Here is a 72,089-nt window from a genome sequence, read left to right on the forward strand (position 1 = left end):
ACAGGGAGAAAATATTCTAACATGTATCACATATAAATATTTAATAACATAAATTGAGGGAAATGATAGAAATAAGAGAAAAATGGGCAAACTTACACGAACAGACATCAAAAAAGAGGTACAAAATGGATTTGAATACTTCACAGTTCAATCTTCCTGGTAATTGTTCAAATGTAAATAAAATTACACTAAACTACCATTTCTCAATTATTTGACAAAATTTTAAAGTATGATACTAATGTCTGTTGTTGATACTGTGGTGAAAGGAGCCTCCTCACACATTGCTAATAAAAATGCAAATTCCACCATGTTTATATAGGAACATTGACAAACTTACATAATGTGTCTACTTTTTAAAAGAATATTTTTTATTTTACAGTAGTTTTAGAATGAAGGAAAAATTGTGAGGATAGTACTGTCTTCATATACTCAAATGCAGTTTTCAAATTGTTAACATCTTACATTAATATCGTGCATTTGTCATAAATAATGAACCAATATTGATATATCATGAAGTAAAGTCTTCACTAAAATGTCCATAATTTTAAACTGATGTGTTTTTTTTCCGTTGCAAGATTCCATTTAGGATATCACATTACATTTAGTTAGCATGTCTTCTTAGGATGTGCTTGGCTCTGACAATTTCACATACTTTCCTTGTTTTTGATGATCTTGGAAATGTTTAGGATATTAGGTAATTTGCACAATGTCCCTCAATTGAGATTTTTCTGACGATTAGAATGAGGTTATGGGTTTTGAGAAGATCACAGGGACAAAGTATCATTCTTATCACATAACGTCAAGGATATATACGAACAAAATGATTTATGATCATTGATATTAATCTGGATCACCTGCCTGAAGTAGTATTTTTCACATTTCCCTGCTGCGAAGTTACTATTTTCCCCTCTCCTTAGTGCACACTTTGGAAGAAAGCCACTTCGTGCAACACACACATATTGAGTAGAGTTAATGCTCCGACTCCGGAACAGCAGAGTATCTTTCTAAACTATTAGAATATTTTTCAGTCATTTATTTATGTCAGCACAGACAATGCATATCTATTTTATTTTCTGGGGTAATAATCCAATACTACTTTCTTTCTTTGCTTAAGAATTTCCACCTATGGCCTTTGGGAACTCTCTCAGTTGGCTTCCGCATTCCTTTGAAATACCCCACCAGTGTTTCTGTTTTCTTCTTAGTACTTCCTTATGTTGGCATCACAATATGTTCCATAATTATTTTGTATATTCCCTATCTCAGTCCTAGAATTAGCCATTCCTCCAATGGGCACTGGTTCCTTTTATTGGAGAATAGTATCAGAAACCAAGGTCTGGGCCAGTCCTGGTGGCTCATGCCTGTAATCCCAGCTCTTTGGGAGACTGAGGAGGATGGATTGCCTCAGGTCAGGGGTTCAAGACCATCCTGGCTAAGACGGTGAAATCCTGCCTCTACTAAAAATACAAAAATTAGCCAGGCATGCTGGCATGTGCCTGTAGTCCCAACTACTTGGGAAGCTGAGGCAGGAGAATCACTTGAGCCCAGGAGGCAGAGGTTGCAGTGAGCCGAGATCACACCACTGCACTCCAGCCTAGGTGACAGAGTGAGAAAAGAAAAGAAAGAAAAGAAAAAGAAAAGGAAGGGAAGGGAAGGGGAGGGGAAGGGAGGGGAGGGGAGAGCAAGGGAGGGGAGGGGAGGGGAGGGAAAGAAAAAAGAAACCAAGATCTGAGCACTGTATGTGCTCATTCATTCTAGAGTGTCATTGTTTCTAGGTGTCCTCAGCTGACAGAACAAGGAAATGTGTGTGTGTATACTCAATCCACTTATATTCACGTATCTATATTTTATGTAATTATCTGTATTGGTACTGACTTAAACATAAGTTCATACTGATGCCTCCGATACTAATTCATTATTACATGGCTTATTCTAGCCTCCTCCCATGGTTAGTTGTAACACTGTCACTCCAAAAACGCGAAATCTGGCTTTTCATATCCACAGTTATCTTATTTGACTGTTGAGTTTCTGTATACATGTATAGTGGTTACAGATTGTTAACATAGACCCCTATGAGGACTAATCTTATCAATTAGACTACAGTGCTGATATGTAGTTTCCTTGTCTTTAGTTTTACAGGCACCACTCACTTCCAAAATTACTTCTCAGCATCTTTCCTCGCTTCCATCCAGTTCAGTTAAGTTTTTTTATGGATTTGTTATTCATTTAAGTTGTTTTGTCGCATTTTGTATCCCATCATATGATTCTTTAACATGGTACTTTTTAAAAATTGGCGTTTATTTCACTCCACACTTTGTTTAGGAAAATTCTATGAGCTTTGTAAATGTGCAATGTTTTGTATCCACCATTAAAGTATCAACATTCACTACCCTAAAAAAAATAAAAAAATAAAAAAATAAAAAAAATAAAAACCACGTGCTTCCCCTATTCAGCACTTCCTCCTCACAATGTCATAGCAACAACTGATATGTTTACTGTCTCTGTATTTTTGCCTGTTCCAGAATGTCATGTAAATGGAACAATACAGTATGTAGCCTTTTCAGACACGCTTTTCCCAACTTAGCTACCTGAATTTACAGTTCATCTACTTAAGTGTGCCTTGATAGCTCATTTCTTTATTCACTGAAGATTGTGATATTGAATAGACTTACCAGACATTGTTTATTCATTCAATTACGGATAAAGATGGTGTACACTTTGGATTATACATTTTTGTGCAAACATGTTTTCACAGTTGGGCAAATAGGAGGGTGCTTGCTGAATCATCTGGTAAGACTGTGTCTAGCTTTGCAGGAAGCTACCAAACTGTTTCGCAAAGTGGGAGTTCTCACCAGCAATCAATGAGAGATCTTCCTATCTCACATTCTTTCTAGCAGTTGGCATACTCAGATTTTTAACAAATTTTAACCACTCTAATAAGTGTGTGATGGCATCTCATTATTGTTTTAATTTTCATTTCCATATTGGCAAATTACAGTTTTTCATATTTTCAAATGCTTATTTAACATTCGTATATCTTTTTTAGCGAGGTTCCTATTCATATCTGCTCATTTTTAAAATTTAATTGTTTTTCTTATTGTTTAATGTTGTGTACCTTTTGTATTTCGGTTACAAATGCTTTATCAGGTATATGTTTTATAAATATTTTCTCCCTTTTGAACCTTGTTTTTTCCTTCTCTTAATAGCGTTTTTTATGTAGCAGAAGTTTTTAATCATAATAAATTCTTTGTTAATTATTTATTTCATGAATAGTGCTATTTACATTGTGTCACTAACACAATATCATATGATTGCTCTCTTATGTTTTATTTAAGGCATTTTATAGTTTGACATTTTACATTTAGGTGTATGTTCCACTTTGGGTTAGTTTTATTAAAAGCTTAAGTTCTGTAGGTTGGTTCATTTTTTCTTTATGGAACATTAATTGTTCTAGAATCCTTTGTTAAAAAATCATTTTTCCCTTTACACTATCTTTATTCCTTTTCATAGATCAGTTGACTATATTTATGTGGTTCTATGTCTGAGCTCTCTATTCTCTTTCATTGGCCTATGCATTTATTCTTTCACCAATACTCTGTAGCATTGATTTCTATAGCCTGTTACTAAGTCTAGATATTGGGTAGTATGAGCTCTCCAGCTTTGTTTTTATTCTTCAGTATTGTATTTTCTATTCTAGGTCTTTTGTTTTCCACATAAATTTTAAAATCAATTTGCTAATAACATAGCTGAATTTTTATTGTAATTGTGTTGAATCTATAGATCAATTTTGGAAGAATTAACATCTTAAGTACATTGATTCTTACCATCCATGAACATGTAACATGTCTTAATTATTTAGACCTCTGGATTTTTCATCAGTGTTTTGGGTTTCTTTCACATAAAGATCCCGTACTTATTTGTTTGATTTATATATCAAGATTTAATTGCGTTTTTGATCCTGTAGTAAATGGTATCTTGTAAAGTCCAACTGTAAATTACTGGCATATAGGAAAGCAACTGAGTTTTGCACATTGACCACGTATCATTCGACTTTGCTTTATATAGTTGTTTATTAGTCACAGGAGAAATTTCTTGTCAACTCTGGTATTTTATACATAACCAATATGTCATCTGGACGTAAAAACACTTAAAGTTCCTCCTTCCCAATATTGTGACCTTTCTTTCTTTGCCTGTGTGTGTTTCTACTAGCTAGGAGTTTGAACACAGTGTTGTGTTGAAATAGTTAAAGAGAACGTGATTGTCTTCTCATCAATTATAGTGGGAAACTTCTTCATCTCTCAATACTAAGTATGATGGCAGACATACATTTTTAATACACTATTTACTCTTTGGTTCCCTCCTAGACCTATTTTTGAGAGTTTTCTTTTTCTTTTTTCATGAGTAGGTCTTTCAGTTTTTAAAATGCTACTTCTACATCTGTTGATACACTCATGTGGTTTTTCACATTCGATCTCTTAATAGGATGTATTACACTGATTGACCTAAGAATACTGAACTAGTCTTTCATTCCTAAAATTAACAGCACTTTATTACACATTATCCTTCTTATATGTTATTTTATTTTCTAGTATTTTGTAAGGAGTATTTTGTCTCTTTTCACAAGGAATATTGGTCTGTATCTTATAATGTCTTTATCTGGTTTGGGTATTAGGATAACGATTGAGGTAGGGATTAACCACTCACCTTTTATTTTCTTGAAGAGATTGTGATGGTGAAGCTATCTGTGATGGTAGATTTTTTTTTTTGGCCAGGTGATTAGTTTTTCTTCCAATTTGAAAAATAGATATAGGACTATTCAGGTTATCTGTATTTTCCTGTGTAAATTCCAGTGGTTTATGTCTTTAAAGAATTTGGTATTTTTTATTCTAAGTTACAAAATTTGTTGGTTTAAAGTTGTTAATATTATTTCTTTATTTTTCTGTTACTGTTCATGAAATCATATAAATGTCCTGTCCTTCATTTGCAATATTGATATTTTGAGTCTTCTCTCTTTATTTCTTAATTAATTTGATTAAAGGATTATTAATTTTATGAATTTGCTCAAGAACAACTTTTGCTTTTGATGGTTTTGTCCATTATTTCCTATTTTCAACTTCATTAATTTCTGCTATAAATTGTATTATTTTTCCTATGTTTGCATTAGGTTTATATGCCTTTTCTTTTTCTAGTTTCCTAAGGTATAAGATAAGGCTATTGATTTTAGAATTTTTTCCCTATTTATGCATTTAATTCTATATATTTCCTTTTAAGTACTACTTTTACCACATTTTTATTTTATGATGAGTTGCATTTTAAATTTTAATTACAAGTGTGTTAATTTCAAACTAATTGAAGATTTTCATACTATGTTTATATTACTGATTTTACTTTAATTCCACTTTTTGTCTGAGAACATACTTGTATCATTTTTATTTTTTAAAGTGTCTTAAGGTGTTTTTCTTGATGCAGAATGTGTTTTATCTATGTGAAAGTTCCTGGCAAGCTAGAGAAAAATGTGTATTCTGCTTTTACTGAATGAACTGTTCTATAAATGTCAATTAAATCAAACGGATAACTAATGTTGTTCAGACAAACTGTGTCTTTAGTGGTTTTCTCCTACTTCATTTATTAATAACTAAAAGATGTCTTGAATTATCTGACTGTAACAGTGAAATAGTCTACTTTCCTTTAAGCTTTATCAATTTTTACTTAATGTATGTTGACATTCTGTTGTTACTTACACAATAATGTAGGAGGACTATTATGTCTTCTTGAAAAATAGACTACATTCTTATTACATGCCATCTTTTATCCCTGATGATTTTTCTTGTTTCAAATTCTGCTTTGTCTGAAATTCATACAGCTACTCCAGTTTTCTTTCGATATTTCTTAGCATAGTGTATCTCTACTCCTTTACTTTTTACTTATCAGATACTTTACATATAAGTTGGATTTCTTATATATAGACAATGTATAGTAGTAGTATTCCTTGCTCCCCACCCCATTCTGACAATATCTATCTTTTAATGATATAAGTAGACCATTTATATTTAATTAATATTGATATAGGGGGGTTAATATCTACCGAGTAGACCATTTATATTTAATTAATATTGATATAGTGGGATTAATATCTACCATGTACACAATTTTTTTCTATTCATAAAATTTTTTCACTTCTTTAGCCTCCTTTTTTCTGTCTTCTCTGGTGTTATTGAGCTTTTCGCATGATCCCATTTTGTCTCCTTTCTTAGTATTTTAATTATACTGCTTTTTAGATTTTTGTGTTAATACTTGCCCTAGAGTTTACATTTTAATGAATTTAAGTCTACTGATTTAGTTAGTTCAGGTTGCTATAACAAATTAAACAAACTGTGTGACTTAAGCAACAGAAATTTATTTCTTACAGTTCTGGAAGTTGGGAAGTCCAAGATGAAAGCACAGCAAATCTGGTGTCCGCTGAGGGCATTGTTTCTAGTTTGCAGATGGATGTCTTCTTCTTTTGTGCTTACATGGCAAAAAACAGAGAGAAAGGAAATAAGCGGTCTTGTGTCTCTCCTTATAAGGTCACTAATCTCATCATGAAGGACCCAACCTCATGACCTGAGTAGCTTCCAAAAATCTTAATTCCTAAACGATATCACTGGGGTTATGGCTTCAACATACAAATTTTGGGGGAACAAAAACATGCAGTTTATAGCATTGATCCTCTAATACTACTGTGTAAATTACAAATAATGAAGTTTCCTTGGAATAGAGTATTGCTAATTCCTTCCTCCAATCCCTTGTAACATTTATTATTCATTTCACTGATCTACGTTATATCATCATCCAGTATATTATTACTGTTATTGTTTAAAGAAACACCTATTTTCTTAGATCAATTGAGAAGAAGAAAAGTAAGCACATTTATTTTACCTTCATTTACTCCTTTTTTTATGAAGATCCAATTTTTTTGACCTATATTATTTTTCTTGTTCCTGAAGAACTTCTTTTAACATTTTTTTTGCAGCATTAGTCTTCTGAAAATGAATTGTTTCAACTTTAACTTTCCCAATGAGTTTTTATTTCCCTTTCATTTTTGAAGAATTTTGTTGAATGCACCATTAAGAGATTGGTTTTTGTTTATTTCATTTCAACACATTTAAAATTTTACACATCTTATTTGCACGGTTTCTAATTGCATATCCAATTTAATTATTTTCTTATCTATTTGCAGCTAAGGTGTATTTTTTCAAGATTCTTTCACATTTTCGCTGTGTGATTGATTATCTGTAGTTTGAAATCATATGCTTGGGGTGGGTGTGTGTGTGTTTGGTATTTTTCCTAACTCCTGTTTTCTAAGTGTCTTGAATGTGTGATTTATTTTTTATCACTGTTTTAGAAACATTCTTAGCCATTATTTTATTATGACTTTAAATATTTATTTTTGATTCTTTTTCTTCTCCTGGTATTCCCACTAGATATAGGTGACATGTTTTTATATTTTGTCACAATTTTGATGTTGTTGTTTTTGTCATTTCTTTTTTTGCTTTGCCTTTCCATTGACCTATCTTCAAGCTTATTGACCTATCTTCGAGGTCATGGATTATTTCTTTTGCTATATCCAATCTACTGATTAACCTATCAAAAGCATGTTTTATTTCTCTTACAGTGCTTTTGATTTCTAGTATTTCCTTCTAATTCTTTCTCAGGGTTTTCGTCTCTCTGCTTGAATTACCCTTCCTCTCTTGCATGCTGTCTACTTTTTCCATTAAAGTTCTGAACTTCTTAATCATAATAATTTTAAATTTCCTGTCTGATAAGTCTATCATCTGTGTCATATCATAATGTGGTTCTGACATGTTTTGCCTCTTAAGACTTTATTTTTTCCTCTTGCATTTGGCTTGCCCTGTAAATTTTAGTTAAAAGAAAGAAACAATGTATCAAGTAACAGGATCTGAGATAGATAGGCCTCTAGTGTGACAGTTGACTAAACTTTTTAAAATGTCTGCTGTTTTGGCCGGGAGCGGTGGCTCAAGTCTGTAATCCCAGCACTTTGGGAGGCCGAGACGGGCGGATCACGAGGTCAGGAGATCGAGACCATCCTGGCTAACACGGTGAAACCCTGTCTCTACTAAAAAGTACAAAAAACTAGCCAGGCGAGGTGGTGGGCACCTGTAGTCCCAGCTACTGGGGAGGCTGAGGCAGGAGAATATTGCATAAACCTGGGAGGTGGAGCTTGCAGTGAGCTGAGATCCGGCCACTGCACTCCAGCCTGCGTGACAGAGCAAGACTCCGTCTCCAAAAAAAAAAAAAAAAACAAACAAAAACTGCTGTTTTTATGAACGCAAAAGGCTTCCAATTCCTCTAGTTTCTTTTTCTTTCTTTCTTTTTTTTTTTTTTTTTTTTTTTGTCTCTTTCCTTGACTTTGGATTTTCTTAAATACCTCTCAAAAGATATCCCATATGTTGCAACTCTTTCAGCTGTAATCCACTGTTATTATATGGGAGCCCTATTACTATGACAGTATGGTATGTCAGGGTGAGGGAAGCATTCTACAATGTTTTGATTCAATTTCAGTCTTAGTAGATCTTTGTCTTGGTACCCTAACCTTTTCAAGTGTTTCTCTAGAGGTAAAAGATTTTCCCTTCCTGCCTCTTAACTTCCTTTTCTGTTTGCAATTGTAACCACATAACCAGTCTAAAGCTCAAGTTTGCAGTTTAGGTAACCCGGGTATACACAGGTGAATAAATCATGCAAGTATGACTATAACCTAAGTTCTTGGTACAAGGAATAAGGACAGAATTAAGAAGCGAAAACCTCATGGCATAATCCACTATTCAATCACATTGAGCCCTGGCATCACCTCATTGCAAGATCCAATCAGATTACAACTCATTATCCTCTACATTTGAAAACTGCCCCTGCTGTTTGTTCAGGGAGATTAATCCAAGTATTGCCTCCTGTCTCCCTAGCAGTCTATTTTGTGCATGGACAAAGAGACCCGGTTTGGTTCAGTAATTCAGTGCTCCCAACTGTCTCCTTGAAGCATTATCCCTGTTGATTATGGGTTTTTTTTTTTTTTTTAACTTCTTAGGTGAAAAAACTGATGGCTGGAGAAAACTGAGAGAGGCAACAATTAAAGAAATAAAAATAAAATTAAAAACGGAAAAACAAGTTTAGAAAAAAAAACAAATTTTTCTTATTTTCCTTTCTCCTTTGATATGAGCCAACTTAAGAGTTTATAGATTCCTGTTTTCTGTAACTAGTAACTTCAAGTATTCAGTCTTTTATCTGAGCAGCACAGCGAAGGTCATGATGTGTCCAGAATTGGTGGGTTCCTGGGCTGGCTGACTTCAAGAATGAAGCTGCAGTCCCTTGCAGTGAGTGTTACAGTTCTTAAAGATGGTGTTTCCGGAGTTTGTTCCTTCAGATGTTCAGATGTGTCCCCAGTTTCTTCTTTCTGGTGGATTCATGGTCTCACTGACTTCAGCAGTGAAGCTGCAGACCTTCGCAGTGAGCGTTATAGCTCTTAAAGGCAGCGCATCTGGAGTCGTTCGTTCTTTCCTGTGGGTTCGTGGTCTTGCTGGCCTCAGGAGTGAAGCTGCAGACCTTCAGGGTGTTACCCTTCCTAAAGGTGGCGTGTCTGAAGTTGTTCAGACCTCCCAGTAGGTTCATGGTCTCACTGGCTTCAGGAGTGAATCTGCAGACATTCATGGTGAGTGTTACAGCTCATAAAAGCAGTGTGGACCCAAAGAGTGAGCAGCAGCAAGATTTGTGGGGAAGAGCCAAAGAACAAAACTTCCACACCTGGAAGGTGACCCAAGCAGGTTGCCAGCTGCTGGTTGGGGTGGCCTGCTTTTATTCCCTTATCTGGCCCCACCCACATCCCACTGGTTGGTCTATTTTACAGAGTGCTGATTGGTCCATTTTACAGAGAGCTGATTGGTCCATTTTGACAGAGTGCTGACTGGTGTATTTACAAACCTTTAGCTAGACACAGAGTGCTGATTGGTGCATTTACAATCCTTTAGCTAGACACAGAGTACTGATTGGTGCATTTACAATCCTTTAGCTAGACAGAAGAGTTCTCCAAGTCCCCACCCTTCCCAGAAGCCCAGCGGGCTTCACCTCTCATTAGCACTTGCTGCAGGGCTTTGCAGCACCTAGCCTGGGCACTCTGGCAGCCCAGAGGGAGCTCATCTCAGACAACCAAGAGGAAAAAGGAAAAGAGGGGAAGCGAGAAAGAGACAGAGACTCGCCATCGTGGCCAATAACCCTGCAAAGAGGGAATGATGGTCCACGCACAGGATCCAGCCTCTGATCCAGCCCAGCAGGCGCCGGTTGGCCTTGCGGAGTGCGGTGCTTGCCAAGCCTGTGCTCACCTGGAACCTGTGCCAGCCACTGAGCACCGTGCACTGCAGCCCCAGCTGCCCCATACGCCTCTCTCTTCACACTCCCCTGGGAGCAGAGGGAGCCAGCTCAGACCTCTGCCAGCCCTAGAGAGGGGCTCTCATAGCGCAGCGGTGGACTGAAGGGCTCCTCGAGCACAGCCAGAGCAGACGCCAAGGCTGAGGAAGCACCGAGAGTGAGCGAGGGCTGCTTGCACGTTGTCACCTCTCAATGAGACATGCCTGAGCAGGCCTGGACTGCGGTCATTTAGGTGCCATAGTGAAAGTTATGAGATAATCCCATGCAAGGCTCTTGGGCAAGCCTAGATGACGGCCATGATAGGCCACATAGCAAGAGAATCACATGTAAGCCTGAGTTATGAACCTGTCACAGATTGATTAACTGCTTTTGTTCTGCTTCTGCGTACTCACTTTCGTGCCACTATGCTTCTCGCCATTGTGAGCTTGTTTCAAACTAGCCAACCCCTTTTGAGAAGTGTGTATAAAAGCCAAGTCCTGTATTTGTTCAGGGCTCATGCTTTCGGATACAAATCTGCTGAGCCAGTGCACCTCCTTTTCCACCAATCAGTCTCTCCAGTCTCCTGATTTCTGCGACAATGGGAGAAATTCCATTTCACAGGTGGAGTAAGGCTCTGGAATATTCTTTTTCCTTGGCTAAGTAGGCCATTGTTATGGAGAAGTTTCTGTGCTTAAACAATAATTAATCTTCCCTTCCCCTTTTCAGAGATATAAGGGGATCTTTCTCAGAAAATCACAGTGGGAATCATGTGAGTGGGGTCTTTGAGGTAAGGACCACAAAAATACATAACCCTCATCCCTGAGACTGCAACCCAGGCCTTTTAATCTCTCCTCCCAGTACACTTTCAATTTCCAACAATGTGTCAACATTTCCCTTGTTAGCTTAAAATTCATGGGAGCTATAAATTTTGATAGGAGACTGTATTTCTTGTAAAGGGCTACAGACTGCAAGGTGGCCATTCTGCTAGGCTACAAAGCATCCCTCTTGCAAAAGCCTGAAAGGCAGGCACTTCAAGGGAGGAAAGGGCAAGACAGTAATTTAAATTGAAGAGGTAGGCCAAACATACATATTCAATGGGTTATAGGAGGAGATATGATTATTCATAAAGTGGATCCTGACACGTGCATGTTGAACAAACATGAATGTTACCTGTGACCTGTGTTTACCTTGTGGTGGAGACTTAAATTAACATTTAAATGTATTACAATTACACCCCATATCTGAAAAAGTAAAGAAGGTACACAAAGACACTGACATGATCAACCTCTGTAAAACCAGTCAGAACTAGTCCATGGTATGTAGTCTCTTATCAGAAAAAAAAAGTTACAGAAATCAACCTCTTTTGACAATGCTATACTATGGCTGTGGAATAGGAGGGCTTAGCTAGTGAGCATCTAGTGGAGCTGCAAATTGTATTAATGCTGCCTATGGCAAGGCTGGTGCTTATTTAGCTGCTAGAGAAAAAGAAAGAAAAAAAAACTTGTGGCAGTTAGAACACAGATTTTTCTTAAGTGTTGTGGTGCCTGACTCAACCCTTACCTGGCATGGCCTTAGGTCTTGTTTATAGTTTGATATTGACACAAAAAGGCCACTCTTTCAGCCTTATGATCTCTATTTTAACATTACTGCTGGTTAATTGTGTTCAAACCATAAAAGGTATATGGTATAATGAGGTTTGCCTGACCTCTGGTCCCATCATGGCCAGGAACTCAATATTTAAAGTTGCTCTGGGATCGCCTTTGCCAAAAGGAGGTCCTTTCGGTTGGTTTGGGCCTTTGGATTTTATTTTTAGTTTACACCCTTTAATATTACTTAACATTTTACTTACTTAATATTACTTAACATATTACTTATGGCTTCAATAGCTTCTGATCTGGGTAAGCAGATCTCATTATTCTGAATGTTCCTGTCTCTCCAGACTCAGGGTTGCATTTAGCCATTTGACATATTTTCTATGGGTCCAAGAAAAATCATTGTTTTCAGTTTTCCAACGATTTCTTCTAAGAATGGTTGTGACAATGTTTAGTCTTTTTATATGTTGAAGCTGAAATCCTGTGTGCATTTATATTTTAAGCCAGCAATCTCACTTCTGCAATTTGCCCAGAAGATACAGGACCAACAAAACAAAAGTCCTCATGTACAGTGTTATTTATTGTAGCATTGTTTGTGAATTCAAAATACAGGAAACAATCTGCATGGCTATACGTAGATTATTTGGAAAAAAAAAGATATAATGCACAATACAATGGGGGCCTTGTAAAATAGATTAAGGAAGTTATCTATGAACTTTTAGAGAGTTATTTTGGATATTTGTTGTAAAACATAAATAACAAATTATAAAAGAGAAAATATTGTATGCTACTTTTTTTTTTTAAGAAAAAAGGGGCACTATACTCCTTATGCAACAATAAAGTAACACAATTTTGACTTGCCGGAGATGAATAAGAACATGTTAGAAAAGATAAAAGATAAAAATAAGGTGAGAAATGGGAGAGGAGGTAATACTTCTCTGAATGCATATTTGTTATACAGTTCTGAGTTTTGAGACATTGTTAATATTTCACATACTCATGAAATTTAAAAAAACTGATTGACTGTACATACCATGGAAGAAGAAACAAACTGTACTTACTGCAAATGACAAATATAAACACAATGAAGCATGGGAGGATCTCTAATCCTAGTAACGTTGGACACAGTATGCAACATTAGAAATACTGACCTTCAAGTAAAGACCAAAGTTCTATGAGCAGTAATGATCCCGACTTAGTAAGTTTATTTTTCATAGAGGTATAGGATAGCACTTCTGAAACTACTTTCTCTTATTCTATAATTAAATAAATAAGTAAATATTTTGTGGATATGAAGAGTTAGTTATTTCAAACTTGGGGAAGATAATTACAAAAATGTAAAAGGGAAAACACTGAATAACTGTTGTCTGGGTGTATTGTAATATAAAGTATCTGAATAAACGCTTGGTAATAGATACACAGATACATAGATAATTAAATAAACAGATGGTATATAGACATGCCTATATACCGTATCTATATCCTAACGTTGTCTAGTTGATATGGAACCGGGGCAGGGAAGTGCTGGGAATGGAAGGGCGGGTCCCTGGCAATGACTCCACTCCCAGACCTGTGCCCACGGACCTAGACCTAAGTCAGGACAGGCACCCATGCCTTTGTGCCCAAATGTTGCATTTCCTAAGACTGCCCTGGTTTGCCACACCCCCATCTGGTGCCTATAAAACACCCTGAGAGGGTTGGGCATGGTGGCTCACGCCTCTAATCCCAGCACTTTGGGATGCCAAGGCTGGCGGATCATGAGGTCAAGAGTTCGAGACCAGTCTGACCAACATGGTGAAACCCCATCTCTACTAAAAATACACAAATTAGTTGGGTGTGGTGGTGCACACCTGTAATCCCAGCTACTTAGGAGGCTGAGGCAGGAGAATCGCTTGAACCCGGGAGGTAGAGGTTGCAGTGAGCCAAGATTGTGCCACTGCATTCCAGCCTGGACGACAGAGCAAGACTCTGTCTCAAAAAAACAAAAAACAAAAAAACCCTGAGACTCTAGCAGGCAGCCACACAATCAGCTGGACGTCGAGAGGAGTGAATCAGCCAAGGAAGACACAAGCAGCCGGATATCGAGAAGATATCGAGGGGAGCACACCAGCAGAAGAGCAGGTTGATAGGTGCCAGCAGGCCAGCAGGCCATAGGACCAGCAGAACGATGCAGAGTTTGGCTGGGGTAATTGGAGAGAGCCCAGACCACTAAGCACCTGACTCCAGGGGAAAACCATCTTCCTTCCAGCTCCCCTATCTACTGAGAGCTACTTCCGCTCAATAAAGCCTTGCACTCATTCTCCAGCCCACATGTGATTCGACTCTTCCAGTACACCAAGGCAAGAACCCAGGATCCAGAAAGCCCTCTGTCCTTGCTAGGACGTAGGGGGTCTAATTGAGCTGGTAACACAAGCCACCTATAGACAGCAAAACTAAAAGAGCACACCATAGCACATACCCACTGGGGCCTCATGAGCTGTAAACATCCACCCCTAGACACTGCCATGGGGTCAGAGCCCCACAACCTGCCCATCTTTATGCTACCTTAGAAGTTTGAGCAGCAGGGCACTGAAGAAGTGAGCCACTCCCCATGTTGCATGCCCTGTGAAAGGGACAAAGGAACTTTACTCCTTTCATAGTGAGAAGACTTAAAGCAATGCCACTCAATAGCATTGAGCAAACATATTGCCCATATATTTTTATTCTAAATATTTTTCCTACGTATAAATAAAGAGCTCCTTTTGGGTCTGAATCAGGAAAAATTCAGGTTGATTTTAGAATATGTTTCCATGCCAGAAATCAAGAAAGCATTGAAACCATGATGTAAATGTATCAAGAGGACACAGTAGCCCGTTTGAAAGGACTCTCACTGGTCAAAGATGTTGTATTTGAGCATCACAATAAGTAATGATGGTATTGAACTCTCATCCATAGAATGAAGTAAAATTTCATGAGACTGTACAGATGAATAGTAAAAGAAAGATTTTCATTTTATAAGCTGAAAGAATGATGAAATTAGAACTCACTATTTGGCAACCATCGAAGAGTAATAATTAACTCAGGGAAAAATCATCTTTGCATGTTAACTCTAATGGATAAATGTCTGAGGAATAATAGGATATTTACATAATCTTTAACTAAGCTCCCACGAGATAACTGTTTATTACAAAGCAAAAAATAGTAACCTGACATTCATCCCTTAAACTAAAGTGACCAATGTTAAATCTGCAGTTATGGAATAAATTAACATCAGATCATTTACCTCCTGCTATGATGCACTAGGAATAAATAGAGTGTTAATTTTACAGTATCACTGCCAAAAATACATTACTTGAATATATTAATAAGGAAACATGAGGTAAACCCAAATTGAGAGGAGCAATACAACCGGTTTCTACTCTTCAAAATGTCAATGTCAGATAAAATAAACTGTGAGGAACTTTCTCAAATTAAAGAAGATAAAGACGGATAACAACTGAACGCAATACATTATTTTGAGAAAAATAGTGAGTTCACAATTAGGTATGTAGCTTAAATAATATTTTTATCAATGCTGATTTCTCAATTATGATCATTTTACTGTGTTTATATGAGAAAAGTTGTTTTTTCTTTTTTTGTTTTTCTTTTGCTTAGAAAGCAAAAATTAGGGGTAAAGAACAAACTATCTGCAACTCAAATGGTTCAGAAAATAAATAGATGTATATATGCATATATGTGTATATATGTTTATCTATCTATTTAAAATCTAGTAAAGAGGGATTCCTTGTACTATGCTTGTACATTTTCCATAAGTCTATAAATTATTTCAAAATAAATACTTAGAAGAAATCTAAATATAAATTAAAATGTAAATTGCTATCAATAATATTTTTATAACTACTGTGTGTGTGTCTATGTAGTCACTGTATCTCAGGGCACCATGCCATTTAAAAATATGGATATACATAAATGTATACACATTTTGCTGAAGTTTAGAATAATAATGTGCATAATCATTAGTTACAGTTTACTGAGCACTTATAAGGCAAGTACTAGAATACACAATTTACTTGTAAAATTTTGCCTAAATTTCCAAATGTCTTTAGATAATTATCATCCACATTTCATTATTGAAGAAACTTGTACTCAGAGAAGTTATTAACTATGCCACCTCACAAAGCAAATAAATGGCAGAAACAGCATTTGAATACAGTTTTTAATGTTTTCAAAGGCATTGCTTTTAAATATTATACTATTTTCCTCATTAAATATTTACATTTATAGAGCTACTTAAGCTTGTGAACAGGTTTTTTATTCTTCAAAGTCTCTAATACTTTGAATACAAAATAGCAACACTTACTTGCTTCTATACTTCGATGAAAGGCACTTTAAGAATATAAAACAAGAAAAGAAAAATAAGATTTAATTTTTATAAATACCTCTGAACATGTATTAGGTGGCAAGTTGCAATGGATATATACACTTGTCAAAGACTATGTTTACCTCTTTTTTTTTTAAGTTTTCAATTCTGTCTCTCATTTACTAGTTTGGCACATCATTACAATTCACTCAACCTTAGTTTATTTTCTGAAAAATAAGGATAATACCAACAACCTATCTTTGCTGTTGAGAACATTCAAATGATGTATGGACCCAGAAATGAGCTGCAAATTATACAGAACTCTACACAGTATCAGAGTTGCTTTTTTTTCCTGTTAAGAAGAGTTATTTCTATTTCAGCATTTCAAAGTGACACATAAACGTTGTTGGCATTTTAAAATGTTATCCCCATTTTTACTTTAGAAGTGTTCAGTTTCAGGACTGTGGGACTCACTAGAAAAACTAGCAAAGCCTTTATTTTATAGCGTAAAGAAATAACTTAGACACAAAATGAATTAAATTAGACAATTTGAGATTGCCTATATTTCAATGATTGAATAATGATGAATAGTATTAGCAAATAAAACACAAATTCCATTTTAATCCATTCTAATTTTCTGTGTTTCCCTCTGATGCAGGATGTTTTCATGATCCCTTCACAGGACTCCCCTCAGCGTGCCCCACTTACTCAGTCCACCGTGCTCATCCCCTTGCGGGAGGGAGCACACAAGCGGAGTATGGGAACAAGCTGGCTGCTTTGGTGCCTGCATGAGCAAACTCTGTTTACTCGGTCATGCTGCACTCCACCCCTCATGGGAGGGAGTGCATAGGCGAGCAAGTGCGGGAACCAGCTGGCCACTTTTGCACCAGCAGGAGCAAACTCCATGCAGGCCCGGCAGCAGTGTCCAGGTGGGGGTACCTGCCACCCCAAGGCCCCAGAGGGTGTGTAACAAGGCTCTCTTAGCTCTGCCATCCACAGACAGCAATGTGTTATCAGCTCAGTGGGCCCTTTGCCTGGTCATGTGGGGCTGCTGACCTCCACCAGAGGGGGCAAAGGATCAGTGTGACAGCCTTTTTTGGTACCCACACTTGGTGGGTCCTGAGTTCTTGTCTCTGCCCAAGAAGAAGGAGGTTATGCAGATGAATTGAAGTATGGTGAATGCAAGGAATTTTATTCAGCAATGAAAGAGGCTCTCAGTGGAGAAGGGAACTGGAAAGGAGACAGGAAGTGCTGGTCACTCTCCCTTGGTGTCTCTCTGCGTCTTTCCTCCAAAGTCAAGTAGCCTCTCACTGATGTCCAACCATTGCCTCTGAAGTCAAGTCACCTCTCCCCAACGTCCAGGTGCTTCTTTAAAGTCAAGTTGCATCTCCCTGCTATCCAGTAACTTCTCTTTCTACCAGCAGAGTCTGGGGTCTTTATAAGCACAGGACTGGGGACAGGTTGAGTTGTAGATAGTTTTGGAAAATGCAACATTTGATAAGTAAAAATACATTATTCAGAAAGAACCAATTGGGAGAGAGTGGGAAAACAGGGATAGAAGTTCTCACTTTGGGCTGTGGGTTTTGGACTTTTCAGTTTGAGGGTGGAGCTTCAACAAGGACCTGTTCCTGTCTGCTTAGAGTTTCTCTGCCTCCACCTCTATCATTTCCCCCGCTGAAGAGGCACATCTAATTGCCATTAGAATATGGATGATGACAGATCTTAGCTGCTTTCTGCTGATCATGGGCATTGTTTAGGGGGAAAATGGCAGTCAGAATTCCCTCAGAGGGCTACCTAAGGATCCCCAGCAAAAGAAAGCCATCACTTGAGGCTCTGGTTGCACGACCGTTTGGAGTTTGATGACCTCTAGGCGAAAAAAAAAAAAAAAAAAAAAAAAAAAGGTTGTTAAGTATGCATGGATCAAATGTGTGTATTATACAAAGAGGAGTTAAAAGGAAATAATCTAGTGCCAAAGATTACAGAAATGAATTAAATATACTAATCTTTCTGAAAACAACATTGTACTCTGAGCTGTTTTGCTGTGGTGGGAGAAATTAAACCTTGTATGAGAGCAGTTAAACTTTAGAAAGAGAGATAACTGTTTAGGGGAGTACATATTTCCATGGGCATTCAAAATTATAAAGGTGCCGCATGGTACAGAAAAGAACGAAGACAAGAATAGCAAGCATAGGCAAGACTATAAAGGGAATATCCATGGAAGGTTAATTATTGACACTATCTTTTGCGATTTTTAGCTTGAAGTACTCGATCTCTTTGCGTTGTTGTTTTGGGTGCTCTTCTGGGTCAACGGAGGTAACTTCATCAGCTTCCCAGGCCTTTACTTGAGTATAATGAATCCATGAATCTACTACAATGACCTTTATTGCCACAGGAGTAGAAAGGAATACAGTGTAAAGGTTCCTCCCAATCTGGGCTTATATAGGGAGAAAGGGACCAAAGTACCTTTACCAGTACCAGATCCCCTGGGTTGAATAGAGGTGGCCCTAGTTCAGGGTATTGGGCCTCCAACAGTTGTTTGAGTTCCCGTTGGAAATCGACCAAAGAAGTTATATGTTTAATCAAATCAGAGGTTTCTTGGTCTAGCAAAAAAAATCACTGATGAAAAAAGGCTGTCCATACATCATTTCCAAGGGACTGAAACCCAGCTTTAAAGGGGTGTTTCTAACATGTAGTAGGGCTATGGCAAGAAGGGTAGTATGGGAGATGAGTCGGCAGAGACAGTTTCCTGAGGTGCCTTTTGATGATATCATTTGTCTTTTCTACTTTTCCCAAGGATTGTGATCTCCAAGCACAATGAAGATGATATTGCATGAATAGTGCCTTTGATATTCCCTTGGTGACAGTCACCTTAAACAAGGGGCCATTATCACTCTGGAGGTACTTAGGGAGTCTAAAGAGAGGAAGTATCGTATTAATTAGTACTTTTATCACATCAGAGCCTTTCTCTGTCTGACATGCAAATGCTTCTACCCAGTTAGTGAAGGTATCTATCCATACTTGGAGGTACAGGATGCCCCTTGCCTTTGGCATATGGGTGAAATCTATTTGCCAGCCTTTCCCCAGGTAGCATCCTATTCTTTTCTTTTCATCCTATTCTTTTCTTTTCATCCTATTCTTTTAAGACAAGTCTTGCAAGCATTAATGACCTATTTAACCATTTGTATCAGGTTTTAACCTGAGAGTGACCTCTGGCTAATTGATAGGTTTTATCCTTACCCAGGTGGAAGGTCTGATGAAGGCTTTTTAACATTGATTGGCAGCTGGTAGATGAAGCGTGCCACCCTCCAATTGTAGCCATGCTGAGGACTGAGAGATGTATCCCCAAGAGGTGGCCCATTCTATTTCTGCAGGAGAATACTGAGGTTTTATTTCTCTTATGGAGCCCTCCCAAATCAGACAGGCTTCAAGTGGAACTGAAATATGGGGCCCTCTTGCTCCTTATTTAGCTACTTGGCCTGTCAACCTGTTTCCCTCAGCTATTTCATCCATCCCTTTTTGGTGGCCTTTACATTGTATTACTGCCACTTCCCATAGGAGGGAAACAGAGGATAATAGTCTATTAACTTCCTGATGGTATTTAATGGGAGACCCGTTAGCTGTGAAGAAGTTCCTCTCTTTCCAGATAGTGACATGCATATGAAGAACTAGGAAAATGTACTTAGAATCTTTATAAATGTTAACTGCTTTCCTTTTGCTTAACTCGAGTGCCCTCGTGAGGGCAATTAGCTTGGCTACTTGAACACCTGTGCCTAAGGAGAGGTACACACACTCAACATCATTCAGGGTAACTATTACATATACTCTGCTTTGTGGTTCCCTTGTTCTACAAAAGAACTTCCATCCATAGATAATCCAGTCTAGGTTCTCTAAAGGGGTTTCTTTGAGGTCCCCTCTGGTCACATAGGTTTATACTACTACCTGTTTCCAATCATGTTTGAGTTCCCTACCTTCCTTGAGGAGGAAGGTGACTGGATTTAGGCAGGGACAAATTCTTAATGGGACTGCAGATCCCTCTAATAGCAAAGCTTGATATCTGAGGAGGCTGTTGTCTGCTAACAAGAGATTCTCCCTTAGAAGACAGTAGTCCTGTCACATTATGTGGGGTGTAAACAGTTAAGTTATTCCTCATGGCTAACTTAGTAGCCTCTGGTACTAGCAAGGCTACCACTGTGACTTCCTGGAGGCAGGCTGGCCATCGATTGGGCTACCAAATCAAGTTCTCTACTTAGGTGGGTCACAGGCTGCTAGGCTGGACCCTGAGCCTGGGTTAGAACTCCCAGGGCCATTTCCTTCCTTTCTGAAACATAAGGATTAAAAGACAAGACTAGACCTAGGTACTTCACTGAAGTCTGACAAAGCCTAGCTTCAGATTTTGAAATCTTATTTCCTCTGTTAGCCAGAAAATTAATAAGAGCCTTACTGTCCTCCTGAGAGATTTCCTCAGTTGGGGCACAGAGGAGAATGTCATCTATGTATTATAAAACTTTAACCTGAGGATAAAGGAACTCAGAGAGGTCTTTTGACAATGCCTGCTCAAACAAGTGGGGGCTGTCTCAGAATCCCTGAGGTAACATTGTCCAGATTAGCTGGGTAGTCTGGTTGGAGGGATCCTCAAATGCAAACAAATACTGGGAGTTGAGGTGTAATGGTATGCAAATGAAGGCATCCTTTAAGTCCAGGACTGTGAACCATTTAGTCCTTTCAGGTATTTGAGCTAGTAGAATATATGTATTGGGAACCACTGGGTGAACTGGAACCACAGCCTCATTAATGAGGTGGAGGTCCTGGACCAGTCTCCATTCCTTCTTGGGCTTTTATACTCCCAATATCTGGGTATTACAAGGGCTATAGCAGGGTTTGAGGAGGCCCTGAAACCTTAAGTATCAATGATGACTTCCAGTCCGTTCCTAAGTTCTGGTTTCAGGAAATATTGTCTCTGGTTAGGAAAGGAGATGGGATCCTTACGGTGGATCCAGACCACTATGGCAGTTGTGTTTGGCTCAACCAATTTCCCTTGAATTGCCCAAAATTCTGGTTTAATATTGGTCTTCACAAGGGGGAGACAAAGAGTTTTTCTTGGGGCCATCAGGATGGTGGTCCCCATGTGAGCCAGAAATATCCCTGCCCTACAGAGGAGTTACGCTTTCAGGCAAAATTAGAAAGCCATGGGTGAACAAGTGGTCTCCCCAACTACAACTAAGGGATTGGGAAAAAGATCGAGTTAAAGGCCTTCCTGAGACACTCCTCACCGTTGTACTAAGACAGGAAGGGGGCCTGGATTGGTGAGGAGAACCAAAAGACCCACCCCACTGTCCCTTTGATTTCCAGAATTACCTGGGGTTCTTGTATGATAATGGTGGTCTGGACTATTGGAGCCAGGGAGAGGAGCCCCGGAACACATCAGTCCTGCTGGACCTTTTGAGAGACTGACTCTGGACCCAGTGACCAGTGTGCCCTGGAACAGTCTGCCTTCCAGTGGTTCCCGTTGCAGATTAGACAGGGTCGAGGTGGCTCCCTCACGCTGCCTGGGCGATTCTTCCTAAAGTACCTGAAGTGCCACATTTGTAGCAGTTAACAGAGGCACTTCAGGGATTTTGGGGCTTGTGGGCTTCATGGTGGCCATTAAAGCCTCTGCCACTTTCCTGTGTCTCCTCTTTCTCTCCTGGGCCTCCCTATCTCTATTGTAAAAGACCAAGGTGGCCACTTTCAGGAGTTTTCTAAACTATCTGGTCCCAGGGCCTGTTTCTATAGCTTCCTCCTGATATCAGAGGCTGCCTAAGTAATACATTTATCCTTTAGGATTAGTTGTTCCTATATTGAATCAGGAGATAGAGAGGTGTGCTTTACCAGGGCCCCTCTTAGCCTTTCCAGAAAGGCGGTGGGATTCTTATCAAATACCTGGTCTATCATAGATAGCTTGGTACAATTGAGAGGCTTAGTTCTAGCCCAAGGTAAGCCCTCCGTTATGCATACCTGAAAGTGTTTCCTCTTCTACTCTTCCATCTCATCACTGGGATCCCATGTATAGTTCTCTAATGGCAATGCTTCTCTTCCAATTAAATAAAGTTCATTCCCTTCCCTGACACTATATGAAATACAAAGTTCATCCTCAAATCTCTCTGCTGCTGAGAGCAGCCTGCTTCTCAGTTTTAGGCAGGGTTTGATTCAAAAGTAACAACATCTTTCCAGGAGAATTCAAATGCTAGAGTTAAATTCTAGAAAGCCTCTATATATCTGTCAGGATCATATGAAAACTTGCCAAGATCCCCCTTAATTTTTCTTAAGTCCTATAGAGTGAAGGGAGCAGGACCTTACTGGAGCCAAATTCACCAGGCACCTGTTGGAGGGGCAAGAGTGAGACTGGGGCTTGTCTATGGTGAGGATTTCTAGAAGGGGGCAAGCAAGGGAGAGAAACTGGATAGGAAGGACATGGTGGACCCAGAGGAGCAGGACCAGAGGGAGCTGACTCCCGTTAAAGGTGCCTCTGGGTTTGTTTCTTTAGTTCCCTGGGATTTCCCCTTGCAGCCTCTCTTGAGATGGCAAACAGGAGGGTCGGATCAATTCTACATTGGTGAAAAAGGCCTAGATTACCTGGCAAGGTAAGGAAAGCCTGCATATATGCAGCCTCAGACCATCTGCCCTCATGTTTATAGAAAAGATCCAACTACTGGATGGTATCAAAATGAATAGTTCCTTCCTGAGGCAGCTCACAATTTCCTGCAGATCACAATTTGTCCAAACATTTGTGCAAAAGTCTATGAAGCGTATTTCCTCCAGAGTCTGAGTGTCAAACACTCCCAGTGACACTCCAGAGGAGTATAAACTGATGATGGTGAAGATGGTTGCTTACTTGTTCTGAAAGAAAGAGAAATAGGCATCTCTCATTTCCTTTCCCTCTTTCAGCAAAAACCCAGTGTGTGAAGAAGAGAAAAAAGGGTGTCCCCATTTTTGTCTTTCATCTTTTTATCTCCAAGTCCTGGCAACCTTAGATGGATGCTGCACGCGGGTGCCAGTGCAACACGCATCTATGAGGCAAGGGGGCGCTAGAGGATAGGAATTATTTGCACTCACCTATGCCTCCATTCCCCCTACTATTGGAAACTTTTGGGTTTCCTGGGCCTCATTTGTGCCATGGAACATGGCCTTCTTACATGAAGCTGGGACTTAATAGGCAGAAATTAGTCCTGCCCATCTATGCTTTGCCTTTTGCCTGCCTTTGTATCCCTTAGATCTAGTTTTCCTTTCTAGGGCTTCAACCTGAAGCCTGGAATCAAATTGAGGACAAAAAGGTGTTTCGGGGGATCCATTGAGAGGTGACAACATTCTATCAGCCCTTCCTCTAGGCACCTCCTCGGCCTCCGTGTCCACTCTCGCAGCGCTTGAGGAGCCCTTCAGCCCGCCACCGCACTGTGGGAGCCCCTCTCTGGCTGGCCAAGGCTGGAGCCAGCTCCCTCTGCTGGCGGGGAGATGTGGAGGGAGAAACGCGGGTGGGAACCAGGGCTGCACGTGGAGCACGCGGGCCAGCATGAGTTCCAGGTGGGCATGGGCTCAGCGGGCCCCACACTTGGAGCAGCCCGCCAGCACCACCGCCAGGGCAGTGAGGGGCTTAGCACCCGGCCCACCAGCTGCAGAGGGTGCGCAGCCTCCCCCAGCAGTGCCGGCCCAACAGCGCTGCGCTTGAATTCTCGCAGGGCCTCAGCTGCCTCCCTGGGGCAGGGCTCCGGACCTGCAGCCCGCCGTGCCCAAACCCCCCCGCCACCTCCTGCTCAGCCGGAGCCCCACAAAGAGCGCAGCCCAGTCCCATAGACTGCCCAAAGGCTGAGGAGTGTGGGGGCAGGCGCGGGACTGGCGGGCAGCTCTGCCTGCAGCCCCTGTGCAGGATCCACTAGGTGAAGCCAGCCGGGCTCCTGAGTCTAATAGGGACTTGGAGAACCTTTACCTCTAGCTCAAGGTGTGTAAATACACCAATCAGTACTCTGTATCTAGCTAACCTGGTGGGGACTTGGAGAACTTTCGTGTCTAGCACTCTGTGTCTAGCTAAAAGATTGTAAACTCACCAATCAGCACTCTGTCAAACGGACCAATCAGCTCTCTGTAAAAGGGACCAATCAGCAGGATGTGGGTGAGGTCAGATAAGGGAATAAAAGCAGGCTGCCAGAGCCAGGCAGCGGCAACCCCATCAGGTCTCCTTCCAGCCTTCTGGAAGCTTTGCTGTTTGGCTTTTTGCAATAAATCTTGCTGCTGCTCACTCTTTGGGTCCACACCGCCTTTATGAGCTGTAACACTCATTGCGAAGGTCTGCTGCTTCGCTCCGGAGGCCAGTGAGACCACTAACCCACCAGGAGGAATGAATACCTCCCGGTGGGATGAACAACTCCAGAGGCCCCACCTTAAGAGCTGTAACACTCACTGTGAAGGTCCACGGCTTCACTCCTGAAGCCAGTGAGACCACGAACCCACCAGAAGGGAGAAACTCCAAACACACCTGAACATCTGAAGGAACAGATTCCGGACACACCATCTTTAAGAACCCTAACATTCACTGGGAGGGTCCACAGCTTCATTCTTGAAGTCAGCCAGACCAAGAATCCACCAATTCCGGACACAACATGGATTCATTTAGATTAAGTCTCAGAGGGGCCTTGCTACATTTTCATTCATCATCCAGCAGAGTCGCTCCTCCACTGCTTCCCTATCATAAACAGAGTTCTAAGGTAGGAAAAAAACGTCCCCCTTGAATAGAAAAGGAAACAGAAAGAAACAGCTTAAGCACAAGGTGGGGGGACGCTGGGGGAAGAACTTCTTGCTCTATGCAAATGGATTCTTTTAATCACTGTATCCTTCCTGTGGTTTGGAAGGAGGTAGACCCCTTGGCCAGGGGAAGAAAGACTCTGTGGGCGCGTGGCAGGAGGGGATGGCAAGTGGGAAACACTGGTCAACTAACCATGTGGGACCCCCAGGACTGGTCTGGGGCTCCTGCAATGGCCATGGATCTCTGCCACCCCTCAAGGTCATTAGCTGCACCACGTGCATGCTGTGTACACACCCAAGCATCCAAGCTAGGAGAGGGAGCGAAGGGGAGCCACTATGTGCCCTGCCTGCCTACAGCTGATGGAGTGGATGTTGGAGTAGCATCTCTAAGAAAAAATGGAAATCGCACTGTTCTGACTTACATATCTGATGACTTGGCCAAATGCTCATTCTACCGAGTAATATTTCTGCAGATTGTAGCAATATAACCTTAACATTATAAAAGAAGAGATAGGAGTCGTTTCAAGCTGTGAAAGAAGAAAGGAAAAATATCATAGAAAACTCTGGGGGTATTGGCTGACACCGTAATAGGTGGTCGGGGATTAAGCCAAGTCTAGGAGTCTTCCAGCAACACTGGGGAGTGTTGCTCTGCCAAATGCCTTAAATTGCCCCAGGACTTTATTTCAGTCCCACCTGATAGCTAGACCTCTGTGAAGGAAAATAGAGCCAATATTCCTTTTACCCAAAAGAGAGAGGTGGCAGGATCACGTCCTGTCCTGCAAAGCTGTGTCATTCACCCTTAAGTGACGACTCAGAGTTTTGATGTGTCATTTGTCTTCAGAGGAAAGTCTGAGGACGAGAACTTTTGGAAAAGAAAGCATAGAGTTAGATCTGCATTTACTCACTCTTCTGATGAATTCCACATGAGCCCCCAAATGATGCAGGATATTTTCTTGACCCCTTCACAGGACTCGCGACAGGGGTGTCCTGATTACTCAGCGTAAAGTGTTCAACCCTTCATTGGAGGGAGCACATAAGCAAACAAGTATGGGAACCAGCAGGCTGCTTCGGTGCCAGCAGGAGCAAACTTTGTTTACTGGAGCCCGCCATGCCCCACCCCTCAGGGGAGTCCTTTGCCTTCCAGCTGTATTCATTTAAGCACATGACTTTCTTTCTGGATATTGTTACCAATACCTTCCACTTATCCCATTAGGCCTAGAGATGGTAATCGTTTGTTACTATTTTGTCTTTGCAGTTCTCCAACACTCAAATTCTATAGTTGACCACCTTTAAAATAAACCCTTCTCAAATAATCCAATTTCAAGTGTGCCATCTGTTTCCTATTGGAACCCTTCCTGATACAGATGGTTTCCTGGAAAAGACATCCAAAATGAAGAAAATGAGGAAAGTACAAGGTTTAATAATTGGTGTAGGAAGAGGAAAGCTCATGTATGAATGCATGCCAGGGGGCCAGAATAAATGTGACTTACGTGAAAGCAAACTGAAAACTAAGATTTCTCTGCAATCAGTGGACAATGAAGATGATTATGACAACAACAGTGATAAAAGCTGTCTTGAGTTAGCAGAGGCTTTGACTAGGGCAGGGAGTGGAGAAACTAAAATCAAGTTTGGAACTGGGAAAGGAGCAAGTATTGAGTCAGCAACATTGGCAAAGGTAAAATACTAGGCTACGTATAGAAAAGGTGGCCTCGCACCATGGGTGGATGTCAGTTTGTGATACAAGGGAAACATTTCTGGGGAGGAAGTCAATATTTCAAACTGGTGTTTCGTAAATACAGTCTGTGCCTGGACTTTCTGATAAATCGTGCTTTCTGCCACATTAGTCATGCACCTATTTATCGCACATAATGGTGGTGGTGAAAGCTGAATTACTCTAAATGTGATCTAAATGTGATTGTAAATTACTCTAAAAGTGATCATCTAAAGATGATACTGGGGAGATGATGGGGTGATAGTGGTGGTACAATTCAGAGTAATAGTGAAGAAAGTGCTAGTGTTGGGAATGATATGTTACCAAGACTGAACAGGAAGGTTAGTGAGGAAGACTTAAGATTGGTGTTCTATCTTAAGATGAGTGAGGTGGAACCAGGTTATAGAATCAAAGAAAGTGCTTGAGTCATTTCTGTTTCTCTATAGTTTTATTAAGAGCAATGGCAAGTGAAGATGATCATGACAACAACAGTGATAAAGACTCTCCTGAGTTAGCAGAGGCTGTGACTAGGCTAGGGAGTGGTGAAACTAAAATCAAATTTGGAAAAAGGAAAGGAGCAAGTATTGAGTATTGCTCATATTAAAAGCAATGGCAAAAACTGCAGTTACTTTTGCACCAACCTAACAGAATGATAGCAGTACGGATTGAGCATTCAGTTGAGAAAGTACAACTGATGAGCCCAGTGTCACTGAACTAAGACATTGCTGAAGTGAATAAGCAAATCTGATAAAATTTCCCACACCCCATCATTTTGTGTAGGTCTGTAATTTCCTGCCTCTTCATTCAATAGTGATAAGACACATCACATAACTGCATTAATGCTACTGAATGTGCACTCTTTCTTTTTGCTGATTCAGTAGCTCAGAAAACTATTACTCTACCTATAACTTGTTCAGAGAAACTAAGCCCTCTTTAAAAACACTCATTATAAATAAGAAATTCACCATCGTATGCAAGAATAGTAAGATTTCTAAATAGGTTTTATCTATTTAGGTTAAATAGTTTAGAGGTTGAAACACAATATTCTCCAAAAAAGAAAAATAAAATTAGAATTGGTGGTCTACAAAATGCATTGGCTTGTACTATGTGTATTACTTGTATTATTTTAATCTTTATAGTATTTTAATTGCTTAATATTCAATAATCAATAGGGTAGCCATCTAAATTGGATGATGCTCATATTATAATGGTCATTAAATAACTTGAGCATTAACTAGGTACATAAAAGCCCTTGAAGATAGATATCTAACATTCTTCTGATGTTATTAGAGAAGTAAAATTTAAAAATATATCCCAATCATAGAGAGAGAAGTCAATAATTTAAGGAATCATTAGACTTCTTGGTCAGTTCAAAAAAGTTAATGTACCTCAAAGGGTGGCTGAAATGCTATCTTACTTTTATAAACATTTATTAAGTATCTATTGTGTTTCAGACAGTAAACTAGGTGGGATAAAGATGTGTAACCTTCAAAAAATATAAAGTCATTAACATCTAAATCAATCATATTATTTTCAGCAATAGAATGGAGTAAATAGGCTTTGGAGACTAGCCTGGGAATGCTACTCAATATCTTGGATTTTATTACCTTCAAAACTCAGCTTTTCAAAAGCAAAGAAAATGACTATGAAAATAGTTTAACTCATATTTTATTTTATGCTCATAAGAATTGAAATGAGGGATAGTTTAGGTCAGTGCTTTCCAAATATTTTCACATTGTGGTACATAAAAAATTATATTTGCACAATATATTTGAGAAAACTAGGAGTTTGAGTTTATGTTTATCTTCTTGCCTTATACAAACATTGTCATGCGAGAGATTCCCTGTAATTATTTCCTGTGTTCAGTTACTTGTTCTTTCTTTCTATATATCATGTCCGTTTCTTTTTTTGTTTATCCCTCCTCTTTTTGTGTTAACACAGATGAAGCAAATACTTATTTCAATGTTTTGTTGATGATTTTTACAAGTATATGAAACTTGACTTTTTAAATAGTAGGTTTATATGAAAAAATATTATTGGGAGGCCAAGGTGGGTGGATCAACTGATGGCAGGAGTTCAAGACCAGCTTGGCCAACATGGTGAAACCACGTCTCTACTAAAAAATGTAAAAATTAGCTGGGCATGGTGGCGTGCATCTCTAATCCCAGCTACTCAGGAGGCCGAGGCAGTAGAATTGCTTGAATCCAGGAGGTGGAGGTTGCAGTGAGCTGAGATGGTGCCATTGCACTCCAGCCTGGGTGACAGAGCAAGACCCTGTCTCCAAAACAAATAAATAAATGAATAAATAAAATAAAAAATATTAAATATTCTAACCCTAATTTTTTTTCACATTTTGATAAGAAATTTGAGTTTATTACTATAAACATAATTCTGGCAAATATTTATATTTACAAAATTTTATAACACTTTTATAAGTCATTCTTTAAATGACATAAATTCCAGGCCAAACTATTTAAAATTAATATTATTTTAACAAATGAATATGGTTTATTTATTATAAATTGTATTTATGTATTGCAATACTTGTTTTATCAAATCAAAATATACAAAAGATTTACAAAAAATGCCGTTGCATTCCAACCCTATACCTTCCTACTCTCCTGGTTACCTCTCCCAAAGGTGAACTCTATCAAGTCTTTTAAAATAATGTGTGTTTTAATTTCATTACTAAAATTCAGAAATTATCATTTGAATTGCTGTGAAAGTGCCTGTGAACTTTTCTAATTGAAAAGTGCCACCCCTTCTGCCTCCCCTCTCCCATTGTCACAATATCATTATTAAATTTTGTATTTATGTTATATAGACTGCATTTACATTGTTATTATTATGAAAGATTATTTATAAACTGAGAATGGGAGTACATTTAATTATATTTCCTTTTCTACTTTTTGTTTTTCCTGAAAAAATACTTGTCATTCTTGTTATTTGCTTATTTTGTTTGTACTCTTCCTTTGCATTCTAAAATCCTCTCAGAACAATTTTTCAACAACTTCAGTCTCACTATGTAATCTGTCATTTCCTGTTTTTTCTTGGAGACTTTCCCCTTAGTGATGGCCATTCTCCTCTCTGGGCTGAGTGTTCACTAGCCTTGTTGCACAGTTTAATTGTCTTTTGATGACACTGACCCTGTCCGGAATGGCCACATTGGGCACTGGGTTTCTGCTTATCTTCTTGCCTTATATAATTGTTATAATGCCCTTATATAATTGTTATAATGCAGGTGATTCACTGTGATTATTTTCCGTGTTCAGTTACTTGTTTCCTTCTTTGTATGTGTCATGTCTTTTTTGTTGTTATTTATATATGCCACCTTCCTTTTCTCTTTTAACACAGAAGAACCAAATGTTCATGTTAGTGTTTTGTTGAGGATGTTTACAACTATGTTCCTTAGACACATTACCTAGAAATATATATTTTTTTCTTCTACTGCCTTTTACTGGCTTTGGTATCAGAGTATTACTGGTCTCATAAGATGAGTTTGGAAGTGCTCCCTCATCCTCAGGTTTTTGGAAGATTTGCGAAGGATTGTTGTTACTTCTGTAAATGTTCAGTAGGATTCACCAGTGAAACTCTCTGGCCCTGGACTCTATTGTTGGGAAGATTTTGATTACTGATTAAATATACGTACTTCTTTTTCTGCTCAAATTTTCAACTTTTTCATGATTCAGTTTTAATAGATTGTATATTTTTGGCATATATTCAATCATTCTAGGTTATTCAATTTGTTGGCATAGAATAGTTCATAGTTTCTTCTGATCCATTTTATTTCTATGGCATTAGTTATAATGGCTTCTCTTTCACTTCTTTGCATTCTGCCTCTTTGCATTTATTTTTGATTCACATAATAATTATAAAAACTCTTTTTCTGTCAGTTCTCTCTTCCTTGACATTATGGACACACAAAGAAAAATCCTGAGTTCTTTATAGAGTTTGATGAAAGCTACTAATGTCCCATTATGGATCTTGTTTTACAAAATAGTCCAATGAACCTATATGGTAATTGAATTGAATTATATACAATAAATTTTATTCGATTAAAATCAAGTAAATGTTCCCTTTTTTCTTAGCAACATTCATATGGAAATACAAAAATATATGTAATGTCCTTCCTTAAAATATTTAACAGTCAAAGCACTAAAATTAGGTACAATGAACGCTGATGGTGTAAAGAGGATTAATTATATATGTTCCACATGGGAAAATCTGTTTCATAAGCTTTTCAAAAGCTCCAGTTTTTCTAATATTTCAGAGACAAAAGAATGCCACATTTTCTCTATTTTTTTTTTTTTCATTTCTGCTTGCAAGCTGGTGAAGCCTTTCCTGGACTCACACCTGTCTCTTCACTCATGGTTATAAACTGCAAGGAATAATCAACAAACTGTAGCATTATAGTTCTTTCTAAGTTCTTCTCATAGAGATATGGGTTCAGTAGGTGTGTAATCTACTTTCCCAGTTAATACAGGAGGTATTATTACTAAATAATTTTCCATTGTGTGCACAAGTCTTCAACTTTCTAGTTTTTAGTACAATTTTCCTAGCTGTTTTTCAGTCAGTCAACTAAGCCAGTAGCAGGTAGTTTATCTAATCTTACATCTGCACCCCCTTTAGATAAAACTAACAGGTGTAACTATTATTAAATTTTCTGTTTTTGTACATAGCTTATTATTATTATTTTGCTGATGTAGCAATTCCAAAGAGGTATTTTTCATGTGACCTTTTTCATGGTGATTCAGGGAACAAAGACTTTTTTTTGTGGTTCTGCCATTTCTTAAAAGGGGGTTAGAGGCCAAAACCTGTTTTTATAGAACTCGTCAGCTGGGAATGAATTTTACGTTTTTTAATAGTTGAAAAAAATCAAAAGAAGAGTACTACTTGAGAGTATTACTTGAGAAAAATATAATAATAATTTTAGTGTCCATCAATAAAATTTTATTAGAATGCTAATTTCTTTACATATTGTCTAAGATTACTGCTTTTATTCTAAAATGAGAGTTGAGTTGTTCTGACAGAGGCTGGTGACTGTCTGGTCCTCAAATCCTAAAACATTCATTACCTAGTCCTTTACAGAAAATGTCTGTCATTCTCTGCCTTTGAGATTCAAAGGAGTGTGTGTGTGTGTGTGTGTGTGCGTGCATGCACACCTGTGCATGTGTATGATGTGATTCCTGCTTCCCAACAACGTTACTCTACAGAAAGAATGTACACCATTTTGTTGGGTAACTAGCTGTCTTTGCAGTGGTTTGATTCAAAACCCTACTCCACAAACCTTTAAATTGACAATACCCTTTTCCCCTTGTCTCTTACTTCACCATGGTAATCAATTTAATCGGATTAATATCCTGCCGCATAGTAAAATATCAAATATAAACGACTCAGGGATGCAGCAGCATATGATGGCTTTAAAATGAATGTAACCAATGGTTTATACAAAAACAGTTTAGAGATTCTAGCCTGGAGCTGTTTTTTCATAGGGGTAAATGTGAACTACCATGAGCCAGAGACTTTTATGTGAGTTACCTTATTTACTCAGGACAATAAATAAAATAGATGTAACCATTCTCTTTTACAACTGTGGGATATGGGGCTCAAAGAATTTAACCAACTTCCTCAAGATTGTATAGCTGGAAAGTGATAGGATCAAAATTCAATATTAGATTTTGAATATTACCTCAGCCTATGTTTTCACCATTTCCCCAATTTGTGACACCTGTTCAAATTCAAGAAGGAAGATGGGCTTAAAATAGAAGACCTTGAGAAAGGAAATGGCGGTCTGCAAATGAAGACCTGAAATCATTCAGAGGTTTACCATTATCACAAGAAAAGTGATGTGCAAAATGTTTTCATTCTTTGGAAAGTGTGATGGGTTTATTAGATTTACGTATTCAGTTCAAATCATCTTTGACAAGCTGTCTCTTGAGTATGAACTCTATATGACAAAACTGTCATTAAAATAACCAACTGGAGTAGTTAGTAATAGTTAAACTAGTCTCTATGCAAGTTTTTATCTGCCAGATTTAAAATATTCAACACAGAGAAAAGGTGCTTAAATAATGGTTACCTTTAGAAGATAGTGGTTGGGACTGGGAAGGGACACAAAGAAATAAGTCTGGAGTGCTGACAGTATTTTATATTTTCATAAGGATAGTGATGACAGAAGTGTATCTACTTTATAGAAATTAATCTGTTACCAAAAATTTGTGCACCTTAGTCTGTGCATTTCACATCAAAAACATTTGATAACAGATTTCAACTCTTGAGAAGGATATAATATGTCATAGCAGGCCAAACATTCTCTAACAACTAGAAAAAAAATACTTTAGTATTTTAGTTTTAAAAACATCAGAAATCTTAACAAATAGTCGAGAATTAACAAATTAAAATTTCAGAGCAGAGAACCTTTGTTAGGTGAACTGATGATCTCTAGCAGAACCCTTCCTTGGCTTCCTCTCTTCCCTCCTGCCCCACCCCGACAATTTCCCATTGCCTGTGTAGGCTAAGGACTGAGTTTGGCACAAGCAGAGGGCCTTTGCAAGGGAAAAGGAAATCAGCAAGGCCAGATGTGGTGGCTCATGCCTGTAATTCCAGCACTTTGGGGGGCCAAGGCAGGTGGATCACCTGCGGTTGGGAGTTCAAGGCCAGCCTGACCAACATGGAGAAACCCTGTCTCTACTAAAAATAGAAAATTAGCCAGGCGTGGTGGTGCATGCCTGTAATCCCAGCTACTCAGGAGTCTGAGGTAGGAGAATCACTTGACCCTGGGAGGTGGAGGTTGCAGTGAGCCAAGATCTGCCATTGCACTCCAGCCTGGGCAACAAGAGTGAAACTCCATCTCAAGAAAAAAAAAAAAAGAAAGGAAGAAAGAAAAGAAGAAACCAATGCATTCAGTGGCCACATAGGTCTGGAGAAAAAAATTAAATAATTGGGAACTTCAAACTCAAAGGTAGTTTACAAATGCGGAATTCTAGGGTTGCCCAGAGGCTGGGGAATTATAGGGTTTTCAAAAGGAAAAAGAAAATGAAATCTTCTGCAGTGTGTGTGTGTGTGTGTGTGTGTGTGTGTGTGTACACGCACATGTGTGCCTAGGAAGCAATATTCTTCATGGGAGGAAATCAGCTTCAATTGTATAGCAGATATTTTCCTCATGACATTTATCAGAATATGAAGTTTCTTAGAGCATGAAGTTGGAGACTTGGAAACTTCTCAAGGTTAGAGATACATCACCTAAAGTTTTTGTAAGCTGAGAAGGTAGATACTGAACAGTTTTCAAAAAAAAAAAAAAAAGAAAGAAAGAAAGAGAAAAAAGAAAAAAAAACAAGTTAGCCAGAAAATGCTGAATTCCTGATTTAATTGAAGCAATCAATCGCCTACCTAATCTGCCTAACTGATGAAGGGGGAAACCTTCCTGGGAGTAGATAGCTGGTCTTTTACTTCTCAAAAAACCTTGACCTCTTTACACAAATTGATACATTTCTTTCTAAGTGACTGTCTTTTCACAGCAAGGTTTTAGTTTGTCTTCTATGGTAATTGATCCATAGGAGATATTTTACTCTTAATCCCAGGACAAGGCACTTTACTTCCAAAGTGTCATATATTCTGAAGAATAAGATCTGCATTAGCAAGAAACATGCTTTATGAAATCAGTTACTCCTCCCTGGGCAAGCTGAGTTGACTGATAGAATTTGATGAATGTATATTGGATTGAATTGAGCAATCTTTTCAAGAATTTAGGGCAGTTTTTAAAAACTTTTTACTAACTATAAAAATGCTTACAAAGACTAAATGATTGTTTTTGACCAAATAGCAAATTATGAACTGAGCTGAGAGAATACAAGACACACTCCAATGGTTTTTGGATATTGTTGGTATGCATCAAAATTACTTGGGAAGGTTACAAAGCAGATGCCAGGTCTCATAAGAATTGAGAAAAAACTGCTTCTTGAAAGAGTTCAGACTTTGGATTCAGATGGGTCTGAATTCCAGCTTTGCCTCTGATTAACTTTAGGCCAATTATTTAAAATCTCAGAACCCAATTTCTTCAGTTGTCAAAAGAACTAAACAATCCTTGGGTTATTCCTGGAGCTGGTGTAAAGGTTAAGTGACATACATAAATACTGTTAATCCCAAAGTATCTGAGACAGGTCTCAATCAACTTAGAAAGTTAATTTTGCCAAGGTTAAGGATGCACCTGTGACACACCCTCAGGAGGTTCTAATGATGACATGTGCCTAAGCTTGCTTTTATACATTTGGGGGAGACATAATACATCAATCATTACATGCAAGACTTATATTGGTTCCATCTAAAAAGGTGGGACAACTCAAAGCAGGGGCTTTCAGGTCGTAGATAGATTTAAAATTTTTCTGATTGGCAATTGGTCGAAAGAGTTATTTTCAATATAAAAGAATGTCTGGGTTACAATAAGGGGTTGTGGAGACCAAGGTTTGATCATGCAGTTGAAGTCTCCAGGTAGCAGGCTTCAGAGAGAATAGATTGTAAATATTTCTTATCAGACTTAAGGTCTGTGTTAATGTTAGTGTTACTTGGCTTTTCCTGAATTCCAAAATGGAGGAGGACATAATGAGGCATGCCTGACACCCACTTCCCATCACAGCCTGAACTAATTTTTCAAGTTAACTTTGGAATGCCCTCGGCTGAGGGAAGGTGTCCATTCAGATGGTTGGGGGGCCTTATAATTTTATTTTTGTTGTAATACCTAGGATAGCATGCAGCACATAATACATGCTCAATAAATATTTATTTACTTTCCCTTCCTAGGGCTAGGACCCATTCCCACCTACCTTTTAGCCCTGTGATCATTTTGGTAAATTTAAGTAGAAATCTTTTGAATTGGTCAAGTCTGTTGAATAGCCACACAGTAGGAAGATGATGGAAACTCACAAAATGGATCTTAGATACTAGAAAGAATCTTTCCGGGTTCTGACTCACCCAGAACATATAAAGGTCCAGGACACATGGGTAATAGTAGCCAGCAAACACACAGAACATCGGGACCAAGACAAGACCAGTAGTTTGGCTTACAAGTTCCAAAAGTTTAAACAACTGCCTTGAGGAAACAGGGTAATTGGAAGTAAATTTGACAGGGAACTTGTGAAGCAAGCTTTTCTTAGGCAGGTTTGTTAAAGAATCCCCTGTGAGAAGCAACTGCCTGCAAACTTAGTGAATTTCAGAATTCAACCACCACCTCTGACAGGTTCTGTGACAGGCAAAATCTATTCAGGCCAAGAAAAGTGGATGGTCTTTTTCCTTCTTTTAATTGCACATTCTCATTTTTCTTACTCTTTAATAATAGATTGTTATAAAATTTAGCCAAATATCCTAGCACTCTAGGAAAATCATGCAAAATTTAAAAAATCAGCAATTAATATATAAAAATACTATAAATTACTCTTGTGCAGATCAATACAATTTACAAAGCACTTTACATATGCAGTATCCTCTAGAAAGTATATGACAGCTATATTAAGTAGATATTATTATCATAATTAACTTACAAATGAAGATACTGGAACTTAGAAAGGGTAAGCAAATTGCCAAAATGGCAAGTAACAACACTAGGATTTAATTCTGTATTTGTACTCTATTTATTTGTCCATTTAATTGTCTATTTATTTAATTATTAATTATTGAAGAAATATTTATTGATATCTTACTGTGTGCTAAGGTGCTGAGTGCTTGGTGTTTCGAAGCCAAAAAGCACAGTGCTGATTTTCAAAGAAGTCATAGATCAATATGGGGATAGAGTTCTAAAGAAGTAATTCCAATTATGTATGATGAATTTAAAAGAGTAGGTAATTGAGAAATTAGATGAGATACATGAAAAAATAATCAACTTTGCTTAGATGATCAGCCAAAAATTAGAATTTTTACTCAATGGGTACTTACTATGGTATTAAGTCCTGTAAAGGTATTATTTCATGTAATCCTAAATATGTTGTATATATTAGGGATTTTTATCTCATTTTCTAAATGATTAACCTAAGGTGCAGAACAGCGATAACAAGTCATGGTTGCATAGCTAGTAAGTAGTGAGAACTACATCTGTCTGCCTCCAAAGCTCCAGCCCACAACCATTATATATATTATCTCTGAGACAGCCATCCAGGAGGAGATGCTTTGGTTTGGTGCTGAAGACTGCAGGTGTTTATTCATTAGACATGTTGGGAATGATACTTCAGGATAAGAGAGCAGCATGTACAAACTCTAGAGTTTGGAGACAACCCCTGGGTCTGTGGAGCCCCGTGGAGTTCAGTATTGTTGATTTATTACCACCCTTGAAGAGTGTTGAGCTGTGAGGCTGAAGAGACAGCCCTTGGCCATATCACAAGCTGTCCTAGAAAGCCTATGAGATAAGTAGATGTGGTTCAGAATCACTAAAAGATCTAGGCCTCAAAAGTACATAGTAGGATTACTACTTTGGAGTAATTAAACTGTAACATTGTAATTCAGTCTACCATTCTGTAGCTAACCAGTAATTCACCCAATTAAGATATATTCTTACATTTCTTAAAATACGTCCTTAAGGAGAACAGAAAGGAACAGAACAGGAAGTTTAGTGGAAATAATATAACACCGATAACACAGATGCTGTTCAGTTAGGCAAGCCTTCTTGTTTCCTGTAATTTTTTTTCTGTAATGTGAAATGCTAGTGATGAATATAATCTGCACTGGTCACCAAAATTTGTGAACATCCCATATAGTTTCATATCAAACTGCGTAGTACATTGTGAAAGGCAAGAAACATACATGTAGTTATTTGTTATACCCACCCCTAATCACCCTTTGAGGACCTAACCCTCCTGGTGTGTTGGCATAGTAGTGGCAGGTTTTTTTGTAGTGCAGATGTCAGTCTGATACTGAGTGCTTCCCAATAATAATTTACAGAAAGGAAGGAAGGCCTCGGGCTTGGACTTGCTTACTGAAAACAGGACTGGTGCTGGGGGGCCTGACTGACCTGCAGATCTTGAAGGAAGACTGAGCCTGACTGAGGGTTATGGTCATAGCAAGGTGTGGTCCAGGCAAACAATAGCTGTCCAGGATGAAATGGTAGTTATTCTTCACAGGGAAAAGAGCACAGAGGCCTGGAAGGGGAGAAGACTAGGTGTCTAAGTGTTCAGGCAATCAACTGTTGGAAGGATTACTACTTTGGAGTAATTAAACTGTAATGTTGTGGTTCAGTCTACCATTCTGTAGCTAACCAGTAATTCACCCAATTAAGATATATTCTTACATTTCTTAAAATACGTCCTTAAGGAGTACAGAAAGGAACAGAACAGGAAGTTTACTCCAAAGGATTACTACTTTGGAGAAATTAAACTGTACCATTGTGATTGGGTCACAACAGGGCTGGAATTTCATGCCTAAATATTGTCCTCTGCCTCCAACCTAATGTTTTAACTTTTCTTTTTCTTTTTCTCAGAGACGGGGTTTTGCTCTGTCACCCAAGCTGGAGAGCAGTGGTATGATCAATGCATGCTGTAACCTCAAATTCCTGGCTGTGATTGATTTCTCTGTCTCAGTCTCCTGAGTAGCTGGGACTACAGGTGCATGCCACTGCACTTGGCTAATTTTATTTTTTATAGAGATAAGGTCTCACTACATTGCCCAGACACTGATCTTAAACCCCCAGCCTCAAGTGATCCTCCCACTTTGGTCTGCTAAAGCGCTAGCATTGCAGCTGTGAGCCACAGAGCCTGGCTCCTCCAGTCTAATTTCTGACTGTCAGGAAGCAGTCTCACATTCCATTTCCAGTGAGAAGACAGTTATTGCCCTGACCAAAACAAGGCTTTTTTGGTTTGTTTTTTACATGCCTAAACAAAAATGGCCACACGTAAATTCCACATGGTTCATTACTTTTTCTCCAATCCATGTTTGTTACATGTTTTGCTACATTAAGTTTCCTAAGGAAGTTCCAGTCATCATTTTTCTGCTCCAAATCTTCCCACGTATTCACTGCCTTCTACAATATGACTGCAGGTTTAGTCTAATCTCTATTATTTTCCCACAGCCAGTTATCATATATAGTATTTTATCATCAAAGTAGATCATTTTCACCACCACCTTATGTTTATCTCAGGCTTTGCTCTTGTTGTGACTTTACTTATATTTTCCCTAGATCTCTAGATGTGCTAATTCTACTCATTAATTCTTCAAGGAGCTCTTTTCGTGAAGCATCTCCTTATCTGTATCTAGCTGATCATCTCTTCTTTTGAAATTTATTGTATTTATACTTACTACTTCCACAGAACCAAAATTTCTCATAAATAATCAAAAAAAGTATACTCTGTAAAGAAAAAATCCATAAAGGCTCATTTTAAAGATAAAAGGTATTTTGGTTTTGATATTATCTACAGACCTGATACTCCATATAAGATGCATTGGTAGAGAAAATAGTACTTTTTTCAGTAACTTCTCAAAAGTATATACTGTGGTTTAGCAAACTTACTCCAAAAACTGTGTTGTCGTGCTTTGCTGAAAGTGTTCATGAAGCTGAGTCCAGGCTCAATGAAGAGGAAACTCATCATTTATTAGTTATGTCTGCCATGGACAATATGACCTGGGGAAACAAACTGGGAGCAAGAAGGCCAAGTGCTTATTGTCACTGAATAAAATAGTATAATAATAGGTTATGTGCTGGGGTCATGAAATAAGGGAACCAAGAAGGGAGCATAAGTTGCTGGAAGGAATGCACTCTAGAGTCCCTTGACAACCTCTATTTCTGGCTCACTCTCTGATCATGGGGAAATGACATGACTTTGCTTTGAAGCTGTGGAGTGAGTAGTTCCATCCAGTGATCTCTAAGGTACCTTCTATTTCTAACCGTGATTGAAGGTTCTTTTCCTAATTAATGTGTTCAGTGACGAGATATATGGTTGATCATTAATTATTTGTTTCTAAATGTCACACCATTCACTGACCTGTCATTGTCTAAACATATCAAAAGCCTCCCAAATCATAATCATCTCGTCTGCAGTTAATATCACCTCATATGAAAGATGAAATGTTAATATTGTGCTTTAAGTAGTATGAATAATCAGGTTAAAAAGGCTGTTAGACTCAAGATCTGAAATACATGTTCACATGCATACATACATTTGCGAAATTTAGATGCTTATGAGAGCTGACCTGATAGAAACTATAACTCCAAATTTTTCAAATATATATGAGAACTGGAAAATTATGAATTAGAAGCAGCAGCATTAAACAAATACTTAGTGCTTTTAATTTGGAAAATTTTACAATAGTTACTATAAGAGGTGTAAAGGAGAGTTCTGAATTACTAGTTAGCTAACAGTCTAATCATACAGACATGACATTTTCATCAAATTCAATTCATGAAGGAAACACACAAATAGTATATGCATGCCAAGCATTGTATAAGCTATGCAGGATATAGTCGTGAACAGATAAATATTGTTCCTGTACTCACAGAGACTACAAATGAAGGACTCTTACAAATTGATTATGTAAAACACTTAAATGAAGAAACAGAGATAAAGAGGAATTAATTACTTTCTAAGATCAAAATTGTAGTTGAGTGGCAAAGTCAAGTTAGCAACATATGTCTTGGAATTCTGGTGCAATACTGCTTCTATGGCTCAAATGGTAATATGATTATTTAAATTAAAGTATACTTTATGTGCAGTGAAATGCACAGGTCATAATTTTAAAAGCTACTGTTTTGGAAAATGTATATGAGTGTGTATCCAACAACCTAATGAAGTTATAGAATACTTATATTACCTTAGAAAGTTTTTTCATGCCCTCTTTCAGCTAATCTTCACCCTCTCCATAGGCAACTATTTTTCTAATTTGTATCACCATAAATTACTTTTGCTTCTTGAGTATTTTATAAATTATACACATATAAGTATGTCTATTCTCCATTTGATGAATGTTGGATGGCTCTAATATTTTTGTGTTGTTTTTGCTAATACAATTAGAGCTGCTATAAACATTTTCTACGAGTTATTTTATGGCCATACATTTTCATTCCTCCTTAGTAAAGAACTAGGAATATAATTGGGTGATTGGAGTAGGCTTATTTTTAATTTTCAAAAAAACACCAGTTTTCCACAGTAGCTACTCTTTTTGATAGTCCTACCAGCAGTAGCAAGAGTTTCAGCTATTCTTGCCAATTTTTGTTTACAGTCTTTTTAATTTTAGCTATTTTCCTGAGTGTGAAATAGGATCTCAATGTGGTTTTAATTTGCATTTTTCCTGATAATTAATCATGTTGAGCATCTTTTCATGAACTTATTCTTCCTTCATATACCTTCTTTTGTGAAGTTTCTATATTCAAATGTTTTTCTCATTTAATCATTGAATTCATTTTCTTTGTCTTTTTAACTTGTAGGAGTTGTTTACATATTCTGAATGTAATTGTATATATTATATATAATGATTGTGTATATAAATATGTATACAGATATAGATATTCCCAGTCAGCAAGCTTCATACACACACACACACACACACACACACACACGCACATGCCTATGCACACACACAGCCTTATTTTTCTAAATCTGCTGTTTATCATTAAATAATTATTTTTATTTTTTTATTTCTGACAAAGTCCAAAATCCTATTTCTAATCATTTATTAGTCATCGTTTCCCTTTCCAAATAATTTTTGCCATCCCAAGATTGTAAAGATATTTTCCTATGTTTTCTTTTAGTTTTTCTAATTTTATTTTTATGTTTTAGGTTACAGCCTCAGCAACAGAAAGTCAAAAAACGCCAGTACTTTACATAAACTCTGCCTCATAGGTGGAAGAAACATGGCTGGAACTGACATACTTCAGTGCACACTGCTATGGGAAATGGAGTGAATGGAGCATTAACTAAAAGACATGGCATCACTCAGACAAAGTACCTTGTTGGGAGGTCAAGATGGTGATAGTCAAAAAGAACATTTGATTTTAATATGCCTCCTTCTTACAACCTCTCTTAATGGTAAGCTAAAAAAGGTAAACATAACCATAATATTACATTATATCAATAAAGTGAAAGCTACTATTGTTTATGTATTTACTTTTGTTTTTTATATTTAATGTCTATATATGATTATATACATAATGTTATAATGTTGTTATATATAGTGTTTTCATATAATGTCAAATGACTAGATTGATTGTTTTGATTTTTAAATAAAAAATCAAAACAGCCTGTTTTATTAAAATTGACCATTACTTGTTTGAACTACTACTATGCCCATTAGGCAGTTTAGAGACCTATTAATGATAACAACATTAAAACACATACACCCCCACACACACACTTGGAATAAATACCTCCAGTGACAGGGTATGTATTCTGGTAAACTTTGTGTCTTCAAAATCTGGCCCTAGTATGGGAATGCACTAATAAGTCCCATATTATTTATTGATTGCTAAATGAGTATTAATAAAAATAGGGATCACATATTTGCACAATGCCTTAAGTTTCCAAAGCTTATATTTATTTGACTCCCATAAAAGTAGAATATCTTTGTAAAATGTAGTAGACTACATTTGTAGTCTTTGTGGAAGACTTGGTAGAATGACCATTTATTTTAATTATTTTATCAAAAAGGCAAAATCCAAAAGAGTTAGATGACTTACATAAGTGCAGAAAACGTTCAGTAGTAGAGCCAGAATTTAATTGTAGATCTTCATAGCTCAAAGCTTTGTCTCATGGACGTGAAATTCTGAATGTGATTGACTTGTGGAAATTGTCTTAAATTCACCTTCAGACTGTTTTGAAGAGGGATGTGTCATTCATATCATTTAGAGTCACTACAGTAAATCCATTTTATCATATATGGAACTCCTATTGACCAGTCAATCCTTGAGCCTTTGTTGCAATGGATTAAAAGGCTATATCTGGGCTTGGCAGAAATGAGCAGTAGAATAATAGTCATGCATCACTTAATGACGGAGATACCCTCTGATAAATGCATCTTCATTATGCGACTTTGTCATCTTGCAAACACTGTAGGGTGCACTTATGCAAACCTGGCTGGTATAGCCTAATACACACCTAGGCTATATGGTAAACTCTATTGCTTCCAAGCTACAAATCTGTACAGCATGTTACTGTACTGAATACTGTAGTGATTACAACACAATGCTAAGTAATTTGTATATCTAAACATAGAAAAGGTATAGTAAAAATATGGTATTATTATCTTACGGGGCTACGGTCTTATATGCATTTCATCATTAACTGAAATGTTATTATGCAATGCACCACTATAGTGATATTGTTTGTGGGTGTGAGAAGAACTCAGTTCAGGCTCTAACATATACTTGTCATCCCTATGATAAGGCATTGTCTTTTCAAGAAGACACACATTAAAAAAGATGTTGTTTAACCTATATAGTATGGTATCACCCATTCCCATATTGAGTGTGGCATTTGATGGGTGATTAAAATATCATAGCATAATAGTTGTTGTCTTTTTAGGAAGGCATAGGGTGCACACTATAAACAATCCAGAAGAAGAAATGTTTCATGCCATTAAACTTACTCATTCAAAAGATACTGATTAAGCATAGACTATGTAATCAAGTTGTTTTCTTTTTATAATTTCAGTGATCATAAATAACACTTTATTGAACATTTTTGTATACAGACTTCTTGTTAGCATTTTAGAATTTTTCTTTAGGATAAATTGTTATATAATAGCAACTCGATATATTCCACCAATATGATTTTCAAGAAGCTTTCATGTTAAAACATAGACATCATTAAAAATGATGATGTAATTAAAAGGACTAAATTGAAAGAATAACCAAAAGATATACAGTTTCTCTGTGGCAAAGGATGTAGAAACTAACTATATAAAAGGGCTGTACAAAGTGGGAAGCATTGCAACATGCTCTTGAATGAAGGGCTGTGTTTTCCATATGTGTCAAAGCTACCTGTTGGGGCATCCAGGTGACACTGATGCCATCTATCTGGAGTAAAGATTCAGCAATGTATGAGAAGCTCATATTCACTTTCTCGTCTTCCTTGCTGGTCTCGGCTGTTTTTGGAGAGTCAATGTGATTGCTGTGCCAGCTTAGTCACTAGGTTTAAGTAATTGGGGAAAAAAATGTTCAGTAGATTCTTGTGTTATCTGTGAGAATGGGTGCTCACTTAGGGACCATTTCTAAACTACAGTACACTTGCACTATTTTAAAGCTATATAATACACAAAGTTAAGTGATATACAATTAGTTGTTTTATGAGTTTCAGGTGATTAAAATACACAATAAATGCTACAGATGCAGGAGTGCAAGACAGAGGAAGACATAATCCTAGAACATTACAACTGGACAATTGATGGTAGTAAAAGACAATAAGGACCACTAAGAACAAAATTTATCTGTAAGTTGGCAAACTCTAAGATCTGCAATAGCTGTCTCTAAAACCTCAAAAGCCTACAGAGGGTGGTGGTAGGTGTATTAATAGCAAAGTGGTGACAATACTAGGACCTAATGTCAGATAATATGGATAATTTTCATGGGTCACCCTATTACTGTATGAAATTGAATACCTCACTTGTAATTTCTGAGTGACAGTGCCTTGTCAGATGAAAAAGTAACAATTGTCTACCTTTTCCTAATTTATGGACATTTTATAAAGATTAGAAACTTAAGCTATGTTAAAATGCTTTGTCGGCTGGGCACAGTGACTCACGCCTGTAATCCCAGCATTTTGGGAGGCAGAGGCAGGTGGATCACCTGAGGTCAGGAGTTCGAGACCAGCCTGATCAACATGGTGAAACTCCATCTCTACTAAAATACAAAATTAGCCAGGCATGGTGGCGCATGTCTGTAATCCCAGCTACTCCGGAGGCTGAGGCAGGAGAATCACTTGAACTTGGGAGGCGAAGGTTGCAGTGAGCTGAGATCATGCCATTGCACTCCAGCCTGGGCAACAAGGGAAAAATTTCATCTTAAAAAAATGCTTTGTCAACTATTAACACTATGCAAATATTTAGCACTCTCGTCTTGGCTCTACAGTATATCATTAGAGAGTTTTGAAGTTTGGGTGATTTTTACTTTAACTGTTGATCACCAGTATACTTTGCTAGGCCTTCAAACTCTTACTACCGTCTTCTTCTCCAGCTTCATCTCTCTTATCCCCTATATAGACAGAACTGTCCACACATATTTCATGACCTGTATATATTCAACCATGCCATATTTTATGTATCCATCCCTGAAATTCCTTACTTTTTCCATACTAGCTAGCTTTCTTTCATGCTACAATTTAAATATACACTTCTCTTTGAATTTTCTCTGACTCATTTAACTAATTGTAATTACTTCTTCTCTGTGCCTCTATCCAACTTCGTATATACATATTTCTATTATCCAACCTATCATTTAATATTCATTCGCCTGTAGTCCCAGCCACTCAGGAGGCTGAGGCAGGAGAATGGCGTGAACCCGGGAGGTGGAGCTTGCAGTGAGCCAAGATCGTGCCACTGCACTCCAGCCTGAGGGACAGAGGGAGACTCTATCTCAAAAAAAAAAAATATATATATATATATATATATATATATTCATTAATGAATAGATTATTCATTCTTCTTACATTGTGAACTAATTAAAGAAATGCCTCATGCCTTGTTTATTCAACTAAGTCAATGCAAAATGAATGAATGATTATTTAATTATTGAATAAATGTGATAAAATCATGTTAAACTCAGGCCTATGTATTTTCTTGGTCACAGATTGGCAATCATTTACACTTCCTAGTTATTTCCTATGACTATATCTTATAGTTGTAATAAACAGATGCATCTGAAATGAATTTGAAACAAGACAAACAATGGGACCTTGTTGCAAATGATGCTTGCCCAAACATGCCTGCTTTCATTCTCACTGGATGGTTAAAGTTTTGTGACATACATTCAGCCAAACATAATAAGCTACAAGATCTTTAAGACTTTAGCCATGTGTATTCCAGAAGGAGAAACTTTGCCCTTGATGCTACAACTGATACTGGTAACATATTGGAGAATTTTTGTTTAAGTGCTGAATTAAAATTATTTCTCATATCTGAGTCATATTTCAGAAGAAATATTGAATCACCTTTTCTTGTCCTCCTGTCTACCATTTTCAGTTGTGCTGTTTTACTTTTTTTTTCTTCTTGTTGCACATTTCTTATTATTAATTCAAGCTTATATGGGGTTTTCTTGGTTATTGACTCTCAATACCTATGCTAATTTTGACAGTAACCATTCTAGAGCTATCCAAAATATTGTGGTCTTATGTCTATTAACTTATCTATATTAGTCCTATTGGCAAGACCAATTCTGTTGTGGGTTTATATTTATGAATATATGCCAGCCGGAAAGATTTATCTAATCTAACTAATTATTCTCATTTTGATTCCACGTTCACTGGACTGCCTTCTGGTTTGGATTTGGCTTCCGTCATATATCTATCTGCATGGAAAAGTGCCCTAATCATGTAAATGTGAATATTCCCATTTCTGCAACCTCTCTATTTTATTTTTTTAATACTAGAATTATGAGCATAGTGACTGGGAATCATTCACAGTGAGATGGCTCTGTGCACAATGTGCTGGAAAATGCAGCATTCTGAGCCTAGAAGATAACGGAGACAACATGTTAGATTTTCACCAAGCACATTGATGAGGAAGTGTATATTCGTATCAGGATATTTTTAAAAATAATACTAACTTGTGGATAAACTGGAAAATTCATATGAACTCATGACCTTAATGATCAATCTTCCTAGGTGTCTCGCTAATGTCTGGCATCATAGAAATTTCACCCATAAAAGCTTTCATGTAGAACAATCTTGTATGTGTTTGTAGCATCCTGAAATTAGTCTTTGAATTTATTTTGCATTCAGTGGAATTAAACCTTTTTGGAGATGATCCCATCCTTTGGAATAGAAAAAAAGTGAAGGCAAGATGAACTCGGAATATCTTCTTGTTGCCAGAAATCAAAAATGATTTTACACTTTTCTGAGCAGTATCTTAAAAGACAGGATTTAGTTAAATGTGGTTCCCAACAGATAAGTTGTAATAATGTATGCATCAATAAATGAATTTTAATTATAATTAATAAAATTGAGTTGAACCTATAAAAAAACATGAGTTTATGATTACACAAAATATGAAAAATTTCAAATAAACTTTACAGTATGAAAATTCAATAAAAACCAGAGCAAATACATTAAACCATAATAAGTAATTAATTTAGTAAGTAGGTGGATACTCAAATCCTTTAAATGCATACAATATTCTTAAATTATGATATTCTTATTTTTCTATTTGTTTCAGAAAAGGGTGATTTCAAGAAACAGTAAGTCATATAGTATCAATAACATGCAATAAAATTATAGATTACCTGTATAACCTCAGAAGAAGATTATCTACATAAATTCAGTCACTAACTCCTCAAGTATAAAACTTCTGAATATCCCTAATGATTATAAAACACTAGTCAAGTAAATTGTTAACTGAGGTGGACCACTCTCTAGTCAATATTTTATTGATATGGAAGCAAAGATGAGTCAGCCCCAGATCCTGAAACAAGGCATAAACTTTGAAAGTGCCATTTATCTAGTAAGTAAACTTTTATTTGAGAAGAATCTAAGACCAATAAACACTGACTCAGGTTTCAGTCTACTTAGAAGATGTAAACAGATCCCTTGACACAACAAAGAATGAATAGGTCGATGAAATAGAATCTGCAATATCAGCTAGTTTGAGATTATATTCTGTTTGATCTGGGGATTGATGAAATTAGTGGACATAAATGAATAAAACTGTAACCTCAGGGATACATAAAATCATATTAGTATGGAGAAAATAATGAAACAAACAACCCACAGTATTGATATTTTGAAGTAGGCACTCTAAAAATTTTTGCATTAACTATTATGTTTTTTGTGGTTTAAGGCATTTGGAGTATATAAAATAATTCGATACATTAGACTTAGGACTTCTTTGAAGTGCTTTGAGATTTGACTAATTTTGTGTTCAATATCTAAATATTTAAGGGCTCTTAATTCATACAGATGATACTTAAGTATATTAATTATACTAACAAAGTTAATATTGCTCACTAGATGCATAATGTAAATAAAGGATGCACAGAAGGAAACATTATTCTTGAGCTATAGAGCCTCGTAGTCTCCTAAGACTCTATACTGAGGGCTGCAACCCTGAGAAGTCAGTGCCTAAGTGGTCTTCACAGCACATGAAGCACCCTTTGGACCACTCAACTCTCTAGATCGTGAGGTAGCTGAGATGAGGAATTATAATTTGGTTCTACAGTTAAATAAATTAAATTTATCTCTTGAACATAAGGATTTTCCTTACATCATTCTTTCAAGTAAAGTTTTATTTGTGTTTTTATCTAACTCAAAGTGATTATCATTTAATTCCTAACCAAAGAGAGACTGGTAAATTATAAGCTTTTATTCTTCTCTACTCAGTGACCTAGAAAGATAGAGCAAAATTTGAAATTAAAATCCCCTAAATTCCTTATGCTACACCCCCGTGCCTCCCAGAGAACGGTAAATCCAGTCTTTTTATTGTTTGGTCCCTTAGGACAATTTCCTGTGACCCTGTGTACACTAGAAACACAATTGGTTAGTTATTGTTAGATAAATTTGTTGGGTAAATCCAGTAAAAATGAACCACGTACATTATCTGGATCACATATTACCTCCACTCTTGTTTATCTCCTCATCGTATAAGCTTTCGCATTTGAAGTTCTTCATCCTTCATGAAATCTTTCATGCCTAACTGAATTCTTCCTCTTGATTTAACTTCTCAAAAGTAGTACAGGAGCTTTTAGAAATACATTCTCTTGAGGGCAAGTACTATATCTCCTGCTTCTCCAGTTCATTCTGTACCCCACTCACCCAAAATAGTGTGCCGGTTAGTAAGCCACTGAGGCCTTACTCAAGGCTCACCCTTCTGTATTCTGCCTAACCATAAAAGTGCAGGAACCTTACCAATCACACTTCTTTCCCTGCTGTTTTTCTGCAGATAGGCCTGCCATTTGCCTGCAGATAGACTCTGCAGAGATGGATTTTAAAGTAAAAATGTAAGTCTTGAGAAGGGAGAAGGAACTTGCACTGGCTGGTTTTGTTTGCTGCTTCTGTTAGTGTCACCAGCAACATTTCTTCACCCTGGCTATGGCAATGTATTCCACTTCCAATTTTCTTCCCGTGCTCCAAGGATCAGCTTCATTTTGCTATCTCAGAGATGCAAATTCTAGCTGTCAGTGACCTCAAATATTTGAAGTATCAGAATCAGCTAAGAAAAGTCTGTTCTTAGAGTTCTGTTGGGTCCTCTTGAAGTTCCTAAAGGCTAGCAGCTGGAAAGGACTCCTTCTTCAAAAATCTGTGTCACAGGTTGTTAGGTATCAGTAACTCCGATATTTTCCCATTTTGCCTCTACCCTTAGAGTTGCTAGATGCGTTCTTCAATAGTTATCTCTATGTTTTCTTGATGAAAAAGACACTTAAGAAAATTTGGCCAGGCGCGCGGTGGCTCACGCGTGTAATCCCAGCACTTTGGGAGGCCGAGGCAGATGGATAACGAGGTCAAGAGTTTGAGACCATCCTGGCTAACGCGGTGAAACACCGTCTCTACTAAAAATACAAAAAAATTAGTCGGGCGTGGTGGCGGGCGCCTGTAGTCCCAGCTACTCGGGAGGCTGAGGAAGGAGAATGGCGTGAAACGCAGAGGCGGAGCTTGCAGTGAGCCGATATCTCGTCACTGCACTTCAGCCTGGGCGACAGAGCAAAGCGAGACTCCGTCTCAAAGAAAAAAAAAGAAAGAAAGAAAATTAAAAAAAAAAAAAAAGTGGAAGGTGATTCAAAAAAGTTATGAGTATAGGCTGAGATTTTACAGCCTGCACACACACGCAAAAGGGGTATTCATGGGGTGGTCTCCCCTGAACCTAAATACAAGGTTCAGAAGCTTAATAAACAGGGAGCCAATGAGCGATGACCTGGCATCACCACCATGGACACAAAACAGCTAAAACTATTTTCTTTTTAAAGATAACCGGGACATGGAAAAGGCTTAATTTCCATAGACAGGATTCCTTTTCTGCCTTTTCAGTTTTCCAGTACTGGTTTTTGCAATTTCCTACGTTAAATTTTATATCTTAAAATAACTAGTGTGGTTTATATAACCTGCCTGTACCCTAATTGATATACTCAGTATCTGGAATATTGTAAGGAACCAATACATGTGTTGCCCCAGTCTTCTCAACTTCAAGAGGCTTCATGATTTGTTAAATCAAAGTTTTACTTAATTCTGGAGACTTTAATCATGCAGTCCTGAGGAAAAATGAAAGTTTACTAGAAATCGTTGCCACATAAAATCTATGTGGATTTGAGGGAAGAAAAAAAAATGTTTTAAAGTTTTGGAATTCAAGCTTACAACTTAAGCGCAAGACTGAAATAATACAAAATATCAAGTACATACTCATTGATAAGGGATCTGAATATATGCTTGCTCACTCTGCCAGTGAGGTAAGCAGCATTCCTGCGTGTAGCTACCCAAAAACTTTTCAGGGTCAAGTGATTCAGTTGTGGTAGCAAGGAATCCAAAATCCAGGAACCCTTCTTTACTAATGTGAAGATAATATTTGGGCATGTTCCCATTTTGGCATGTTCCCACCACAACTAATATGGATTTTTATGTAAATGTTCAGGCAATTTCTGTATATTATCTGACTTAATATTGGCAAAAACTGTTTCAAGCTTAGGTATTATAAGCATCTTATAAATAAGGAAAGTGTATCTCTGATTGATTCAGCAAAGTGACCCAAAATTACCAATTTGGAAGTGCCAGAACCAGAAGTTCAACTCAGGTCTGTCTTATTCCCACTTTTTTATTTTGCACCATTCTGATAACCCATAGGTTTGGGAGTAGAAATCATAGTGGAATGGTCGTGTATCCCTATCTAAAGAAGAGACTAGCTGTTTGGTAAACTCAGCCCTGAGGAATGAAAGAGCACAAAGTCATTTGGATTAAGAAAAGAAGTTAGGAACAGCGGATATTATAATTTCAAAAGATTCCCTAATTGTTCTTCTCATTGGGCAAAATAGCATAATAATAAGCAGTGTCTTTGCCTTTAGAACAGCTGGAATTCAAATTCCATCCTTCTACTGAATATTCTTATCTTAGACAACTCAACTAATATCTGTAAGCCTTTGTTTTACTAACACCACACTACATTTTTTATTTTTAAGGAATAAATATGATAGATGATTGATAAACGTGAAATTCCTTGAGTTTATTAACTCTTTTATATTTCTATTTTCCATATTTATTCCTGCAGTGACTAATAAGAAAATTAATATATCTAAAATTAAAAGAACTTTTGAATCTATCTAAAACAAGACTAAAGAGAAAGGTTTTGACCATATTTTGTAAAATCCCCTGAAGAACTGGGTAAAGAAACACTAAGAATGATTGGAAAAAAAAAAAAATCAGGAGCACATTCAAAATGGCAATAGATGTTGGCTGAGCATCCAGACCTGTCTAAAAGAAGAAGTGTTCTTAGTCTTCTTTGATCCTAAAGATTTCAAGGTCTTAATATACAAGAATTAATGACCTGGCAACCCTTTGACTGGATACAACCTGGCTATTACTTTTTTTTTTTTTTTCGTAGATGAGAGAGTGTACTCAGGCAGGCCTTTTCCCATAGCTAGTGAAGGTTAGAATGCTCATTTGGGCCCAATTTTGCTGCTTCCAAATCAAATGTTCTTTCCAATATGATGCAGCTTTATAAATCAATTTCTTTCCCTATTATTTCACTATTGAGTTTTCCTATTTTAATAAGATGAAAATATCTGTCTTTTATTATATAAATGGAGAAGCAGTAAGAAGACACACACACTACCATTACATCTCTTCCACATCTCTGCTAGAGTTTACAATAAAGAGAAAACTGTCAGGGCATTCTTGCTTACCTAGAGTGAAAGTAATCTCCAAATGCAAACTCCATATAATATGCACTTTGGATGTTCTTTGTCAAGCAATCTTATTTTCAGGAACATAATTGCTTTGTTCAATCAAAGTGTCTCCAACTGCTGTGGGTTGGAGGCCTCATGATTTAGTTTCTATCAAAGAAATTCTGCCCCAAGTGGAGAAACTTGTCTGATTTAAATGAATATCAGCAAAAATGATGATTTTACACTTTTCAGGGAAGCAATAGCCCCAACAACTCTTGTGTGTTTCCAGGGACCTTAAGGGAGGCTAACAGATTTATGGTCTCATTATTGCCTGAAGCAATAAGTCTTCCAATAGGTAATTTTTTTGATGTGGGACCACAAAACATATGGGAATAAATGTTCTTGAATGAAGGAACTGGCTGTCAGGCTTTTCAAATACAGCAGTTACTAAAACAATAGATGATTTTCACACACACACAAAAAGAATTTCTTTCTCCTTAGCTTTTCTCCCATCATCTACCATTAACTCCATCAGAAACACTCATCTCTTTAAATGGTAGAAAGTGTCATACAATCAATTGGTAAACATTAATACAAGCATGAAATACCACATTCAATTAATATTCTAATAATAACACTACATAAGAGTTTGATATTTACAATGTAATATTAGATACTATTTTAATGGTCTGTTTTGTTGCTATAGAGGAATACTAACATTGGGTAATTTATAAAGAAAAGTTCTCATAATCGTAGTTCTCAGTTCTGCAGGTATACAAGAATAGAACCCACATATGTTCCTGGTAAAGACTTCAGGAAGTTTACAATCATAGTGGAAGGCAAAATGGGAGCCAGTGTATCACATGGCGAGAGAACAAGTATGGGGGGAAGTGCCACTTTTTCAAACAACCATGTCTCATATGAACTAACAGAGCCAGAACTCACTCTTCACCATGGGGGAAGATACCAGGCCATTCCTGAGGGATCCCCCACCATGACCAAAACACCTCCCACTTGGCCCACTTTCAAGATTGGAGGTCATATTTCAACATGAGATTTAGAGGGAATAAAACACTTTTTGATATAGTTTAACATATCAAAAATAATATATAATAGTAGCAATAATAATAACCTATCTTCAGTTAGTAATAATTGCCATACATTTGACTCCTATTCTGAATATCAAACAGAATTCAATGGACCACTAAGAAGTTATAGGAGATATGTCTTCTTATCGGTAGATGTATTTAAACAGAAATTAAATGTCTGTGAGTGGGAGTGATTTTGGAATCAAAATAACTTAAAGGTTTTGGAATGGATTTATGTACCAGATAAGGACAGTACTAAAAATGATAGAATATTAGCCATTCATGGAAACTAAAGGAATAAAAAGACTTTAGGGACACATGAAAATTAAATACATAAAAAGAAGAAAACAAACTTTTGTCAGATATGTTTTTGGCTAGGTGCTTTGTCAGTTGCTTTACTGCTTCCTCCAATTTATACATTTAAAACCTGACAGCTTGAATAGGAATAGATTAGACTTTGGCATTGAAACAATATCTACCTGATTTTATAGAAGTTTTTATTTCAAGTGCATATTCCTAACCATAAATAATAAGCCTCAATAAGCCAAAATCATTTTATGCTTTGTCTACAATAGATTTTTAATAAGAGTAAATACAAGTTTTAAATTTAGTTCTAAAAGCAACAACAATTATTCATGAATTTATTGCAATTTTCTGACACAATCATCAATAAATAAGAGCAGTTTCTCCAGCCCTGCTTCCTTCCAGATCTTCTCAGTCACATCACCTATTTCATGACCCTATACCAGTTATCACTATATGAAGTTATCTTTGTCTTTATTTCGTTGCATATTCAGTGCTGTCTCCCCACCTCTGATACATAATCTCTGAGGGATACATACTTCACTTTTTGCTCACTATTACATCTCCAACACTTTGAATACTACCGGACAAAGAGTAAAGCCCCAATAAATATTTGCTGAATTGAATTTAGTCTTACCACAACAGCAATAACAATGCAGGCTTCCAGTATAAAAGTATAATTGCTTATAAATGAGGCAGCATTGCACAGTGGAAAGAGGGTATTTTTGAAGTCAAATAGTTTACTCAACACCTCCCAATCCATCTCCCGTAGTGTGAGGTGGATGATGTTATCATTCTGAGTTTATGGAGGGTCATCAGACAACTAGAGAACACAGTGAATTTTACAAAATACATAAAAATCAGAGATGGAACCAAAACTCCTATTTTGAGTTTGAGTGATATGACAGCCATTTTATTTTATCTTTTCTTTCATTGACCCACATGTTGCATAGGAAGTGGTCTAAAAATAATACACAGACAAACAAAAATGTTATAAAGGAAATGATGAGAGTAGTCAAATTGTAGTGGAGAGTACATTTTAGAAAGTATTGAAAAAAAAGATTGAATAGTAAAGTAGATATAGTTAACAAAGGACTACAAATATAGGGATAAAATAATTAAATAGGGTATTATGCAAAGATATGTTTCATTCTATTAAGAGTTTTTGACTTGGTAATCTTGGCATTTATTTTACCATGTAATTTTACAGGGCAAATATGATCTGCTGAAAAATGGAAACAGAGGCAATCTAGTATTTTTTTCTTTATTAAACCTGGAATAGTTGTGTGTGTGTGTGTGTGTCTGTGCATGTATCACGTATCCCCAAGAAGGGTATAATAAGAAAAATAACGTGTTGCAGGCACCATGGCAAAAGACTGTGCAAACATAATCATGGCACAAAAGCAGGAATTATTTATTTTTTACGTTTTGCCAGTATGAAAACAAATAATTAATCATATTATTATATCAACTTTGAAGAACAGATTGACGATTATACTTTGATGTTGATATTTATCATGTATATTCGAGTATAGTCCAGGTCAGAGTTTTTCAGTTGTGTGCCAAGTATAGAATGTTTTTTCAACAATTCAAACAAAAGAGTCCCAAACCTGTAGTATCAGTAACTTTCTGGAAGCAAAATTCAAATTATAATGCTGATGGAATCTATCAGGAAGCTAATTGCTAAAAATTAATTCCAAAACACACAGACACATTTGAAATTGCACCACTGTAATCTAATAGTTTTAATAGAAGCTAAACCAATTAAACATAATTACTTACAACCTTCAGGTTAAAAATATTGATGCAAAAACTGCGGTTATGTAAAGTCATACTATAATATTTTAATTATATCTGAAAATGTGTTTAAATTAGATATTCCATTTTATCCACAAAGCAGTTTCCTTTGTATATGAGCCCAATTAATATGATCTGGTTTGTTTAAAAAAAAAAACTAAAGTATTTATTGACAAAATAAGGTGATGATTGAAAACCACCCAAATTTATACGGATTTATTCTAACTCAATTTATTCAATTCAATGGAGAAGAAAAGTCAAGCTGCTTGTCTGATGTCTCGGAGAAAAACAAAAACAAAACCTGTTGATTGATAGAATTATTTTTGAGATCTAATAATAGCTATGTTTTGGTTAAAACATGTAAATATTCTTAATTTCATATTTAAGGATACCTTAGTATATGGAAAGAACATTGACTATATTAGGCATCTAATTTCAAAGGATAACAAAATACAACAAATACATTAATTCCTTCTGAAAGTATGACTAGTTATCTGATAATCCAAATATTTCGCAATGTATTGAAAAGGTGTAGTTAATACACATTAGGTTTGACCTAGGGTTAAAGTAAAAGACATGTCCGCAATCTTATTTTTCAAATGTATGAGATTATGAATGGATCCTGCTCTATATATTATAAGGCACTTTAAACTATATATTATTGCAATAATTCGTTGCCGCCATGTGGCCGTCTCTGGATTGGGTCATGCCACCTCCATTCAACATTCTGAGTCTTGGTTTCATCACCTTCCTGGCCAGGAATTCCAGGAACTTTTCCACAAATCTTTCAGGGACTCAGTACGCGTTTAATTCATCTATTTCAGGGAGATTAGTCCAGGGTAGTATACAGAATTTTAGGACGTACCTTTGCCTTCTAGCTTAATGGAAAGAAGTCATCTCCCTTTCCTTGTGTGGGTATCAAAGTGCCTCCCTTTCCCGGACCCCAAGTTAGGAATGACTCCAAACATTTGAAACAATTTCAGGAGCCAGATGCCAAAACAATATATCTGAATTTTCATCTTGTGTAAGGGAATACTATAGTACTGGGAAGATTACTGTGTGATATATGATTTTTTTTTCTCCTGCTCCTTTCATTTCTACCAACAAGCATAAGATTATAGGACAGATTCCACATGAAATAATAATAATTGTAGGTTTACTGCAAAATGGGTGCAGACCAGAATATCTAATTTATGAGTACAACAATGTTTAGTAAGAAGTGAGGAAGAGTTTTATGAAGTAAAACTAAAATAATAAAATTTTGAACAGTTATTTTTGCCACAGTCCAAAATAGCAAATTCTTAGGAAATACGAAATTTTTGGCTCAAATATACATGAAACTATCATAAAATACCTCAGTATATGCTGCATCCTCCTTTGCCTAAATTCCTAAGCACCTTCTATTTTCAACAGCTAGCATAATCGTGTAACATACCTCTGAAACCAGGATATTATTTAAAGAAGAGGGTGATATTTTATTATAAACTATTTTGACTGTTAATTTTTTCTTTAAAAATCATGTAAATTAAAGCAAATATATATTTAAAAATACATTATATTGCTTATCTAATAATAAGATTATTTTAAAGTATATTTATATATTTCAATTTCTTGGCTATATCTGTTATTAATATTATGCAATATATTTTTGGGGGGTAAAAAAGATGCCTTTTAATAAGAAAGTTTTATTAATTAAAATTTTGTCATAAACTTTCTTGCAATCTTTATTAAAATTGCATTTTATAGTTATAATCTTTCAACTTATTGTTTTAGGATATATGTTTAAATATTATTAATATTTGTGATATATAAATATAATTTTTAATTGAGAAATATTTTTTCATTTGGAGCTGAGCTACATAGTCAATGCAAAGCAAATTCTCTTAAATAGATATTCTAACATTTTTCTAATTGAAATGTATTAATACATCCGCTAAAATATATTCACACTATTGTCTTTTTGCCTTTATTTTAAAACACTTTTCATACTACTCTGTTTACAAGAAAAAGCCATCACACGTGTTCTTTGTTCGCAATTTTTTTAATGACCTGCCAAATTTAAATGCTATAAAATTACAGAAATGCTTATCTTTATTTCATTTAGTAGCAAATATAAACACATTAAATTAAAATAGGCTCTCCAATTTAAAATTTTTTCTCTCATTTTTATTTCAAAATTCAATTATAAAACTACAATTAGTGTGTTATAATTATTCAATAACTCATTCACATTTTCAGTTTCTCCTTTGCTTTGGTACAGACTAACTTATTTTTTTTCTTTGCAAACTTTGTCTTCAATAAATGCAATTCAATGAAACTTGAAAAGCTGGAGCTTTTGGGTCTCCATTCATTGAATATTTTGATTAAAAACCTCCAGTTGATTTTGTTCAAAATACAAACAAAATTACACCTATCCTTTAAAGAATATATTTGTATAAATTGAAAAGTGAAGCAAAGAAATATAATGCACACCACCACATTGAAGTATGTTTTTTCTAGTCAACATCAGTTTTGTTATTAAAATTTTGAAGTCCCTGTTTATTTGAAGAATATTTTTAATAACATCTTGGCAACCTTAAATATCTTTATGTTCATACTATTGCAAATATGGCAGCTTGGTTGAGTAAATTAATAATAAATTATTTGTGCATCACCACCAATTATGAGTACATATCTATTCATTGCATTTCTCGTTTTAATAATTTAGTTACCCATGGAATCTAATTCCCCAGTGTTGAAGTGAAATAAAATGTTGAGACACATCTCTGAAAATAAAATGCTTTATTTAAGAAGAAAGAATTATAATTCAGGGCATACGTGAAGTCAGGGTGGTCCTTGATACATCTAAAGAGAAAAGCAAAGGTTAAAGATTTTATTAAAAAGAGAAAGGTTATGTATTGCTCTTTGACAAAGTTCATTGGCACTATTAAGCTTCTAGAGAGCAGTAAAGTTTTGATTGGTGGGCGATAGTTGGCTAAAATTAATATTAGAATTGCAGCAAATCATATCAGTAGCCATTAGATAAAACTGATTTCAGGTTACAGCAGGTAGGTACAGCAGACAGGCTTGCTGAAAATTACATTTTTTTGAGCAGTGTTATGTGCCTTGATAACTTCCTCCTCTGACCCCATGACTGTGTTTTCGTTGGATATGACAAGAGTGACACAATTCATATGATCAACTTTCTCACCAGCTTTTCTGATGTAGTAGTTTACTAATTCTCAAATAAATTTTTATATGAAATGTCATTGCAAAAACAAATTATTTATTCTCTTGTTTAACTTTTTAACTAAATTTATGAAACAACTCAAGATAATCAGATGTTTAGTTTTGGATAGAATAAACTTCCAAAACCTAATTCTACAACTGGATGAAAATTTGAACCATTATTGGCAACAAATCAGTTGATTTTCTGTTTGAAGCCTCAGATGCCACCGATATAAAACTGATATTATTTAACTATATGTTCTTCTGCAAGTAGAACTAATGCATTACCAGATATTACCACAATTTACATATACCCACAAGAATGTTGGAAACAAAAGTGAGCAAAATTAATTTTGAAAAACAATCATCTGAAGGAATCAAAAGCCATGCTTCACAGAGTGAGGTGTAGATCACCTTCTGACATAGCCTGTATTCAATTGATGCCTTTAGGCTTAATCTTCTAAAATAAAAACAAACTGCAGAAGCAGATTTTAATGCTTCTTGTGTAGTGATATGTCTTCTGGCTTTCATGTGATTGTTGATACCACTAGATATTCAGGGCCAGAAATATTTAGTTAAAGTTCTATTTTATTAACAACTTTCTTGAGAAATTAAAGGCTTCACAAATTCTTTCACAAGTTCATTTTTCCTTTTATTGAGCTCATTGCTGCCGAAACGAGTTATATTAAAACATCACAGTATTATTAAATAATAAAATAGTTATAGGTGTATGTCATTCAATAAATGACAAAACCATCATAACAAGAACATTTAGATAAATCTCCATTCTCCATAAAAAAGGATACCTCAGCCTCAATTTGCTGCACATATTTAACATTTATTAACTTGTATTTCTCCACATTTCTCACTGAAGCTGCCATTGGCAGTCTGACAGCCTTGTGATTTTCATAATCCATTACCCAGTCCACCATGTAGCCATCAAAGGCAGCACTGTCAAATACCACTAACTGAGAACCAAAAAAGGAATTAGCTGTGTCTGATGGCCGGTTTTCTAGTATGTGTCCTTTTTATCAGCCATCGTTCTGCATATCATCCTTCTCTGAGTCTAGATAGCATCAGGAAAAGAGAACCAGGTTATTTTGGACTATCTTTCAAATTTAACTATGTAACACATTAGAATTCTGGATGCTGCCCATGCATCTCATACGCCAGATCGTGGCAGAGCTCTGAGCTATCAAGTAAAGACTACTACATTTAATTATTTCAATGTGTCATCAATAATGATATTTCAGTGAAATAAATGAACAATCTGAGAAACATACTAGGTAGGACATGACATCTGATAACAGGCAGAAGCTGGGGCTGTCTTGTGCACCTCAAACTTTTATGACTTTACCTAAAGAATATTATTCCAAGTCTTAAGTCTTTTCCAGTTATTTTATGTGTGTTAGACCTATATCAATCAGAGCTTAACTTTTCCCAAGAGGTCCTCAAGGCAATTTGGCATAGAATTAATATTGTGGACTCCCGGGTCAGAACTTTTGAATTTAAATTCCAGCTCTACCACCTTCTAGCTGGATAACCTTGGACACGCTATTTTAACCACCCTCTGCTCCACTAACCGTATCTGAATACTATGAAGAAAAATAGAGTTCCCCTTAAGGTTGTGTTTTGAGGATTGAGTACTATATGCAAAGTTAGAATAGGACCTAACAAGTATAAGCACTAAAATATTTGGCTATTATTATTATTACCAAACTGTTGAGATGATTCATTCATAGTAGCCTCTCACAGTAGATCATAATCACCTCAAGGACAGAGATATTATCTTTTTAACATTTGTTACTGACAGCATCTCTCTTGGGATAAGGGCACAATGAGCATTTAATAAATATGTCTTGAAGAAATATGAATAAGCACATGCTACTTATTTTGTAGCATTTAACCTATTATGCTGTAGTTAAGTATTTAAACAGCTCTACGAGGAGCATTGTGATGACATCATTTGAGTTCAATTTATCTTATATAACATATGCTATGTATACACCAGGTGCTCAATTAATGTTTAAAGTGGAGAGTTCCAGTTTCCCTACTTCCAACTAAGTTCTATTTGGAAAGTTATTTGTTTTTGTTTTTGTTTTTGAATCTCAGTTTCTTCACTCTCAAAACATTGGTTCTGTGAGGGATGGTTTGGGATAGAGAAAGAAGGGAAGAAAAAAACCTATTCTAGTTTATTTTTAGAGTGGGACAGTGTGTTCCTAAGTGTGTTTCACAGAACAGTGACACTTCTGAATGAAGCCATGGGCTTTCTGGAATGATGAAAAGCTAAAGACAGAGATATTGTTCAAAACATTTGTTCTTAGCATTGCTTTATTCCCCTAGAGGAGAATATGATCTTGCTGATACAGAGATTACTTAGAAACTAGAAATGCCTGAGGTTTGTTCATACTCTCATAAACTGAAGTTTATAAATTACTGGTTAAATTCTTCAAGAATTGTAACAATGATTCAGGGAATTAAAAATTATGGCCCAGTAAGAAGTGAGCTTTCAGATCTGAGAGGACTCTGCGTTGCTTGGACAGTGTCACAGGCAGTAGTTCCACAATCACAGGCAATACATTCTCTTTTTCTTCCTAGCTTCTAAAGGCTAAGGGACGTTATGCCAAGCTATGCAAATAGGTTTATGTTATGTGTGCACATAATGATCCTGATAAAATTTCTTATTTTTTGTGACATTCAGGAGGTTGAGTGAAGAATATTCATATGTAATACTTTTTTTAATTTTTCTCTGTCAAACACATTTTGGAAACCCAGGCTCAGCAAGGTTAAATGTACATGTGTGTTTTTAACTGCAGGAAAATGCAAAACCTTGATTTTGCTAGTACGTGAAGTGAATCTCCAATAAGGAAATAGGATTTGCAGTATTTGCCAAACTTATCTGATCACAGAAATGTCTGTGGACCTAGTGTAATATGAAATTCAGTCTGAGAAAAACTAAGCTATAACCAGATAAAATCAGAGCCTGAACAACAGAGCTGACTGCATTGAAATTATGTTAAGGAAATTTGGAGTTAAATTTACTCCAGTGTCATGGGACTTTGTATTGTCCAAAGCTAGATTTAGATAGTTTTGAATAAATTTAGTTGCTTATACAGTTTCTTTTTATACAAGCAGATACTCACACATACACACGTAATATACATACATGTATATAAATGTATATATACATATACTCTCTCTATATATATATAGACATATATAAATGATTATAGGAAACTTAGAAAAAATAGATTTCCATAGACTAAATCTATGTCCTTCCCAAATTCTTATGTTGAAACCTAATGCCCAAATACAGTCATACCTCATTTTGTTTTGCTTTATCGCACATTGCAAATATTGCTTTTTTTATTAATTGAAGGTTTTTGGCAACCCTGTATCAAGCACGTTTATTGGTGCCATTCTTCCAACAGCATGTGCTCATTTCACATTTCTGTATCACAATTTCATAATTCTCACATTTTAAACTTTATTTTTATTATATCTTTTACAGTGTCCTGTGATTAGTGATTTTTGATGTTTCTACTGTAATTGTTTGGGATCACTATGAACCATACCCACATAAGACAGAGAACTTAATCTATAAATATTGTGTGTGTTCTGACTGCTCCACTGGCCAGGTATTCCCTCATCTTAAGCCTCCGTAGTCCCTAAAACACAACAATATTGAAATTAAGCCAATTAAAAACCTTACAATCTCCTCTAAGGGTTCAAATGAAAGAAAAAGTCCTTCACTTTAAATCTAAAGCTACAAATGATTAACTTTAGTGAGTAAAGCATGCTGAACGCTGAGATATGCTGAAAGTTAAGACTCTTTCACTTTATCAGTTGGCCAAGCTGTGAATGCAAACAAAGCATAAGTCTTGAAGGAAATGAAAATTGCTACTCCAGTGAGCACATAAATGATAAGAAAGTAAAACAGCCTTATTATTGATATGGATAAAGTTTTAGTGGTCTGGATTAAAGATCAAATCTTCTACAACATTTCCTTATGCGAAAGCCGATGCAGAGCAACATTCTGACTCTTCATTTCTATGAAGGCTGAGAAAGGTGAGGACATTGCAAAAGAAAAGTTTGAAACTATCAGAGGTTCACTCATGAGGTTTAAGTGAAGACGCCATCTCTAAAACATAAAAGTGCAAGGTGAAGAAGTAAGTGCTCATGTAGGTGCTGCAGCAAGTTACCCAGAAGATCTAGCTAAGATTGAAATTGTCCCTACAAATTTTATAAAATTAATCAAGAATAAAGGGAGGGGAGAAATGAAAATAAACCAAGCTTGTCCACATTCACCTTTAAGTATTAGGTTATGAGGTCAGCTTGCTCTCTGACTTGCTTTGTCCTAGTAGTTTGGACCCTATGGACCTACAATCACGTAGACTCTGTCACTGCTCAACTGCGCTGCAGATAACAACTTAAATGTTCTAAAATTGAATGTGGAAAAAGATGGCAGAATTGAAGGCTTCATGGGTCATTATCCCCCAACTCCCAGCAAAGGACACCAGATTAGCAACTATCTACACAGAAAAATTATTTTCATAAGACCCCCAAATCAAGTGAACACTCATAATACCTGGTTTTAACTCCATATTGTGAAAGAGGCACTGAAAATATGAAAAAGAGATAGAGAAAACAGTCACACAACCCCTAGCAGTGGTGGTGTGGTGGAGAGAAACTTTCTGAGTGCTATGGGAGGGAGAACATAGTAATTGCGAGCCACTGAACTCAGTGCTGTCCTTTTAGAGTATAAAGAAAAATTGAACCAAACTCAGCTGATGGCCACCCATGGAGGAAGCATTTAAACCAGCCCTAGTTAGAGGGGTATTGCCAAGCCCAACAGTCTGAATTTCAGTGCCTGCAAACCTCACCACAGAGGCTACAGTGCTCTCTATGCCTCCAGGTAAATTTGAAAGGCAGTCTAGGCCATAGGGACTGCAATTCTTAGGAGATTCCTTGATATGGTCTGGCTCTGTGTCCCCACCCAAACCTCATTTGGAGTTATAGTCCAAATTGTAATTCCCACGTGTTGGTGAGGAACCTCTTGGGAGGTGAATGAATCATGGGGGTGGTTCTGCCATGCTGTTCTCATGATAGTGAGTGAGTTCTCATGAGATATGATGGTTATGTGAGGGGCTTTCCTCTCCATTTGTTCTGCACTTCTCTCATGCTTTTCCTTCCTGCCACTATGTGAAGGAGAACATGCTTGCTTCACCTTCCACCATAACTGTAAGTTTCCTGAGGCCTCCCCAGCCATGCTGAAATGTGAGTCAATTAAGCCTCTATCCTTTATAAATTACGCAGTCTCGGGTATGTCTTTATTAGTAGTGTGAGAATGGACTAACACAGTAAATTGGTACTAGTAGAGTAGGGTGCTGCTGTAAGGATACCCGGAAATATGGAAGTGACTTTGGAACTTGGTAACAGGCAGAGGTTGGAATAGCTTAGATGACCCAGAAGATAGGAAAATGTGGGAAAGTTTGGAACTTCCTAGAGACATGCCTTACAGAGCTTTGAAGAGACTCTGAATTGCTGAGGATAGCTCTTACATGCCCTTGTCTGTTTCTTCTTCTGTCTTATTTATTCTGATCATTCAGTCTTCACTCTGGATCATTTATTTTGCCATTAAATTATTGACCATGTAGGCATCGATTCTTCCTGGTCTCTATGTTTATATAGTCAAATTAAATGTTAAAATTATTTCTATAAATATGAAATTTCAGGATAGATATCTTAGGTAAAATAAAAATTACTAGAAAATAATATTTGAAATGCACATATTAATTATGAAGTACACACAGAATCATGTGCCCATACATACCTGCCTTCCTGTTCATAACTATCATGATTCAATCAAAGTGGCAAGTAACATTCACCACGAAGCAGGAAATTTCATGATTATTTGAATGCATAATCTCTCAAAAGTTCCAATTCTGTATCTCTTTGATTTAACATCCTAGAAGCTTACTTAACTAACAATTATATTTTCCAGGCCTAGAAAATCCATTTTACTAATCAATATTCGATTAAGATCTGGATATATTTCACTGTAGTAGGAAGATGTCATTGTGACATTTTAATTTGGACCTATTCAAATGCTCTGTCTTATTTTTATCAGATTTATTTTCTAGTAAACACATGCAAATTTAGGTTTTCCTATACATGTATTATTTTTCCTTTATTTTATTTTTCTTTCCATTCTAATACATTAGAATTGACTCAGCATTCCATGAAGCACCAAATATGTATGGCTATTTTATTCCTGGCCATATAAGTATTGTTACTTTTGTCTTAAAAGAACAAATATAGCATAGGATCCAGCACACTGTAGGTACTCATATTTATGGAATAAATAAATTAACTAATAAAAAATAAAACTATACATATTACATTTATGCCCATAATGATTTATAATTCATGAACTGAAGAGCTGTCACTTTCCTGAAATTGTGACATACACATCCTCCTTGACTATGTAAAACTTCCCTTTTGCTTGTTTCGGTATTTTCTCCTAAGTTTTCACAAATAAAGAACACTTTTTAAAAATATAACCCATATTGTTACAGAATGTATTTTACTGTGTGTATGATATATATTTGGTAGTCCAGTGTAAATATAAACAACATAAAAAGCAACAACAAGGTGAAGCCATCTAAAATGACTTTGCTCTTATCCTATTAAAGTAAATCTCTCATTTGAAAATGATTATAAGAATAAATTTGATGAAAATAATAACTAACACCAGTCAGATACACAAGGCTTCTAATGGCAAATATCATTTCAATATAGATCAGAGATATCAGACTTCATTCTTGATTACTGAGAAAAAAAGAAAACTGTCTTTAAGTATTTTATTTAACTATTACTGCTTCTACCACGTTGTAATTAGGAAAGAGAGAAACGTTCTCTTTAGTTTCCTTTTTCCAGCATACAGAACTTGTTCCTGTGGTTCTAGAATGGTATTTCAAGAAGTCCACAAAAAATGAAACATTTTCTGCCAATAAAGAATCAAACTGAGTAAAGGCATTCACAGCTTTTCATCTGCATTTTGTTTGGGATATCACTCTTTAGAAAGCTTCTAAACGAATGTCACAGGTGTTGTTGGCTGAAGATAAAGATGTGTGTTAAGTTCATTATATAATTCCTTGTAGCACTTAGGATAGTAACCCAGTGCATGGCAGTTGGTAGTACTTCAATAATTTTACACTAAGATACTGAATTAATAAATGAAAGAGTTACACATTATGTAGCAGAATTATTTATGATTCTGAAAAAGACATCAACTGTTGTCATTTTTTATGTCATATTTGAATACTTACCTAAATTCATCCCTCCCCAGTTTCACTTCTGGTCAGTCACTGGAGTGACAACTTTACTACAAATATGATCCATTCATTTTGGTCCACTTACTTATTCAAAGGGCTAGCAGAGCAAAGCTGAGTCTTAGTAAGGTAACTTAAAAGAGACAGAATATACACTCAAGTGCCAGCCTCATGTTACCACCTAATTTGGAGAATTTATTTAACCTCAGAGACTTAGTTATCCCATCTGTTCAATCAAAAAAAAGTATGATCTATTTCTGATCAAAGATTGCTATGAGATAGATACCTAAGAAAATAAGTTAAATGAAAATGTTATAAAATGTGTAAGGTGTGAGGAAAATGTCAATATTTTGTATGACAGAACGTTGAAACTGAATGCTCAGCATTTTTGCCTGGATCTTTCCTAATATATTCTACTCTGAAGCTGTTGATTTTGTGGCACTTAGAACTAATAATTCAAATTTCTAATAGCAAAACAATGACAATACTGGCCGACATAAAGTGTTTACCATTTAACAAGCATTGGTTTAAGTGCTTACATTTAAATCTTACACGAATTATATGAGGTCTTACTTTCTGCATAATACAGATGAGATAATTGAAGCTTAGAGAGACTCAGCAACTTGTCCAAAGACAATTATTATGTGAAGCAGCCCATATTCATAAAGAGGGATGACTGACCCCAATGCCTATATGCTTAACTCATTAGCTACCATGCCAGCTCCCATCACATCTGAATGCACATTTTCCTTTGCCCTTGACTCTGCACCTGTCAATATGAAAGTATAAAGTGTGAAAGATCTGCGGCTTCTGGCCGGGCGCGGTGGCTCAAGCCTGTAATCCCAGCACTTTGGGAGGCCGAGACGGGCGGATCACGAGGTCAGGAGATCGAGACCATCCTGGCTAACACGGTGAAACCCCGTCTCTACTAAAAAATACAAAAAAAACTAGCCGGGCGAGGTGGCGGGTGCCTGTAGTCCCAGCTACTCGGGAGGCTGAGGCAGGAGAATGGCGTGAACCCGGGAGGTGGAGCTTGCAGTGAGCCGAGATCTGGCCATTGCACTCCAGCCTGGGTGACACAGCAAGACTCCGTCTCCAAAAAAAAAAAAAAAAAAAAAAGATCTGCGGCTTCTTTATCTGAGGAATTTAGAACCTAGAGAGAAATGAAAATTAGTCCGTAAATTTAATGTAAAACAAAGGTCAGACTTGAAAGGCCTTATCTGTTTAATGGCAGCAATTTAAGTAGCTGAAAGTCCCTTCTCCCACAGAATAATCTCTGCAAATTCAATTCCGTTACCTCAATGTGATTATGAACTATATAATGACTTGTAGAAATTTAAAGTTAGGATCAAACAAATTGACTTGTGCTCTGATGACGAGAGCCTATTCTGTAGGGATGGGCACAAATTTTATTTTTATGTAAATTACCTTAAATGCAGTTCTTTCTCCTAAATTATATAAAACGGGCATTTGCCCATGTGCATTATTTCCTGGGCATCAAGAACCTTGGCAAGCCCAATGCAAATCCAAAAGTGGATATGAGAAAATGAGGGGAAAGTATTAGGGACAGAAGGGACTTTCATTTTTAATTTCAGAAATTGACAAATGCATTGAAGTTAATGTCTATTTAGTATGATTTAAAAGAAAAGTTTGGAATTAGAACCAGAAAATGTTGAGTTCAGATTTCATGTAGCTGATTTTTGCTCTGGGGGAAGTTGGCCACTCTGGCTACCAGTGTCCATATTGTTTCCATTCTTGCAACAAGTATTGATTGAGAGCCTCCTATATGCCAGTCATTCAAATAAGACCCCAGGAGATTTAAAAAAAAAAAAATAGGGTCTCTCATTAAAACAGTTCAGTCAGTCTACAGACAGGATATATAAAAAGTCAAATAAAGATCAATACTGGAGTAAGGTAACAGTGGAGGCAAAGGAAGGTGGAGCATTATAGAGAGTTATCACTTCACTTCAGTAGAGTAGGCTTCTGAGGAAACGCAATGTTTCAGAAATTCAACTTTATAGTTAATCAGAATGATTATATACATGTAGCAGGGCCATTATTGGGAATAAATGCAACAACATACATACTAACTCATCTTGGTGATTTACATTACTATGTTATTTTTATATGAGTATTGTACAGGTATAAAAACCAAGAATTAACTCTTACTTTTCAAAGCCTATTCTGTTGCTGTCTTTAAACAAACATTTTGTTAATATCAGTCATTCTGATTTTGTGCCCATAATTACTGTTCACCAGACTGTGAGGATCAAAGCCTGGAACATCCAGGAATGACAGAGGAACATTCAGGGCACTGCATCTCAAATAAAAACATGGTTTTCATTCCCGATATATAAATACAATTAAGTTATTTATATTTCACCTACCACATACACAAAAAAGATACCTGAGTTAGATAAGGGCATAAGAAACTGCCATATACCCTTGGCTCAATTACATTCGTCCTCATTTCTCCACTCTCACCCTAATCCACAGGCTCTTGCTTAAGTCGTTTGGAGTTGTTTTGGTTTTTGCTCTTTTGTTTTCCTAGACTCATTGTTTTGCAAAATTTGTGTGTTGTTGCACCTAAAGCTGTTTGTCCTGAGCTCCTCAGAACATAAAGAATTTAGGAGAAGTGTTTTTATTTTAAAAGAAAGCTGAATATTGCTAAAGTTAAAAAGAGTGTGCTTCCGACTTTAAATGTTCTCTTCCCATCCATTTCCCAGGAATGAGAGCCCTTCCACTTTTTGCAATATAATTTAATACCAAAAAAGCCAAAAAAATTATAAATGTAAAACTTGATGAGTTTTCAGAAAGTGAACAAAGCCATATAAAAATCCAATATAGAGTACTGATGGCACCTTAGAAGTGCCTTACCCTTTTCCAAAAAGTAATCACTATCTGAGTGTCTAACACCACAGAAAATTGCACTTATATTTAAATATGTAAAGAATGAGATTGTGCAGTATATATACTCTTTTGATTTTGGTATTTTTACTCAATATTATGTTTATGATATTTATCCATTTTGTTAATGAAGTGTAATCATTTCTTCTCTCCAATTACTGCATGTCATTCCACTGTAAGAATGTATCAATAATTTAGTAGTTTTACTGTTACTGGATATTTGCTAATTCCAGATTTTGTCTATTACACATAATGCCATCATGAATGTTTTGGTGTATATTTATGCACTATTGGGAATGTACCTAGCATTTGAATCAATGGACTCTTTGTTATACAGATGCTCCTTGATTTATGATGATGTTACATACAATAAACCCACATAAATTGAAAAAGTCATAAGTCAGAATTGCATTTAATATACTGATAAACCCATCATAAAGTCAAAGAGTTGCAAGTTGAATTATCATCACTCCAGATTCTTCTTGACTTATGATAGGTAACATTTCAATAAAACCATCATAAAGTCAAAAAACTGTAAGTTGAACAGTCATTAAGTTAGGGACCAGCTGTACATACATCCAGCTTTAGTAGATACTGCCAAATGTTATTCCAAAAGGGTTTTGCATTCTCATTAAGAGTACATGAGAGTTTCAGTTTTTTCTTATCCTCATCAACACTCAATATTTTCAGTCTTTCTAATTAGCCATTTTGGTGGGTATAGAGTAACACTGACTTATAGTTTTAGTTTACATTTCTAACTAACTAATGAAAATAATTCCTTTTTCAGATGTTAACTTGCCACTGGGGTATCCTAATTTGTGATGACCCTGTTATGTCACTTGCTTATTTTCTAATTTGGTTGATTGCTGTAAATAGGCAGAGCAATGTGCCCTCAAAATGTCCATACCCTTATCCCTGGAACCTGTAAGTATGGGAATATGATACCTTATATAGAAAAGGGGGGCTTTATAGATATAGTTAAGGTTAAAAGCCTTGAGAAGGGGAAATTATCCTAAGTAACTGAGGTGAGTTTGATCTATCACATGAGATATTGAATGTGGAACTAGAAGGCAGAAAAGTTAGTCAAAGAAATGTCACCGTGAGAGGGATTTGATCCTGCATTATTGGTTCTGAGATATACCCCAAAAAGAACTGGAGAGACGCCTCTAGGAGATAAGGGCAGTCCCCAGCTGATACCAATGGAATGGAAATCTCTGCCCTACAATTGCATGGAACTGAATTCTACCAACATCTGAATGAGCAAGGAAATAGATTCATTCTTAGCACCTACAGAAAGAAATGCAGGCCTGCTTATACCTTGATTTTAGCACAGTCAGATTTGTACTAGACTTCTGACATGAAGAACTGCAGGATTATAAATTTATATTGTTTAAGCTACTAAGATTATGGTAAGTTGCTGTGTTCAAAAAACACCATACAATAATCTTTTTATTATTGATTTATACAAGTTATTTACTTATAGTGAATATGAATTAAATATTGTAATGACCATGTCCTAACTGATATTTTTTTTTTCTTCTCTTAATGAAGTCTTTTGGAAGGAGAATCAATTAATTTTAATGTAGTGCAATTTATTAATCTTTTCTGTATAGTTAATTATGTGGGTTGTTTAAGATATATTTGGCTACTCAAAGCTCATTAAGATATTATCTTTCTTTTTTCTTCCAACTTTTATTTATGTTCAGGGTTATATGTGGATGTTTGTTACATGGGTAAATTGCCTATTGCAGCAGTTTGGTGTGCAAATGATTTTATCATCCAGATAGTAAGTGTAGTACATAATAGGTGGTTTTGATCCTCACCCTCTTCCCACCCTCCATCATCAAATAGGCCCTGGTGTCAGTTGTTCCCCTCTTCATGCCCATGTTACTGGATGTTTAACTCCCACCTATAAGTGAAAACATGCAATATTTGACACTTTGTTTCTGTTTAATTTGCTTAGGATAATGACCTCCAGCTGCCTCCATGTTGCTGCAAATGACATGATTTCTTTTTGTGTGTGTGTGAGATTGTGTGATAATTCATGGCATATATATACTAGATTTTCTTTATGCAGTCCACCGTGGGCATCTAGGTGGATTCCATGACTTTGTGTTGTGAAATGTGCTGCAATGAACATATGCATACATGTGTCTTTATGGTGGAATGCTTTATATTCCTTTATCTAATATACGCAATAATAGGATTGCTGGGTTGAAGGTAGTTTTGTTTTAAGTTCTTTAAGAAATCTCCAAAATACTTTCCACAGTGGCTGAACTAATTTACCTTCCCACCAGCAGTGTACAAGCATTCCTTTTACTCCACAACTTCACCAGCATCTGTTATTCTTTGACTTTTTAACAATAACCATTGTGATTGGTATAAGATGGTGTCTCACTGTGGTTTTTATTTGAATTTATCTTATAGTTAGTGACGCCGAGCATGTTTTCACATGCTTGTCGGCCATGTGTATGTCTTCTATTGAGAAGGGTCTGTTCAGGTCCTTTGCCCAATTTTTTAATGGGATTGTTTGGTGTTTCCTTGTTGATTGGTTTAAATTCCTTGTAGAGTCTTGGTATTAGACCTTTGTAAGATACATAGTTTGTAAATATTTTCTCCCATTCTCTGGGTTGTCTGTTAAATCTGTTGGAAATTTATTTTGCTGTGCAGAAACTCTTTAGTTTAATTAGGCCCCATTTGTCAGTTTTTGTTTTTGTTGCAATTGCTTTTGGAGTCTTCGTCATGAAACCTTTGGCAAGGCTTATGTCCAGAATGATATTTCCAAGGCTTTCATCTAAGGGTTTTTATAGTTTTAGGTTTTACATTTAAGTGTTTAATCTATCTTGAGTTAATTTTTATATAGTGAAAGAAAGGGGTGCAGTTTCAATCTTCTTCACATGGCTAGCCAGTGTTTCCATTTATAGTGAGTCCTCTTCGCATTGCTGGTTATTGTCAACTTTGTCGAAGGTCAGATGGTGGTAGATGTGCAACTTTATTCCTGAATTCTCTAATCTGTTCCATTGATCTACATGTCTGTTTTTGTACCATGCTGTTATGGTTACTGTAGCCTTGTAGTATAGTTTGAAGTCAAGTAATGTGATGCCTCCAGCTTTGTTCTTTTTGCTTAAGGTTGCTTTTACCATTCAGACCCTTTTTTTGTTCCATATGAATTTTATAATAGTTTTTTTTCTAATTCTATAAAGATAACATTGGTATTTTGATAGGAACAGCATCAAATCTGTACATTGCTTTGGGCAGTATGGTTATTTTAACAATATTGATTCCTTCTATCCATGAACATGGAATGTTTTTCCCTTTGTTTTTGTCTTTTCTGATTTCTTTCAGAAGTGTTTTGTAGTTCTTCTTATAGATATCTTTCACCTCCCTAATTAGTTGTATTCCTAGGTATTTTATTCTTTTCGTGGCTGTTGTGAATGGGATTGCATTATTTATTTAGCTCTCAGCTTGAACCTTATTAATGGATAGAAATGCTACTGATTTTGTATCCTGAAACTTTACTGAAGTTGTTTATTGGTTCTAGGAGAATTTGGGAAGAGACTATGGGGTTTCCTTGGTATAGGATTATCACCTGTGAAGTGATAGCATTTGAATTTCTCTCTTCCAATTTGGATGTATTTCTTTTTTTTTCCTCTTGCCTGATTGCACTGGCTAAG

Source organism: Macaca mulatta, chromosome 14, assembly GCF_049350105.2.
Source record: "Macaca mulatta isolate MMU2019108-1 chromosome 14, T2T-MMU8v2.0, whole genome shotgun sequence".
NCBI classification, from domain to species: Eukaryota; Metazoa; Chordata; class Mammalia; order Primates; family Cercopithecidae; genus Macaca; species Macaca mulatta.